This window comes from Mobula birostris, chromosome 11 (genome assembly GCF_030028105.1).
Source record: "Mobula birostris isolate sMobBir1 chromosome 11, sMobBir1.hap1, whole genome shotgun sequence".
NCBI classification, from domain to species: domain Eukaryota; kingdom Metazoa; phylum Chordata; class Chondrichthyes; order Myliobatiformes; family Myliobatidae; genus Mobula; species Mobula birostris.
Genome location: NC_092380.1, coordinates 117,757,994 through 117,829,821, shown reverse-complemented (window position 1 = coordinate 117,829,821; position 71,828 = coordinate 117,757,994). Strand labels below are relative to the sequence as shown.

The window sequence follows — 71,828 nt, the reverse complement described above, 5'->3', positions numbered from 1 at the left end:
AGGGAGTACTGTGGGATTACTGTATAAGTGAGGGACTGCTGTGAGACGTCTGTGTGTCTGAGGGAGTGCTGTGGAATGTCAGTGTGTGAGGGAGTGCTTGGGGTGTCTGTGTGTGAGGGAGTGCAGTGGGATGTCTGTGTATGTGAGGGAGTGCTGTGGGATATCTGTGTGTGTGAGGGAGTACTGTGGGATGTCTGTGTATGTGAGGGAGTGCTGTGGGGTGTCTGTGTGTGAGGGAGTGCTGTGGGATGCCTGTGTATGTGAGGGAGTGTTGTGGGATATCTGTGTATGTGAGGGAGTGCTGTGGACTGTTTGTGTGTTCGAGGGAGTGCTGTGGGATGTCTGTGTGTTCGAGGGAGTGCTGTGGGATGTCTGTGTGTGTGAGGGAGTCCGGTGGGATGTCTTTGTGTGTGACGGAGTGCTGTGAGATGTCTCTGTGTGTGAGGGAGTGCTATGAGACGTCTGTGTGTGTGAGGGAGTGCTGTGGGATGTCGGTGTGTGAGGGAGTGCTGTGGGATGTCTGTGTGTTCGAGCGAGTGCTGTGGGATGTCTGTGTGTGTGAGGGAGTGCTGTGAGATGTCTGTGTGTCTGAGGGAGTGCTGTGGGATGTCTGTGTGTGTGAGGGAGTCCTGTGGGATGTCTTTGTGTGTGACGGAGTGCTATGAGATGTCTGTGTGTGTGAGGGAGTGCTGTGGGATGTCGGTGTGTGTGGGGGAGTACTGCGGAATGTCTGTGTATGTCACGGAGTGCTGTGGGATGTTTGGGTGTGTGGGGGAGTGCTGGGAATGTCTGTATGTTCGAGGGAGTGCCGTGTGATGTCTGTGCATGTGAGGGAGTGCTGTGGTATTTCTGTTTGTTCGGGGGAGTGCTGTCAGATGTCTGTGTGTGTGAGGGAGTGCTATGGGATGGCTGTGTTTGTGAGTGAGCACTCTCGTATGTCTGTATACGTGAGGGAGTGCTGTGGACTGGTTGTGTATTTGAGCGAGTGCTGTGGGATGTCTGTGTGCATGAGGGGGTGCTGTGGGATGTCTGTGTGTGTGAGGGAGTGCTGTGGGATGTTTGTGTGTGCGACGGAGTGCTGTGAGATGTCTGTGTGTGTCAGGGAGTGCTATGAGACGTCTGTGTGTGTGAGGGAGTGCTGTGGGATGTCTGTGTGTGAGGGAGTGCTGTGGGATGTCTGTGTGTGTGAGGGAGTGCTCTGGGGTGTCTGTGTGTGAGGGAGTGCTGTGGGATGCCTGTGTGTGTGAGGGAGTGCTGTGGACTGTTTGTGTGTTCGATGGAGTGCTGTGGAATGTCTGAGTGTGTCAGGGAGTGCTGTGAGGTGTCTGTGTCTGAGGTAGTGCTGTGGAATGTCTGTGATTGTGAGGGAGTGCTGTGGGTTATCTCTGTGTGCGGGAGTGCTAAGGGGTGTCTGTGTGTGAGGGAGTGCTGTGGGATGTCTGTGTGTGTGAGGGAGTGCTGTGGACTGATTGTGTGTTCGAGGGAGTGCTGTGGGATGCCTGTCTATGTGAGGGAGTGCTGTGGGATGCCTGTGTGTGTCAGGGAGTGCTGTGGACTGTTTGTGTGTTCGATGGAGTGCTGTGGAATGTCTGAGTGTGTGAGGAAGTGCTGTGGGGTGTCTGTGTCTGAGGTAGTGCTGTGGAATGTCTGTGTATGTGAGGGAGTGCTGTGGGTTATCTCTGTGTGCGGAAGTGCTAAGGGGTGTCTGTGTGTGAGGGAGAGCTGTGGGATGTCTGTGTGTGAGGGAGTGCTGTGGGATGTCTGTGTATGTGAGGGAGTGCTGTGGAATGTCTGTGTGTGTGAGGGAGTGCTGTGAGATATCTGTGTGTGTGAGAGGGAGTGCTGTGAGACGTCTGTGTGTGTGAGGGAGTGCTGTGGGATGTCTGTGTGTGTGAGGGAGTGCTGTGGGGTGTCTGTGTGTGAGGGAGTCCTGTGAGATGTCTGTGTGTGTGAGGGAGTGCTGTGGGGTGTCTGTGTGTGAGGGGGTGCTGTGTGATGTCTGTGTATGTGAGGGAGTGCTGTGGGATATCTGTGTGTGTGACGGAGTACTGTGGGATGTCTGTGTATGTGAGGGAGTGCTGTGGGATGTCTGTGTGTTCGAGGGAGTGCTGTGGGATGTCTGTGTGTGTGAGGGAGTGCTCTGGGATGTCTGTGTGTGTGAGGGAGTCTTGTGGGATGTCTGTGTGTGTGAGGGAGTGCGGTGGGATGTCGGTGTGTGTGAGGGAGTGCTGTGGGATGTCTGTGTATGTGAGGGAGTGCTGTGGGGTGACTGTGTGTGTGAGGGAGTGCTGTGGGATGTCTGTGTGTGTGAGTGAGTGCTGTGGGGTGACTGTGTGTGTGAGGGAGTGCTGTGGGATGTCTGTGTGTGTGAGTGAGTGCTGTGGGGTGTCTGTGTGTGAGGGAGTGCTGTGGTATGTCTCAGTGTGTGAGGGAGTGCTGAGGGATGTCTGAGTGTGTGAGGGAGTTCTGTGGGGTGTCTGTGTCTGAGGTAGTGCTGTGGAATGTCTGTGTAGGTGAGGGAGTGCTGTGGGTTATCTCTGTGTGTGCAGGAGTGCTGTGGGATGTCTTTGTATGTGAGGGAGTGCTGTGGGGTGTCTGTGTTGAGGGAGTGTTGTGGGATGTCTGTGTGTGTGAGGGATTGCTGTGGGATATCTGTGTGTTCGAGGGAGTGATGTGAAATGTCTGTGTGTGTGAGGGAGTGCTGTGGGATGGCTGTGTTTGTGAGGGAGTACTGTGGGATGTCTGTGTATGTGAGGGAGTGCTGTGAACTGTTTGTGTGTTCGAGGGAATGCTGCGGGATGTCTGTGTGCAAGAGGGGGTGCTGTGGGATGTCTGTGTGTTCGATGGAGTGCTGTGGAATGTCTGTGTGTGTGAGGGAGTGCTCTGGGATGTCTGTGTGTGTGAGGGAGTGCTGTGGACTGTTTGTGTGTGTGAGGGAGTGCTGTGAGATGTCTGTGTGTGTGAGGGAGTGCTGTGGGATGTCTATGTGTGTGAGGGAGTGCTGTGGGATGTCTGTGTGCATGAGGGAGTGCTGTGGGATGCCTGTGTGTGTGAGGGAGTGCTGTGGGATGTCTGTTTGTGTGAGGGAGTGCTGTGGACTGTTTGCATCTGCGAGGGAGTGCTGTGGACTGTCTGTGTATGTGAGGGACTGCTGTGGGATATCTCTGTGTGTGAGGGAGTGCTGTGGGATGTCTGTGTGTGAGGGAGTGCTGTGGGATGTCTGTGTGTGTGAGGGAGTGCTGTGGGGTGTCTGTGTGTGTGAGGGAGTGCTGTGGGTTGTCTGTGTGTGAGGGAGTGCTGTGGGATGCCTGTGTAGGTGAGGGAGTGTTGTGGGATATCTGTGTATGTGAGGGAGTGCTGTGGACTGTTATTGTGTTCGAGGGAGTGCTGTGAGATGTCTGTGTGTGTGAGGGAGTGCTGTGGGGTGTCTGTGTGTGAGGGAGTGCTGTGTGATGTCTGTGTATGTGAGGGAGTGCTGTGGGATATCTTTGTGTGTGACGGAGTACTGTGGGATGTCTGTGTATGTGAGGGAGTGCTGTGGGATGTCTGTGTGTTCGAGGGAGTGCTGTGGGATGTCTGTGTGTTTGAGCGAGTGCTGTGGGATGTCTGTGTGTTCGAGGGAGTGCTGTGTGATGTCTGTGTATGTGAGAGAGTGCTGTGGGATGTCTGTGTGTTCGAGGGAGTGCTGTGTGATGTCTGTGTATGTGAGAGAGTCCTGTGGGAGGTCTGTATGTGTAACGGAGTCTTGTGGGATGTCTGTGTGTGTGACGGAGTGCTGTGGGATGTCAGTGTGTGTGGGGGAGTACTGTGAAATGTCTGTGTATGTCACGGAGTGCTGTGGGATGTTTGGGTGTGTGGGGGAGTGCTGGGAATGTCTGTGTGTTCGAGGGAGTGCCGTGTGATGTCTGTGCATGTGAGGGAGTGCTGTGGTATTTCTGTTTGTTCGGGGGAGTGCTGTGAGATGTCTGTGTGTGTGAGGGAGTGCTATGGGATGGCTGTGTTTGTGAGGGAGCACTCTCGTATGTCTGTATACGTGAGGGAGTGCTGTGGACTGGTTGTGTGTTTGAGGGAGTGCTGTGGGATGTCTGTGTGCATGAGGGGGTGCTGTCGGATGTCTGTGTGTGTGAGGGAGTACTGTGGGATGTCTGTGTATGTGAGGGAGTGCTGTGGACTGATTGTGTGTTCGAGGGAGTGCTGTGGAATGTCTGTGTATGTGAGGGAGTGCTGTGGGTTATCTCTGTGTGCGGGAGTGCTAAGGGGTGTCTGTGTGTGAGGGAGTGCTGTGGGATGTCTGTGTGTGAGGGAGTCTTGTGGGATGTCTGTGTATGTGAGGGAGTGCTGTGGAATGTCTGTGTGTGTGAGGGAGTGCTGTGAGATATCTGTGTGTGTGAGAGGGAGTGCTGTGGGATGTCTGTGTGTGCGAGGGAGAACTGTGGGATGTCTGTGTATGTGAGCGAGTGCTTTGAGACGTCTGTGTGTGTGAGGGAGTGCTGTGGGATGTCTGTGTGTGTGAGGGAGTGCTGTGGGATGTCTGTGTATTCGAGGGAGTGCTGTGGGATGTCTGTGTGTGTGAGGGAGTGCTCTGGGATGTCTGTGTGTGTCAGGGAGTACTGTGGAATGTCTGTGTATGTGAGGGAGTGCTGAGGGGTGTCTGTGTGTGAGGAAGTGCTGTGGGATGCCTGTATATGTGAGGGAGTGTTGTGGGATATCTGTGTATGTGAGGGAGTGCTGTGGACTGTTTGTGTGTTCGAGGGAGTGCTGTGGGATGTCTGTGTGTTCGAAGGAGTGCTGTGGGATGTCTGTGTGTGTGAGGGAGTCCGGTGGGATGTCTTTGTGTGTGACGGAGTGCTGTGAGATGTCTCTGTGTGTGAGGGAGTGCTATGAGACGTCTGTGTGTGTGAGGGAGTGCTGTGGGATGTCGGTGTGTGTGGGGGAGTACTGCGGAATGTCTGTGTATGTCACGGAGTGCTGTGGGATGTTTGGGTGTGTGGGGGAGTGCTGGGAATGTCGGTATGTTCGAGGGAGTGCCGTGTGATGTCTGTGCATGTGAGGGAGTGCTGTGGTATTTCTGTTTGTTCGGGGGAGTGCTGTCAGATGTCTGTGTGTGTGAGGGAGTGCTATGGGATGGCTGTGTTTGTGAGTGAGCACTCTCGTATGTCTGTATACGTGAGGGAGTGCTGTGGACTGGTTGTGTATTTGAGCGAGTGCTGTGGCATGTCTGTGTGCATGAGGGGGTGCTGTGGGATGTCTGTGTGTGTGAGGGAGTGCTGTGGGATGTTTGTGTGTGCGACGGAGTGCTGTGAGATGTCTGTGTGTGTCAGGGAGTGCTATGAGACGTCTGTGTGTGTGAGGGAGTGCTGTGGGATGTCTGTGTGTGAGGGAGTGCTGGGGGATGTCTGTGTGTGTGAGGGAGTGCTCTGGGGTGTCTGTGTGTGAGGGAGTGCTGTGGGATGCCTGTGTGTGTGAGGGAGTGCTGTGGACTGTTTGTGTGTTCGATGGAGTGCTGTGGAATGTCTGAGTGTGTCAGGGAGTGCTGTGGGGTGTCTGTGTCTGAGGTAGTGCTGTGGAATGTCTGTGTATGTGAGGGAGTGCTGTGGGTTATCTCTGTGTGCGGGAGTGCTAAGGGGTGTCTGTGTGTGAGGGAGAGCTGTGGGATGTCTGTGTGTGAGGGAGTGCTGTGGGATGTCTGTGTATGTGAGGGAGTGCTGTGGAATGTCTGTGTGTGTGACGGAGTACTGTGGGATGTCTGTGTATGTGAGGGAGTGCTGTGGGATGTCTGTGTGTTCGAGGGAGTGCTGTGGGATGTCTGTGTGTGTGAGGGAGTGCTCTGGGATGTCTGTGTGTGTGAGGGAGTCTTGTGGGATGTCTGTGTGTGTGAGGGAGTGCGGTGGGATGTCGGTGTGTGTGAGGGAGTGCTGTGGGATGTCTGTGTATGTGAGGGAGTGCTGTGGGGTGACTGTGTGTGTGAGGGAGTGCTGTGGGATGTCTGTGTGTGTGAGTGAGTGCTGTGGGGTGACTGTGTGTGTGAGGGAGTGCTGTGGGATGTCTGTGTGTGTGAGTGAGTGCTGTGGGGTGTCTGTGTGTGAGGGCGTGCTGTGGGATGTCTCAGTGTGTGAGGGAGTGCTGAGGGATGTCTGAGTGTGTGAGGGAGTTCTGTGGGGTGTCTGTGTCTGAGGTAGTGCTGTGGAATGTCTGTGTAGGTGAGGGAGTGCTGTGGGTTATCTCTGTGTGTGCAGGAGTGCTGTGGGATGTCTTTGTATGTGAGGGAGTGCTGTGGGGTGTCTGTGTTGAGGGAGTGTTGTGGGATGTCTGTGTGTGTGAGGGATTGCTGTGGGATATCTGTGTGTTCGAGGGAGTGATGTGAAATGTCTGTGTGTGTGAGGGAGTGCTGTGGGATGGCTGTGTTTGTGAGGGAGTACTGTGGGATGTCTGTGTATGTGAGGGAGTGCTGTGAACTGTTTGTGTGTTCGAGGGAATGCTGCGGGATGTCTGTGTGCAAGAGGGGGTGCTGTGGGATGTCTGTGTGTTCGATGGAGTGCTGTGGAATGTCTGTGTGTGTGAGGGAGTGCTCTCGGATGTCTGTGTTTGTGAGGGAGTGCTGTGGACTGTTTGTGTGTGTGAGGGAGTGCTGTGAGATGTCTGTGTGTGTGAGGGAGTGCTGTGGGATGTCTATGTGTGTGAGGGAGTGCTGTGGGATGTCTGTGTGCATGAGGGAGTGCTGTGGGATGCCTGTGTGTGTGAGGGAGTGCTGTGGGATGTCTGTTTGTGTGAGGGAGTGCTGTGGACTGTTTGCATCTGCGAGGGAGTGCTGTGGACTGTCTGTGTATGTGAGGGACTGCTGTGGGATATCTCTGTGTGTGAGGGAGTGCTGTGGGATGTCTGTGTGTGAGGGAGTGCTGTGGGATGTCTGTGTGTGTGAGGGAGTGCTCTGGGGTGTCTGTGTGTGAGGGAGTGCTGTGGGATGCCTGTGTGTGTGAGGGAGTGCTGTGGGATGTCTGAGTGTGTGAGTGAGTGCTGTGGGGTGTCTGTGTGTGAGGGAGTGCTGTGGGATGTCTGTGTATGTGATGGAGTGCTGTGGACTGTTTGTGTGTATGAGGGAGTGCTGTGGGTTGTCTATGTGTGTAAGGGAGTGCTGTGAGATGTCTCTGTGTGTGAGGAAGTGCTGTGGGATATCTCTGTATGTGAGGGCATGCTGTGAACTGTTTTTGTGTGCATGGGAGTGCTGTGGGATCTCTGTGTGTGTGAGGGAGTGCTGTGGGGTGTCTGTGTGTGTGAGGGAGTGCTGTGGGTTGTCTGTGTGTGAGGGAGTGCTGTGGGATGCCTGTGTAGGTGACGGAGTGTTGTGGGATATCTGTGTATGTGAGGGAGTGCTGTGGACTGTTATTGTGTTCGAGGGAGTGCTGTGAGATGTCTGTGTGTGTGAGGGAGTGCTGTGGGGTGTCTGTGTGTGAGGGAGTGCTGTGTGATGTCTGTGTATGTGAGGGAGTGCTGTGGGATATCTGTGTGTGTGACGGAGTACTGTGGGATGTCTGTGTATGTGAGGGAGTGCTGTGGGATGTCTGTGTGTTCGAGGGAGTGCTGTGGGATGTCTGTGTGTTTGAGCGAGTGCTGTGGGATGTCTGTGTGTTCGAGGGAGTGCTGTGTGATGTCTGTGTATGTGAGAGAGTGCTGTGGGATGTCTGTGTGTTCGAGGGAGTGCTGTGTGATGTCTGTGTATGTGAGAGAGTCCTGTGGGAGGTCTGTATGTGTAACGGAGTCTTGTGGGATGTCTGTGTGTGTGACGGAGTGCTGTGGGATGTCAGTGTGTGTGGGGGAGTACTGTGAAATGTCTGTGTATGTCACGGAGTGCTGTGGGATGTTTGGGTGTGTGGGGGAGTGCTGGGAATGTCTGTGTGTTCGAGGCAGTGCCGTGTGATGTCTGTGCATGTGAGGGAGTGCTGTGGTATTTCTGTTTGTTCGGGGGAGTGCTGTGAGATGTCTGTGTGTGTGAGGGAGTGCTATGGGATGGCTGTGTTTGTGAGGGAGCACTCTCGTATGTCTGTATACGTGAGGGAGTGCTGTGGACTGGTTGTGTGTTTGAGGGAGTGCTGTGGGATGTCTGTGTGCATGAGGGGGTGCTGTCGGATGTCTGTGTGTGTGAGGGAGTACTGTGGGATGTCTGTGTATGTGAGGGAGTGCTGTGGACTGATTGTGTGTTCGAGGGAGTGCTGTGGAATGTCTGTGTATGTGAGGGAGTGCTGTGGGTTATCTCTGTGTGCGGGAGTGCTAAGGGGTGTCTGTGTGTGAGGGAGTCTTGTGGGATGTCTGTGTATGTGAGGGAGTGCTGTGGAATGTCTGTGTGTGTGAGGGAGTGCTGTGAGATATCTGTGTGTGTGAGAGGGAGTGCTGTGGGATGTCTGTGTGTGCGAGGGAGAACTGTGGGATGTCTGTGTATGTGAGCGAGTGCTTTGAGACGTCTGTGTGTGTGAGGGAGTGCTGTGGGATGTCTGTGTGTGTGAGGGAGTGCTGTGGGATGTCTGTGTATTCGAGGGAGTGCTGTGGGATGTCTGTGTGTGTGAGGGAGTGCTCTGGGATGTCTGTGTGTGTGAGGGAGTACTGTGGGATGTCTGTGTATGTGAGGGAGTGCTGTGGGGTGTCTGTGTGTGAGGGAGTGCTGTGGGATGCCTGTGTATGTGAGGGAGTGTTGTGGGATATCTGTGTATGTGAGGGAGTGCTGTGGACTGTTTGTGTGTTCGAGGGAGTGCTGTGGGATGTCTGTGTGTTCGAGGGAGTGCTGTGGGATGTCTGTGTGTGTGAGGGAGTCCGGTGGGATGTCTTTGTGTGTGACGGAGTGCTGTGAGATGTCTCTGTGTGTGAGGGAGTGCTATGAGACGTCTGTGTGTGTGAGGGAGTGCTGTGGGATGTCGGTGTGTGTGGGGGAGTACTGCGGAATGTCTGTGTATGTCACGGAGTGCTGTGGGATGTTTGGGTGTGTGGGGGAGTGCTGGGAATGTCGGTATGTTCGAGGGAGTGCCGTGTGATGTCTGTGCATGTGAGGGAGTGCTGTGGTATTTCTGTTTGTTCGGGGGAGTGCTGTCAGATGTCTGTGTGTGTGAGGGAGTGCTATGGGATGGCTGTGTTTGTGAGTGAGCACTCTCGTATGTCTGTATACGTGAGGGAGTGCTGTGGACTGGTTGTGTATTTGAGCGAGTGCTGTGGCATGTCTGTGTGCATGAGGGGGTGCTGTGGGATGTCTGTGTGTGTGAGGGAGTGCTGTGGGATGTTTGTGTGTGCGACGGAGTGCTGTGAGATGTCTGTGTGTGTCAGGGAGTGCTATGAGACGTCTGTGTGTGTGAGGGAGTGCTGTGGGATGTCTGTGTGTGAGGGAGTGCTGTGGGATGTCTGTGTGTGTGAGGGAGTGCTCTGGGGTGTCTGTGTGTGAGAGAGTGCTGTGGGATGCCTGTGTGTGTGAGGGAGTGCTGTGGACTGTTTGTGTGTTCGATGGAGTGCTGTGGAATGTCTGAGTGTGTCAGGGAGTGCTGTGGGGTGTCTGTGTCTGAGGTAGTGCTGTGGAATGTCTGTGTATGTGAGGGAGTGCTGTGGGTTATCTCTGTGTGCGGGAGTGCTAAGGGGTGTCTGTGTGTGAGGGAGTGCTGTGGGATGTCTGTGTGTGTGAGGGAGTGCTGTGGACTGATTGTGTGTTCGAGGGAGTGCTGTGGGATGCCTGTGTATGTGAGGGAGTGCTGTGAGATGTCTGTGTGTGTTAGCGAGTGCTGTGGGATGCTTGTGTGATTGAGGGAGTCCTGTGGGATGTTTGTGTGTGTGACGGAGTGCTGTGAGATGTCTGTGTGTGTCGGGGAGTGCTATGAGACGTCTGTGTGTGTGAGGGAGTGCTGTGGACTGTTTGTGTGTGTGATGGAGTGCTGTGAGATGTCTGTGTTTGTGAGGGAGTGCTGTGAGATGTCAGTGTGTGCGAGGGAGTGCTGTGGGATGCCTGTGTGTGTCAGGGAGTGCTGTGGACTGTTTGTGTGTTCGATGGAGTGCTGTGGAATGTCTGAGTGTGTGAGGAAGTGCTGTGGGGTGTCTGTGTCTGAGGTAGTGCTGTGGAATGTCTGTGTATGTGAGGGAGTGCTGTGGGTTATCTCTGTGTGCGGAAGTGCTAAGGGGTGTCTGTGTGTGAGGGAGAGCTGTGGGATGTCTGTGTGTGAGGGAGTGCTGTGGGATGTCTGTGTATGTGAGGGAGTGCTGTGGAATGTCTGTGTGTGTGAGGGAGTGCTGTGGGATGTCTGTGTATGTGAGGGAGTGCTGTGGAATGTCTGTGTGTGTGAGGGAGTACTGTGAGATATCTGTGTGTGTGAGAGGGAGTGCTGTGAGACGTCTGTGTGTGTGAGGGAGTGCTGTGGGATGTCTGTGTGTGTGAGGGAGTGCTGTGGGGTGTCTGTGTGTGAGGGAGTCCTGTGAGATGTCTGTGTGTGTGAGGGAGTGCTGTGGGGTGTCTGTGTGTGAGGGGGTGCTGTGTGATGTCTGTGTATGTGAGGGAGTGCTGTGGGATATCTGTGTGTGTGACGGAGTACTGTGGGATGTCTGTGTATGTGAGGGAGTGCTGTGGGATGTCTGTGTGTTCGAGGGAGTGCTGTGGGATGTCTGTGTGTGTGAGGGAGTGCTGTGGGATGTCTGTGTGTTCGAGGGAGTGCTGTGGGATGTCTGTGTGTGTGAGGGAGTGCTGTGGGGTGTCTGTGTGTGAGGGAGTCCTGTGAGATGTCTGTGTGTGTGAGGGAGTGCTGTGGGGTGTCTGTGTGTGAGGGGGTGCTGTGTGATGTCTGTGTATGTGAGGGAGTGCTGTGGGATATCTGTGTGTGTGACGGAGTACTGTGGGATGTCTGTGTATGTGAGGGAGTGCTGTGGGATGTCTGTGTGTTCGAGGGAGTGCTGTGGGATGTCTGTGTGTGTGAGGGAGTGCTGTGGGATGTCTGTGTGTTCGAGGGAGTGCTGTGGGATGTCTGTGTGTGTGAGGGAGTGCTCTGGGATGTCTGTATGTGTAACGGAGTGCTGTGAGATGTCTGTGTGTGTGAGGGAGTGCGGTGGGATGTCGGTGTGTGTGAGGGAGTGCTGTGGGATGTCTGTGTATGTGAGGGAGTGCTGTGGGATGCCTGTGTGTGTGAGGGAGTGCTGTGGGATGTCTGTTTGTGTGAGGGAGTGCTGTGGACTGTTTGCATCTGCGAGGGAGTGCTGTGGACTGTCTGTGTATGTGAGGGACTGCTGTGGGATATCTCTGTGTGTGAGGGAGTGCTGTGGGATGTCTGTGTGTGAGGGAGTGCTGTGGGATGTCTGTGTGTGTGAGGGAGTGCTCTGGGGTGTCTGTGTGTGAGGGAGTGCTGTGGGATGCCTGTGTGTGTGAGGGAGTGCTGTGGGATGTCTGAGTGTGTGAGTGAGTGCTGGGGGTGTCTGTGTGTGAGGGAGTGCTGTGGGATGTCTGTGTATGTGATGGAGTGCTGTGGACTGTTTGTGTGTATGAGGGAGTGCTGTGGGTTGTCTATGTGTGTAAGGGAGTGCTGTGAGATGTCTCTGTGTGTGAGGAAGTGCTGTGGGATACCTCTGTATGTGAGGGCATGCTGTGAACTGTTTTTGTGTGCATGGGAGTGCTGTGGGATCTCTGTGTGTGTGAGAGAGTGCTGTGGGTTTTCTGTGTGTGAGGGAGTGCTGTGGGATGCCTGTGTAGGTGAGGGAGTGTTGTGGGATATCTGTGTATGTGAGGGAGTGCTGTGGACTGTTATTGTGTTCGAGGGAGTGCTGTGAGATGTCTGTGTGTGTGAGGGAGTGCTGTGGGGTGTCTGTGTGTGAGGGAGTGCTGTGGGATGTCTGTGTGTTCGAGGGAGTGCTGTGTGATGTCTGTGTATGTGAGAGAGTGCTGTGGGATGTCTGTGTGTTCGAGGGAGTGCTGTGAGATGTCTGTGTATGTGAGGGAGTGCTGTGGGATGTCTGTGTGTGTGAGGGAGTGCTGTGGGATGTCTGTGTGTGTGAGGGAGTCCTGTGGGATGTCTGTGTGTGTGAGGGAGTGCTATGAGATGTCTGTGTGTGTGACGGAGTGCTGTGGGATGTCAGTGTGTGTGGGGGAGTACTGCGGAATGTCTGTGTATGTCACGGAGTGCTGTGGGATGTTTGGGTGTGTGGGGGAGTGCTGGGAATGTCTGTGTGTTCGAGGGAGTGCCGTGTGATGTCTGTGCATGTGAGGGAGTGCTGTGGTATTTCTGTTTGTTCGGGGGAGTGCTGTCTGATGTCTGTGTGTGTGAGGGAGTGCTATGGGATGGCTGTGTTTGTGAGGGAGCACTCTCGTATGTCTGTATACGTGAGGGAGTGCTGGGGACTGGTTGTGTGTTTGAGGGAGTGCTGTGGGATGTCTGTGTGCATGAGGGGGTGCTGTCGGATGTCTGTGTGTGTGAGGGAGTGCTGTGGGATGTCTGTGTATGTGAGGGAGTGCTGTGGACTGATTGTGTGTTCGAGGGAGTGCTGTGGAATGTCTGTGTGTGTGAGGGAGTGCTGTGGGATATCTGTGTGTGCGAGGGAGTGCTGTGGACTGTTTGTGTGTGTCAGGGAGTGCTCTGAGATGTCTGTGTCTGTGAGGGAGTGCTGAGGACTGTTTGTGTTTGTGAGGGAGTGCTGTGAGATATCTGTGTGTGTGAGGGAGTACTGTGGGATTACTGTGTAAGTGAGGGACTGCTGTGAGACGTCTGTGTGTCTGAGAGAGTGCTGTGGAATGTCAGTGTGTGAGGGAGTGCTGTGGGGTGTCTGTGTGTGAGGGAGTGCTCTGGGATATCTGTGTGTGTGAGGGAGTACTGTGGGATGTCTGTGTATGTGAGGGAGTGCTGTGGGTTGTCTGTGTGTTCGAGGGAGTGCTGTGGGATGTCTATGTGTGTGAGGGAGTGCTGTGAGATGTCTGTGTGTGTGAGCGAGTGCTGTGGGATGCTTGTGTGTGTGAGGGAGTCCTGTGGGATGTTTGTGTGTGTGACGGAGTGCTGTGTTATGTCTGTGTGTGTGACGGAGTGCTGTGATATGTCTGTGAGTGTCAGGGAGTGCTGTGAGTTGTCAGTGTGTGCGAGGGAGTGCTGTGGCATGCCTGTGTGTGTGAGGGAGTGCTGTGAGATGTCTGTGTGTGTAAGGGAGTGCTGTGAGATGTCTGTGTGTGTGAGGGAGTGCTGTGGGGTGTCTGTGTCTGAGGTAGTGCTGTGGAATGTCTGTGTATGTGAGGGAGTGCTGTTTGTTATCTCTGTGTGCGGGAGTGCTATGGGGTGTCTCTGTGTGAGGGAGTGCTGTGGGATGTCTGTGTATGTGAGGGAGTGCTGTGGAATGTCTGTGTGTGTGAGGGAGTGCTGTGGGATGTCTGTGTGTGAGGGAGTACTGTGAGATGTCTGTGTGTGTGAGGGAGTGCTGTGGGATGTCTGTGTATGTGAGGGAGTGCTGTGGAATGTCTGTGTGTGTGAGGGAGTGCTCTGGGATGTCTGTGTGTGAGGGAGTACTGTGAGATGTCTGTGTATGTGAGGGAGTGCTGTGGGATGTCTGTGTGTGTGAGGGAGTGCTGTGGGATGTCTGTGTGTGTGAGGGAGTGCTGTGGGATGTCTGTGTATGTGAGGGAGTGCTGTGGAGTGTGTGTGTGAGGGAGTGCTGTGAGATGTCTGTGTGTGTGAGGGAGTGCTGTGGGATGGCTGTGTTTGTGAGGGAGTGCTGTGGGATATCTGTGTGTGTGAGGGAGTGCTGTGGGATATCTGTGTGTGTGAGGGAGTACTGTGGGATGTCTGTGTAAGTGGGGGAGTGCAGTGAGACGTCTGTGTGTGTGAGGGAGTGCTGTGGAATGTCAGTGTGTGAGGGAGTGCTGTGGGGTGTCTGTGTGTGAGGGAGTGCTGTGGGATGTCTGTGTATGTGAGGGAGTGCTGTGGGATGTCAGTGTGTTCGAGGGAGTGCTGTGGGATATCTGTGTGTTCGAGGGAGTGCTGTGTGATGTCTGTGTATGTGAGGGAGTGCTGTGGGATGTCTATGTGTGTGAGGGAGTGCTGTGAGATGTCTGTGTGTGTCAGGGAGTGCTATGAGACGTCTGTGTGTGTGAGGGAGTGCTGTGGGACGTCGGTGTGTGTGAGGGAGTTCTGTGGGATGACTGTGTATGTGAGGGAGTGCTGTGGGATGTCTGTGTGTGAGGGAGTGCTGTGGGATGTCTATGTTTGTGACGGAGTGCTCTGAGATGTCTGTGTGTGTGAGGGAGTGCTATGAGACGTCTGTGTGTGTGAGGGAGTGCTGTGGGATGTCTGTGTGTGTGACGGAGTGCTGTGGGACATCTATGCGTGCGAGGGAGTGCTGTGGGATGTCTGTGTGTGTGAGGGAGTGCTGTGGGATGTCTGTGTATGTGAGGGAGTGCTGTGGACTGTTTGTGTATCTGAGGGAGTGCTGTGGACTGTTTGTGTGTGTGAGGGAGTGCTGTGAGATGTCTGTGTGTGAGGGAGTGCTGTGGACTGTTTGTGTGTCTGAGGGAGTGCTGTGGACTGTTTGTGTTTGTGAGGGAGTGCTGTGAAATGTCAGTGTGTGCGAGGGAGTGCTGTGGGATGTCTGTGTGTGTGAGGGAGTGCTGTGGGGTGTCTGTGTCTGAGGTAGTGCTGTGGAATGTCTGTGTATGTGAGGGAGTGCTGTGGGTTATCTCTGTGTGCGGGAGTGCTATGGGGTGTCTGTGTGTGAGGGAATGCTGTGGGATGTCTGTGTATGTGAGGGAGTGCTGTGGAATGTCTGTGTGTGTGAGGGAGTGCTGTGGGATGTCTGTGTGTGAGGGAGTACTGTGAGATGTCTGTGTGTGTGAGGGAGTGCTGTGGGACATCTATGCGTGCGAGGGAGTGCTGTGGGATGTCTGTGTGTGTGAGGGAGTGCTGTGGGATGTCTGTGTATGTGAGGGAGTGCTGTGGGATGTCTGTGTATGTGAGGGAGTGCTGTGGACTGTGTGTGTGAGGGAGTGCTGTGGGATGTCTGTGTATGTGAGGGAGTGCTGTGGAATGTCTGTGTGTGTGAGGGAGTGCTCTGGGATGTCTGTGTGTGAGGGAGTACTGTGAGATGTCTGTGTATGTGAGGGAGTGCTGTGGGATGTCTGTGTGTGTGAGGGAGTGCTGTGGGATGTCTGTGTATGTGAGGGAGTGCTGTGGACTGTGTGTGTGAGGGAGTGCTGTGGACTGTTTGTGTGCGTGAGGGAGTGCTATGAGATCTCTGTGTGTGTGAGGGAGTGCTGTGGCATGTCTGTGTGTGTGAGGGAGTGCTGTGAGATGTCTGTGAGTGTGAGGGAGTGCTGTGAGATGTCTGTGTGTGTGAGGGAGTGCTGTGGGATGGCTGTGTTTGTGAGGGAGTGCTGTGGGATATCTGTGTGTGTGAGGGAGTACTGTGGGATGTCTGTGTAAGTGGGGGAGTGCAGTGAGACGTCTGTGTGTGTGAGGGAGTGCTGTGGAATGTCTGTGTATGTGAGGGAGTGCTGTGGGATGTCAGTGTGTTCGAGGGAGTGCTGTGGGATATCTGTGTGTTCGAGGGAGTGCTGTGTGATGTCTGTGTATGTGAGGGAGTGCTGTGGGATGTCTATGTGTGTGAGGGAGTGCTGTGAGATGTCTGTGTGTGTCAGGGAGTGCGATGAGACGTCTGTGTGTGTGAGGGAGTGCTGTGGGACGTCGGTGTGTGTGAGGGAGTTCTGTGGGATGACTGTGTATGTGAGGGAGTGCTGTGGGATGTCTGTGTGTGAGGGAGTGCTGTGGGATGTCTATGTTTGTGACGGAGTGCTCTGAGATGTCTGTGTGTGTGAGGGAGTGCTATGAGACGTCTGTGTCTGTGAGAGAGTGCTGTGGGATGTCTGTGTGTGACGGAGTGCTGTGGGACATCTATGCGTGCGAGGGAGTGCTGTGGGATGTCTGTGTGTGTGAGGGAGTGCTGTGGGATGTCTGTGTATGTGAGGGAGTGCTGTGGACTGTTTGTGTGTCTGAGGGAGTGTTGTGGACTGTTTGTGTGTGTGAGGGAGTGCTGTGAGATGTCTGTGTGTGAGGGAGTGCTGTGGACTGTTTGTGTGTCTGAGGGAGTGCTGTGGACTGTTTGTGTTTGTGAGGGAGTGCTGTGAAATGTCAGTGTGTGCGAGGGAGTGCTGTGGGATGTCTGTGTGTGTGAGGGAGTGCTGTGGGATGTCTGTGTGTGTGAGGGAGTGCTGTGGGATATCTGTGTGTTCGAGGGAGTGATTTGAGATGTCTGTGTATGTGAGGGAATGCTGTGGACTGTTTGTGTGTTCGAGGGAATGCTGTGGGATGTCTCTGTGCATGAGGGGGTGCTGTGGGATGTCTGTGTGTGTGAGGGAGTACTGTGGGATGTCTGTGTATGTGAGGGTGTGCTGTGGACTATTTGTGTGTTCGAGGGAGTGCTGTGGAATGTCTGTGTGTGTGAGGGAGTGCTGTGGGATGTCTGTGTGTGAGGGAGTACTGTGAGATGTCTGTGTGTGCGAGGAAGTGCTGTGGGGTGTCTTTGTGTGTGAGGGAGTGCTGTGGGGTGTCTGTGTGTGTGAGGGAGTGCTGTGGACAGTTGGTGTGTGAGAGAGTGCTGTGGGATGTCTGTGTGTGTGAGGGAGTGCTGTGAGATGTCTGTGTGTGTGAGGGAGTGCTGTGGACAGTTGGTGTGTGAGAGAGTGCTGTGGGATGTCTGTGTGTGTGAGGGAGTGCTGTGGACTGTTTGTGTATGTGAGGGAGTGCTGTGAGATGTCTGTGTGTGTGCGGGAGTGCTGTGGGATGTCTGTGTGTGTGAGGGAGTGCTGTGGGATGTCTGTGTGTGTGAGGGAGTGCTGTGAGATGTCTGTGTGTTTGAGGGAGTGCTGTAGACAGTTGGTATGTGAGGGAGTGCTGTGGGATGTCTGTGTGTGTGAGGGAGTGCTGTGGGATGTCTGTGTGTTTGAGGGAGTGCTGTAGACAGTTGGTATGTGAGGGAGTGCTGTGGGATGTCTGTGTGTGTGAGGGAGTGCTGTGAGATGTCTGTGTGTTTGAGGGAGTGCTGTAGACAGTTGGTATGTGAGGGAGTGCTGTGGGATGTCTGTGTGTGTGAGGGAGTGCTGTGGGATGTCTGTGTGTGGGAGGGAGTGCTGTGGACTGTTTGTGTGTGTGAGGGAGTGCTGTGAGTTGTCTGTGTGTGTGAGGGAGTGCTGTGGACTGTGTTTGTGAGGAGCACTGTGGATTATCTGTGTGTGAGCGAGTGCTGGGGATGAGGTAGCTATGGGTTTGAACAGCAACAACAAATATTTAACTTTCATGCGAAGTTGAATGAGGTCAAGATGCTATTCTTGATCTGAATATATTCCAGACCGGGCTCCAGTCGCATCACAATCCTAATCCTTTCCAGATGTCCAGCTTCTCCTGTTGTTTTCAATTTAAGCATGTTATTTTAAAAATGTCTGTTGTTCTAATAAGTACTTCAGCCATTACTCAGCACTGCATGTTGATAAGAATTGGGACACACCAAGACATAGAGCATAGAATAGAGAACACAGATTCTGCCCATGCTGGAAATCCTTGGCTGGAGAAGATGGCAGTGCGATGCAGCGCGTGCAGCTCTCCGGTTAAATGATATCATATCTGTTAAATAGGGGCCGTGGACAATTCTAATTAGATGAAGACAGAAGTGAGAAGCAGAGGAACACCTGGAGAAATTTCTGAAATACCTGGTTCGCTCCTGTTGTTACTGTGCAATCGAGAATCTTCGGAGGGTAGGCCCCAAAATCCCCGGCTTTGCCTACTGCTGGCGGAGGGCTGATCAGAACTCGAAGTTTTCGGACGACTCAGAGTCGGACTGTGGTCGGGCATGGCAGGAAGAGTTTTTTTCCTTCACCCACCTGTGTGAGATGTGGGACTTTCGAGAAACTTTGAACTTTTTTTACTGCGCCATGGACTGTTCTTCATCAAGTTATGGTATTGTTGCACTGTTGTAACTATAGGTTATAATTATGTGGTTTTGTTAGTTTTTCAGTCTTGGTCTGTAGACATGTGACCAGATTGGGGCCTCTCAGCGGCGGCCTATGGATGGCTCTGCGGCACAGGAGGGAAGGAAAAGAAGTGGAAGAACTATAATTACAGGGGATTCGATTGTAAGGAGAATAGATAGGCATTTCTGCGGCCGCAAACGAGACTCCAGGAGGGTATGTTGCCTCCCTGGTGCAAGGGTCAAGGATGTCTCTGAGCGGCTGCAGGACATTCTGGAGTGGGAGGGTGAACAGCCAGTGGTCGTGGTGCACATAGGTACCAACGATACAGGTGAAAAACGGGATGAGGTCGTACAAGGTGAATTCAGGGAGTTAGGGGATAAACTAAAAAGTAGGACCACAAAGGTAATAATCTCTGGATTACTACCAGTGCCACGTGCTAGTCAGAGTAGAAATAGGAGGATATTTCAGATGAATACGTGGCTTGAAAAATGGTGCAAGGGGGAGGGATTCAAATTTCTGGGGCATTGGAACCAGTTCTGGAGGAGGTGGAACCGGTACAAACAGGACGGTCTGCAGCTGAGCTGGACTGGAACCAATGTCCTAGGGGGAGCGTTTGCTACTGTTGTTCAGGAGGATTTAAACTAATGTGGCAGGGAGATGGGAACAAGTGCAGAGAGACAGAGGGGTGTAAAATGAGGGTAGAAGCAAAAAGTAGTAAAGTGAAAAGTAAAAGTGGCAGGCCGGCAAATCCAGGGCAAAAATTGAAAGGGGACACTTTTCAACATAATCGTATGAGGGCTAAGAGTGTTGTAAAAGCAAGCCTGAAGGCTTTGTGTGTCAATGCAAGGAGTATTCGTAACAAGGTGGATGAATTGAATGGGCAGGTAGTTATTAATGAATATGATATAGTTGGGATCACAGAGACATGGCTCCAGGGTGACCAAGGATGGGAGCTCAACATTCAAGGATATTCAATATTCAGGAGGGATGGACATGAAAGAAAAGGAGGTGGGGTGGCATTGCTGGTTAGAGAGGAGATTAACGCAATAGAAAGGAAGGACATTAGCCGGGAGGATGTGGAATCGATATGGGTAGAGCTGCATAACGCTAAGGGTCAGAAAATGCTGGTGGGAGTTGTGTATGGGCCACCTAATAGTTATAGTGAGGTTGGGGATAGCATTAAACAGGAAATTAGAAATGTGTGCAATAAAGGAACAGCAGTTATAATGGGCGACTTCAATCTACATATAGATTGGGTGAACCAAATTGGTAAGGGTGCTGAGGAAGAGGGTTTCTTGGAATGTATGCGGGATGGTTTTCTGAACCAACATGTCGAGGAACTAACTAGAGACCAGGCCATTCTGGACTGGGTATTGAGCAATGAGGAAGGGTTAGTTAGCAATTTTTAGCAATCTTGTCATGTGAGGCCCTTTGTGTAAGAGTGACCATAATATGGTGGAATTCTTCATTAAGATGGAGAGTGACATAGTTAATTCAGTAACAAAGGTTCTGAACTTAAAGAAGGGTAACTTTGAAGGTATGAGACATGAATTAGCTAAGATAGACTGGCAAATGATACTTAAAGGGTTGGCGGTGGACATGCAATGGCAAGCATTTAAAGATCGCATGGATGAACTGCAACAATTGTTCATCCCAGTTTGGCAAAAGAATAAATCAGGGAAGGTAGTGCACCCGTGGCTGACAAGGGAAATTAGGGATAGTATCAATTCCAAAGAAGAAGCATACAAATTAGCCAGAAAAAGCGGCACACCTGAGGACTGGGAGAAATTCGGAGTCCAGCAGAGGAGGACAAAGGGCTTAATTAGGAAAGGGAAAAAAGGTTATGAGAGAAAGCTGGCAGGGAACATAAAAACTGACTGTAAAAACTTTTATAGATATATGAAAAGAAAAAGATTGGTTGAGACAAAGGTAGGTCCCCTACAGTCAGAAACAGGTGAATTGATCATGGGGAACAAGGACATGGCAGACCAATTGAATAATTACTTTGGTTCTGTCTTCACTAAAGAGGTCATAAGTAATCTTCCGGAAATAGTAGGGGACCGAGGGTCGAGTCAGATGGAGGAACTGAGGGAAATACATGTTAGTAGGGAAGTGGTGTTCGGTAAATTGAAGGGATTGAAGGCAGATAAATCCCCTGGGCCAAATGGTCTGCATCCCAGAGTGGTTAAGGAAGTAGCCCAAGAAATAGTGGATGCATTAGTGATAATTTTTCAAAACTCTTTAGATTCTGGATTAAACAACAGGAATTCTGCAGATGCTGGAAATTCAAGCAACACACATCAAAGTTGCCAGTGAACGCAGCAGGCCAAGCAGCATCTGTAGGAAGAGGTGCAGTCGACGTTTCAGGTCGAGACCCTTCGTCAGGACTAACTGAAGGAAGAGTGAGTAAGGGATTTGAAAGTTGGAGGGGGAGGGGGAGATCCAAAATGATAGGAGAAGACAGGAGGGGGAGGGATAGAGCCAAGAGCTGGACAGGTGATAGGCAAAAGGGGATACGAGAGGATCATGGGACAGGAGGTCCGGGGAGAAAGACGGGGGGGAAGGGAACCCAGAGGATGGGAGGATGGGCAAGAGGTATATTCAGAGGGACAGTGGAAGAAAAAGGAGAGTGAGAGAAAGAATGTGTGCATAAAAATGAGTAACAGATGGGGTACGAGGGGGAGGTGGGGCCTTAGCGGAAGTTAGAGAAGTCGATGTTCATGCCATCAGGTTGGAGGCTACCCAGACGGAATATAAGGTGTTGTTCCTCCAACCTGAGTGTGGCTTCATCTTTACAGTAGAGGAGGCCGTGGATAGACATGTCAGAATGGGAATGGGATGTGGAATTAAAATGTGTGGCCACTGGGAGATCCTGCTTTCTCTGGCGGACAGCGTAGATGTTCAGCAAAGCGGTCTCCCAGTCTGCGTCGGGTCTCGCCAATATATAAAAGGCCACATCGGGAGCACCGGACGCAGTATATCACCCCAGTCGACTCACAGGTGAAGTGTTGCCTCACCTGGAAGGACTGTTTGGGGCCCTGAATGGTGGTAAGGGAGGAAGTGTAAGGGCATGTGTAGCACTTGTTCCACTTACACGGATAAGTGCCAGGAGGGAGATCAGTGGGGAGGGATGGGGGGGACGAATGGACAAGGGAGTTGTGTAGGGAGCGATCCCTGCAGAATGCAGAGAGATGGGGGGAGGGAAAGATGTGCTTAGTGGTGGGATCCCGTTGGAGGTGGCGGAAGTTACGGAGAATAATATGTTGGACCCGGAGGCTGGTGGGGTGGTAGGTGAAGACCAGGGGAATCCTATTCCTAGTGGGGTGGTGGGAGGATGGAGTGATTCTGGATTAGTTCCTGAGGATTGGAGGGTGGCTAATGTAACCCCACTTTTTAAAAAAGGAGGGAGAGAGAAACCGGGGAATTATAGACCGGTTAGCCTAACATCGGTGGCAGGAAAAATGCTAGAGTCAGTGATCAAAGATGTGATAACAGCACACTTGGAAAGCGGTGAAATCATCAGACAAAGTCAGCATGGATTTGTGAAAGGAAAATCATGTCTGTCGAATCTCATAGAATTTTTTGAGGATGTAACTAGTAGTGTGGATAGGGGATAACCAGTGGATGTGGTATATTTGGATTTTCAAAAGGCTTTTGACAAGGTCCCACACAGGAGATTAGTGTGCAAACTTAAAGCACACGGTATTGGGGGTAAGGTATTGATGTGGATAGAGAATTGGTTGGCAGACAGGAAGCAAAGAGTGGGAATAAACGGGACCTTTTCAGAATGGCAGGCGGTGACTAGTGGGGTACCACAAGGCTCAGTGCTGGGACCCCAGTTGTTTATGATATATATTAACGACTTAGATGAGGGAATTAAATGCAGCATCTCCAAGTTTGTGGATGACACGAAGCTGGGCGGCAGTGTTAGCTGTGAGGAGGTTGCTAAGAGGATGCAAGGTGACTTGGATAGGTTAGGTGAGTGGGCAAATTCATGGCAGATGCAATTTAATGTGGATAAATGTGAGGTTATCCACTTTGGTGGCAAAAACAGGAAAACAGATTATTATCTGAATCGTGGCCGATTAGGAAAAGGAGAGGTGCAACGAGACCTGGGTGTCATTATACACCAGTCATTGAAAGTGGGCATGCAGGTACAGCAGGCGGTGAAAAAGGCGAATGGTATGCTGGCATTTATAGCAAGAGGATTCGAGTACAGGAGCAGGGAGGTACTACTGCAGTTGTACAAGGCCTTGGTGAGACCACACCTGGAGTATTGTGTGCAGTTTTGGTCCCCTAATCTGAGGAAAGACATTCTTGCCATAGAGGGAGTACAGAGAAGGTTCACCAGATTGATTCCTGGGATGGCAGGACTTTCATATGATGAAAGACTGGATCGACTAGGCTTATACTCGTTGGAATTTAGAAGATTGAGGGGGGATCTTATTGAAACGTATAAAATCTGAAAGGGATTGGACAGGCTAGATGCAGGAAGATTGTTCCCGATGTTGGGGAGGTCCAGAACGAGGGGTCACAGTTTGAGGATAAAGGGGAAGCCTTTTAGGACCGAGATTAGGAAAAACTTCTTCACACAGAGAGTGGTGAATCTGAGGAATTCTCTGCTGCAGGTAACAGTGGAGGCCAGTTCATTGGCTATATTTAAGAGGGAGTTAGATATGGCCCTTGTGGCTAAAGGGATCAGGGGTATGGAGGGAAGGCTGCTACAGGGTTCTGAGTTGGATGATCAGCCATGATCATACTGAATGGCGGTGCAGGCTCGAAGGGCCAAATGGCCTACTCCTGCACCTATTTTCCATGTTTCTATGTTTTCTATGTGTCTGAACACTGGAATACTGAGCTGCCAGTCCTGCCCCTCCTGCAAGTCTCACTAATGGCAACAATATCATAACTTCAGGTGTTGATCCATACCCTGAGCTCATTCAGCTTTGCTACTATAATCCTTGCATTGAAATATCCGCAGTTCAGGACACTAGTTGCACCATGCTCAACCTTTTGATTTCTAACTTCGCCTGAGGTTTTACCAACATGTCTCTACAACCTCTCCACTAACTGTTCCAGCACTCTGGTTCCCAGTCCCCTGCAACTCTAGTTTAAATCCTACCGTACACCTCCCGCTGGGTTACTAGTTCCCTCCCAGTTCAGGTATAAACCGACTCTTCAGTACAGGGCCCACCTTCCCTGCAAGAGAGCCCAATGATCCAAAAATCTTACGCCAACTCCTTAGCCAGGTATTAAACCGTATAATCTTCCCATTTTTGAGCACGTGGCAACAGTAGCAATCCTGAGATCACAACCCTGAAAGTCTGCACTGTAACCCAGCATCTAACTCCTCGAATTCCCTTTGCAGAACCTGTTTTGCCTCTCTCGCTTTTTGAAGAGCGGAGAGACATTTACAGTTTTCCCGATCGCTGGAACCATGCCAGAACCCTTCGCCTCTCGACTCACACCTGCGCTGCCTGGGCCCCGCCCAGCCCGTTCCCGTATAAAGTGCGGGGATGCCACGCCAGCCACTGTCTCTCTCAGGCGTGGAGTTCGGTCATGAGTTACCCAGTACAGTCGGCCTCTGGACAACCGCCTGAATACACGCAGGATGCGAAAACCAACCCGCCTACCCAAGTGACCCTGGTTCCCGGGATACACATGGCTCCTGCTCCCGGGATGACCATCACTCCGGCCCCCAATATTTGTGTGCAGCGGACACAGAACCGTGACTTTTTGGTCTGGTCCATCTTCAACTTGTTTTATATGAACGTATTCTGTTTGGGCTTGATCGCGGTGGCATTCTCTGTGAAGGTAAACCCCAAACAGCCTCTCTCGGTCGGGGGTGGGCGGGCAGAAGAGAGCACGTTTACGGAAGGAAGGTTGGGGGCAGTGAATGAGGTGATAGTTTGAGAGCCCCTAACCTCCTCTCTCCACTTCCCAGGGTGTGGCTAACGATTGTGAAGCCAGGGTTGATGCTTCACTAATTGCTCTTGAGGAGATGGCTTGAACTTCAGGAGCGTTTTAGAGTGGTTGACTAGGAAATAGCTTCTCCAGAGGAGTTTCACCTGAATGATTCCAGGAATGACAGGTTAACTGTGTTGTGCTGATGTGGGCCTGTACTCACTGGAGTTTAGAAGAATAGGGGAGGGGTGAATCTCAGTGAAACCTATTGAATATTGAAAGGCCAAGACAGAGTGGACATGGAGAGGACATTTCTTATAGTTGGGGAGTCTAGGACCAGAGGGCACCCTCTCAGAATAGAGGGACATTCATATAGACCAGAGTTGAGGAGGAATTTCTTTAACCTGAGGGTAGTGAATCTGTGGAGGCATTGAGTACATTTAAAGCAGAGGTTGATAGGTTCTTGATTTGTCAAAATGTCAAAGGTTATGGGGTGAAGGTGGGAGAATGGGGTTGAAAGGGATAATAAATCAGCTGTGGAATGGTGGAGCAGACTCGATGGGCTGAATGGCCCATCTGCTCCAATATCTTATGATTTAACTAGAGAAATAAGTGGTTGCCCATCTGGGATGGCCCTGTATTTTACTGTCCACCTGCACTGCGCTTTCCCTGTAAATGTAACATCACAATATACTTGTCTTTTGATTGCCTGGATGCCCTAATGGAAGCATGATCTGTCCAGATGACACACGGAACAAAAACTTTTCGCTCTATTTCAGTACATGATCCGTTCCAGCCAACGTTCTTCCTCATAAGGTAGGATCAAAGCCTTTGAATATGTTTAGAGGAAGGTATAATGGAAGTGCATAAACAGGGGTAGATGGGAATACAGTTACCCTGAGATTCATCTCAGCGAAGAGCAGGCTTCAGGTATGGACTGGTCGATTATGTGTTTCCTCATTCTCTCAAGGGCCAGTCAGTTAGGCGATTGTTAGTGTTGAAGTCAAGGTCGACAGACTGAAAACACAGCTCAGGCCACTGACGGGCAAGTCCTGGAAAAACTTGTGAGAGGTACAATAACAGGGATATGTGTAGAAAGTCAGGTCTGACTAACTTAACCTCAGCTCTTGGAGGTAGTTAATATATCTGGAGAGTTGAATTAGTCTGCATGGAGACCACAGACAACATTGAAATGCTTCACCTGCGTCAACTTAAGTCAGTGAGGACTGTGCCCGCAAGCGACGATACTTCTGGCCCACAATTTAGTAATCCTAACTCGCGCATCTTTGGAATATGAGAGGAGACCAGAGCATCCAAAAGAAAACCAGTCTGCCACAGGGAGAAGGTACAAACTTCTTACCATAAGACATAGGAGCAGAATTGGGCTATTTGGCCCATCAAATTTACTCATGGCTGATTTATTATTCCTCTCAATCCCATCCTCCTACCTTCTCTTCATAATCTTTGACACCTTTATGAATCAAAAACCCATCAAGCTCCACTTTAAATATACTCAATGATTTGGCTGCCACAGCTGTCCATAGCAATGAATTCCCCAGATTCGCCACCCTCTGACTAAAGAAATTCCTCCTCATCTCTGTTCTAAAGAGACACCTCTCTATTCTGAGGCTTTCCCTCTAGTCCGAGTCACACCACTACAAGAAACATCCTCATCACATCTGCTCTATTGAGGCCTTTCAATATTTGATAGGTTTCAATGAGATCCTCCTTCATTCTTCTAGACTCCAGCAAGTACAGGCCCCAATCCATCAAATGTTCCTCATATACTAACTCTTTCAGCACATCTTTTCTGAGATAAGGGACCCAAAACTGCTCACAATATTCCAGGTGCAGTCTGACCAATGCCTCAGCATTTTATCCTTTTTTTATTCGAGTCCTCTCGAAATGAATGCTAACGCTGCACCTGCCTTCCTTGGCACTGGCTCAATTTGAAAATTAACCTTTGCGGATTCCTGTACGAGGACTCCCAAGTCCCTTTGCACCTCTGATTTTTAAATTTTCTGTCCATTTAGAAAATAGTTTATACACTTATTCCTTCTACCAAAGTGCACGACCATACACATCCCTGCAGTGCATTCCATCTGCCACTTTTTTGCTTAATCTCCTAATCTAAATCTTTCAAAAGAATTTACGCTTCCTCAACACTACCTGCCTCTCCACCTATCTTTGTATTGTCAACAAATTTGGTCACAAAGCCTTCGATTGTGTCACCCAAATCATTGACACATAACATGAAAAGAACCAGAAAGCCACTAGTCATTGGCACTGGCAGCCAAACAGAAAAAGCCCCCTTTATTCCTACTCTTCACCTCCTGCCAGTCAGTCAATCTTCTCTCTATGCTAGTATCTTTCCTGTAATACTATGGGTTCTTATAGGCAGCATCGGGAGGCTTAAGTAGTGTAGACAATGGGAAATATTCCCCACAACATGCTGGAGGAACTCAGCAGGTCGGGCAGCATCCGTGGAAATGATCAGTCAACGTTTTGGGCTGGAACCCTTCGTCAGGACTGTAGAGGGAAGGGGCAGAGGCCCTATAAAGAAGGTGGGGAGAGGGTGGGAAGGAGAAGACTGGTAGATTCCAGGTGAAAAACCAGTAAGTGGAAAGATAAAGGGGTGGGGGAAGGGAAGCAGGGAGGTGATAGGCAGGAAAGGTGAAGAAAGAATAAGGGAAAACACAATGGGTAGTAGAAGGAGGTGGAACCATGAGGGAGGTGATAGGCAGCTGGGGGAGGGGGCAGAGTGACATAGTGATAGGGGAAGGGAGGGGGAGGGAACTACCGGAAGTTGGAGAATTCTATGTTTATACCAAGGGGCTGGAGACTACCTAGACGGTATATGAGGTGTTGCTCCTCCAACCTGAGTTTAGCCTCATCATGGCAGTAGAGGAGGCCACATCTGAATAGGAGTGGGAAGCAGAGTTGAAGTGGGTGGCTACTGGGAGATCCTGTCTGTTGTGGCGGACAGAGCGGAGGTGCTCAACGAAGTGGTTCCCCAATCTGTGTCGGGTTTCACTGATGTAGAGGAGGCCGCCCCAACAGACTCACAAGTGAAGTGTTGCCTCACCTGGAAGGACTGTTTAGGGCCCTGAATGGTGGCAAGAGAGGAGGTGTAGGGACAGGTGTAGCACTTACACCACCCCTTTATCTTTCCCCTTACTGGTTTTTCACCTGGAACCTACCAGCCTTCTCCTTCCCACCCTCCCCCCACCTTCTTTATAGGGCCTCTGCCCCTTCCCTCTTCAGTCCTGACGAAGGATTCCGGCCCGAAACGTTGACTGATCGTTTCCACGGATGCTGCCCGACCTGCTGAGTTCCTCCAGTGTGTTGTGAGTGTTGCTTTGACCTCAGCATCTGCAGAGTATTTTGTGTTTATGATTCCCCACAGCAGATCATTTGAGGGTAAACAGTATGATGTTTAGGGATTTGGGGATGAAACGTTCCACCCAGAGAGGGGTGGGAATTGAAATGATCTGCCTGAGAAGGTAGTGCAACTTTAACAAGTACCTGGACAAGGACTCGAATTGCCGAGGGATAGAAGGTTACAGATCAAGTGCTGGAAAATGGGATAAGCAGAGATGGCTAACAGCAGAGGACGTAATTTTAAGGTGATTAAAGGAAAGCATGGAAGGGGGTGGTGTGGATTCAGAGGTAGTTTTTTCACACAGGCATGGAATGTGCTGCTAGGACTGGTGGTAGAGACATGTAAACGACTCTTAGAAAGGCACATGGATGGTTCAATGAATCTACACCTGCTTCAGTTTTGGAAAACAAGGTAAATTATATTTGCCTATTGGTGTTGACTTACTGATTATTATTTGATTCTATCTGCAAGTTGCTGTGGTAAACAATTGATGTGCCTTCTACCTGACACAACACATTGAAAACAAATAGGGCATGACCCATGGGACTGGGACATTAGAGCTGTTACAGAAACATGATCATGGGATGGGCCAGACTGACAGCTCAATGTTCCAGAGTACAGATGCTACAGGCAAGATAGAGGCGGTGAAAGAGAGAAAGGGGGGATAAAATTTTGATCTGGGATGTACCAAGAGAGGATATTTCTGGGGGATGGTCAGTGAGGGTTGAAGGGGCTGATCACTTTAATGAGATTGTCCTAAAGACCCTCCAACACTCAGGGGAGAATTCGAGGAGTGAATATGTAGAGATTCGTAGATTGCTGTAAGAATAATAGGGTAACAATTGTCAGTGATTTCAATTTAGGAGTAAAATTTGGCCATTCAGCCCATCAAGTCTGTTTCACCATTCCAACATGGCTGATTTATTATCCCACTTGACCCCATTCTGAAATCAAAGTAAACAACATCCACTGATTCTCCTTTGTCTATCCTGCCTGTTATTTCCTCAAAGAACTTCAACTGATTTGTCAGGCAAGATGCTCCCTTAAGGAAACTGTGTTGACTACGTCCTATTTTATCACGTGCCTCCAAGTACCATAAAGCACATCCTTAATAATTGACTCCAACATCTTCCCAACCACTGAGGTCAGACTAACTGGCCTATAATTTCCTTTCTTCTGCCTTCCTCCCTTCTTAAAGAGTGGAGTCACATTTGCAATTTTCCAGTCTTCCAGATCCATTCCAAAATCTAGTGATTCTTGAAAGATCATTACTAATGCCTCCACAATCTTTTTCAGCTGCCGTGGGATATAATCCATCTGGTCCAGGTGACTGAGGCTCTGGTCAGGAAAAGGAAGGAAATATACATTGCTTTTAGGCAGTTGGGTATGAATGAATCCCTCTGATCAGGGAAAAAACTGAAATAATTGTTTTTGGTGCCAAAAAGAACAATCAAAAGTCAGTACTCACTTAGAAGTCCTGTTGTTATAGACCACAAACCAAGCCAGAAACCTTGGTGTTGTGATGGACTCCGACTTAAATTTTAACTGCCACATTAAGACAATTACAAAATCAGCCTACTACCATCTTAAAAATATAGCGAGAGTTAAAGGGCTTATATCTTTATATCTTAGGCCGGCTGGTGGCGCAATGGCATCAGCGCCAGACTCCGGAGCGAAGGCTCCCGAGTTCGGATCCACATCAGGCTACCCCCTGAGCACACTTTCCATCTGTGCCAGGTTCAGCATCGAGCTAGCCACTCGGCCTCGTAAAAGAAAAAAGGTTGAGTCAGGAACGTTCATATCGTGACCCGGTTAATCCGAAAGGAGACCAATCCTGACACCACACACCAGACAAGAATAGCTGACTGTCTGATGCGACATGCTAAAAAAAATTCTTAGCAAGATCTAGAAAAACTCATCCATGCATTTATTTTTTGTAGGCTTGGCGACTGAAATGACATTTCCAGAGGTCTCTTCAAAAAATCCCTCAGACTGCTGCAGCTCATTCAGGACATTGTTGCTAGGGTCCTCACTAAGACCAAAAAGTAGAACATATCACTCCCACTCTCAAATCGCTACACTGGCCTCCTGTCCATCAGAGGATTGACTTTAAAATATTACTACTGGTTTATAAAGCACTGAATGGTCTAGGGCCAAAGTACATCTCCCATCTCTTGCTGCATTATGAACCTTCCCAAGCTCTCAAGTCTGCTTACCATACCCAGGGCCAAAACTAAACATGGTGAAGCAGCTTTTAGTTACCATGCTCCACATATCTGGAATAACCTTTTGTAATCTGCCCCAACTTAAAAATCTTTTAAATCGAGGCTGCAAACTTTTCGCTGTAGCTTTTAATTAGAGTCTCCTGCACTGTAACTTCTATTTATCATATATATATGTTTGTAATTTTATTCTCTTATTTATTATCTGAAATTAGATCTTTATATCTTGTTCTATGTAGAACACTTTGAATTGCCTTGCGTTTGAATAGTGCTATACAAGTGAACTTGCTTGCTCAGTGAATATAAAAAGTTTAAGACCAAGCTTAAGAGGGAAACCAGAAGGGCAAAAAGAGAGTATGAGATGGATTGGGAGTCAGAGGTAAAGATAATCTCAAGAGGTTCTTCAAATTTGTTTACAGTAAAAGAGTGACTAGGGAGAGATTAGATCCTCCTAAAGATCATGAGGATTGCTTCTCTGTAGAGCCACAGGAGATGGCTGAGATTTTTAAATTTCTAATTTTTCTTTGTGTTTACTAAGGAAAATTTAATTGATGTGAAAGATCCTTTTCACATCCAAAAAGTAGCAAGGTCTTGGATTATACGAGGTATTTACAAGTATACGAGGTATACAAGTGCACTTCCAGGCCAGGAAGGGAATCAGATGAATTGTAGAGATATTTGCTTCATTGTTAGCCACAGAATTTGGATGTGAATATATTGTATGTGGCTTCATTAGCAAGTTTAGAATCAGTAGACTGGAACATATTCAGAGATTCATCTTAAGATTTGAATGAATATGCCACAGTTGTCACCGACTTCATCAAGCCCTGGGTGGATGAGTGTGTGCGCTTGAGAACACTCAGAAGCCCTGGATGAATCAGACGATTTTTGGTGTGCTGAGGGCTAGATGTGTGGTGTTCATGACTGGCGATCCAGAACACTTACATATCCAGCTATGACTTACGGAAGCTCATTACTTACTGCCTATTACACAACTGCCATTTAGGGCATCAGTGAAGATCCTCCATCGCTGGCGGGGTTCAGGGCTTCCTTCATCATGGCAGTAGCTTCCTCTCGGTTTTAACTATGGTCGGTCATGCAAGTCCCGGGTGGAGACTCAGGAATACCGTCACACTCAGATGTAGAAGGATTCTTCATTGCTGTTTCCATAACAATTTTGTTTTACCAGTGAGGGTTGTTAGCCATGAGCTAAACCTGGAGGATCATGGAAGCCCATCGTGAGAGTGAAAGGCAATTCTGTATGAAGTCAGGGACACAATTGGATGCACAACAGTTGTAGCAGGGTTTGCACGACATTACTCCTATCAAATAAAGCTTAACAGTATAAATGGAAGTGGTGCATCACTCCCTGATGAGCTCAATGCCTTTTATGCTGGCTTTGAAAGGGAAAATAAAAGTATACCAGTGTGAATCCTCACAGCATCTGGTGACCCTGTGATCACTGTCTTGGAGGTCAGAATATCCTTCAAGAGGGTAAACTCTTGCAAGGCATCAGACCCTGAAGGTGCATGTAGGACACTGAATAGCAATGCAAACAAACTGGCAGGAGTGATCAAGGACATCTTTAATCTCACACTACTGCAGTGTCCAGGAAGAGCAGGGAGAGCCGTCTCAATAACTATCATGTGGAGGCACTGTGGTGAAGTGCTTTGAGTAACTGATCATAGCCAGAATTACTTTCTGCCTAATCAAGGACCTGGGCCCACTGTAATTTGCCTGTATCTACTACAGGTGTACAGCAGACACAATCTCACTGGCTCTTGAAGATTAATTTAATGATTACAGCTCAGTGTTCAACAGCATCAAACCCTTAGTACTAAACATTAAGCTTCAAAACTTGGGCCCAAGTACCTCCCTCTGCAATTGGATCCCTGACTTCCTCATCAGGAGCCCACAGTCAGTATGGATCAATATTAACATCTCCTCCTCACTGACAATCTTCCTGGGGCGTGCTGTGACTCAATTTTTTTGACATTGTAAATTGGATTTGATATTGGCTTAATGGGAGAAGTCAGAGAGTGGCAGATGACTGGAAGTTGTGACTAGTGGTATGCTGCAGGGATCTGTGCTGGGTCATCCAGGTAACCAAAAAGAAAATCTTTAAATCTTTTACTGCAAAGATGGTCAGCTGTTGGAAAGTCTGTGCTTCATTTTTCAGCCCAAGTGGCATGTGCAGAAACTCAGAGGCCAAATAGGGTTATCACAGCCATTTTGGGAATGTTGTCCGAGTACACAGGCACCTGATGGTAGTCCCTAACTAAGTCAGCTTTAGAAAAAAATTAACTTTCCAGCTAAATGTGCTGAAAAGCCTCGGATGTGTGAGACTGGGTAATGATCAGGGGTGGTGAACTCATTAAGGTGTCAGTAATTGCCACATGTGCGACACGCACCATTTTACTTGGGGAAGACATGGAAGGGCGAAGCCAAGGGGTTATTTGATCTGCATACAATGCCAAGCCTTTCTATGTTGGCAAACTCAGCCTTTGCAGTTGCCAGCTTTACTGGGTTCAGTCTACGTGCACAGGCATGGATCGGCAGGCCAGTTGTAGAAATGTGGTGCTTGACCCCATGTTTTGTGACTGTAGTTGAGAATGTGGGCTTGGTGATTTTTGGGAATTCTCCCAGCAATTGAGTGAATTCAGATGCAGTGGTGCATGCGTTTGACATGACGGAGTCGTTGTGGGGAATTTACTGGAGGAGCAGGGCAACACAAAGTCCTTGACATTCACAAGCCGTCAGTTCTTAAAATCAACCAACAGTCCTGGGCACACAAGAAATCTGCACTGAACAGAGGTCTAGGCACTTTAGCCAGGATGAAATCCTGTGTGTAATGTCGTCCACTGAAGTAGAGCACCATCTGTCTTGTCCCACAAATCTGGATCCTCGTAGGTGGCCTATAACAAGGTTTCATTGCTTATTGATCAGAAGGAGAAGAGCAATGCGGGCAGCACACTCACTTGAACACCTATGTCACACAAGAAGCATCGCCCTGTAAGGGTGTCTGTATTGAACAGTAGAGACCCTGGTAGCTGGGGCCCACTGACCTCCGATGTCCCAATGTGTTGGCACTGTCGAAGCTGCAAGGCGGTCAGCACTTCCTGACGTTTGTACCAAAGTGAGTGTGGTGAAACTACAGACCCAGTGTTGTCTGTTTTGCAGCCGCGGGCATGCGTGTGCCGGAGGACTTGTTTGCTGGGCTGATAGTGGCAGGGAAAGGAGGAGGAATTATGCACCTCTGACTGGCTGAGTGTAAAATATCGGCCATTTTAGTAAGCTCGCTATAATCCATCATGGGTGTAATAGTGAGGGCTGAGCAAACTGGATCAGGCAGTTGCTGTATGAAGAGTTCTTTAAAAATAAAACAAGGATGGCAATTTCCCAGGAGAGACAGCATGTGGTCCTTCAACTCCAAAGGCCTAGCATCCCCTAGGCCGGGCAAAACAGTAACAGACTCAGAAAACCCAAAAGTCTGCAGAAGTTGAGTATTCAGCAATAAATATTCATCGTGTTCAGGCGGGTGGTGAAGCAGGCTCACGCTCTTGCTGCTGTCAAACTACTGAGCCACGCTACTGTACTACATAGAGTTTCTGGTGCTAGCTGCGAAGATTTCTCACAGTGCAGATTGGGCCTCGGCTTGTACAAACTAAGTGAAAGCATTTTGCACCCAAAACTCCGGCAGTTCAAAAGCAACTGAGTTGGCCAACACTTTGAATAACCCTGGAATTGTCCCAGAACATCCGGATCACCAAAAAAGGTTCCTGTAAATAAAACGGTGGAGGCATTTTAAGTTTAGGGGGATACTGTAACAACCGCCTTGTTCTCTGTTTGGAGGACATAAAGCACAGTTTAAAAGAGAATTCACATAATAAGCAACACACATCAAAGTTGCTGGTGAACGCAGCAGGCCAGGCAGCACCTGTAGGAAGAGGTGCAGTCGACGTTTCAGACCGAGACCCTTCGTCAGGACTAACTGAAGGAAGAGTGAGTAAGGGATTTGAAAGTTGGAGGGGGAGGGGGAGATCCAAAATGATAGGAGAAGACAGGAGGGGGAAGGATAGAGCCAAGAGCTGGACAGGTGATAGGCAAAAGGGGATACGAGAGGATCATGGGACAGGAGGTCCGGGAAGAAAGACAGAGGGGGGGGACCCAGAGGATGGACAAGAGGTATATTCGGAGGGACAGAGGGAGAAAAAGAAGAGTGAGAGAAAGAATGTGTGCATAAAAATAAGTAACAGATGGTTTACGAGGGGGAGGTGGGGCCTAGCGGAAGTTAGAGAAGTCGATGTTCATGCCATCAGGTTGGAGGCTACCCAGACGGAATATAAGGTGTTGTTCCTCCAACCTGAGTGTGGCTTCATCTTTACAGTAGAGGAGGCCATGGATAGACATGTCAGAATGGGAATGGGATGTGGAATTAAAATGTGTGGCCACTGGGAGATCCTGCTTTCTCTGGCGGACAGAGCGTAGATGTTCAGCAAAGCGGTCTCCCAGTCTGCGTCGGGTCTCGCCAATATATAAAAGGCCACATCGGGAGCACCGGACGCAGTATATCACCCCAGTCGACTCACAGGTGAAGTGTTGCCACACCTGGAAGGACTGTTTGGGGCCCTGAATGGTGGTAAGGGAGGAAGTGTAAGGGCATGTGTAGCACTTGTTCCGATTACACGGATAAGTGCCAGGAGGGAGATCAATGGGTAGGGATGGGGGGGACGAATGGACAAGGGAGTTGTGTAGGGAGCGATCCCTGCGGAATGCAGAGAGAGGGGTGGAGGGAAAAATGTGCTTAGTGGTGGGATCCTGTTGGAGGTGGCGGAAGTTACGGAGAATAATATGTTGGACCCGGAGGCTGGTGGGGTGGTAGGTGAGGACCAGGGGAACCCTATTCCTAGTGGGGTGGCAGGAGGATGGAGTGAGAGCAGATGTATGTGAAATGGGGGAGATGCGTTTAAGAGCAGAGTTGATAGTGGAGGAAGGGAAGCCCCTTTCTTTAAAAAATGAAGACATCTCCCTCGTCCTAGAATAAAAAGCCTCATCCTGAGAGCAGATGCGGCGGAGACGGAGGAATTGCGAGAAGGGGATGGCGTTTTTGCAAGAGACAGGGTGAGAAGAGGAATAGTCCAGATAGCTGTGAGAGTCAGTAGGCTTATAGTAGACATCAGTGGATAAGCTGTCTCCAGAGACAGAGACAGAAAGATCTAGAAAGGGGAGGGAAGTGTCGGAAATGGACCAGGTAAACTTGAGGGCAGGGTGAAAGTTGGAGGCAAAGTTAATAAAGTCAACATAATAATGTCATCACATCAGACCAGCAACTTAAAGTGAATCCCAAATCAATGTTGGTGATTGTGAATTATGCACAGATTTCCACCCATTACATTATCCTATATATACATCGAGATGCTCTATCAACCACAGCTCGGCATTTAATATGATCATCCCCTCGAAACTAATCAACAATCTTCAAGACATTGGCCTCAATGCCTCCTTATGCAAATGGATGCTGGATTTCCTGCATGCAGACCCCAGTCAGTTCAGATTGACAAGAACATCTCCATCAGTACAGGTACACCACAAAGCAGTGTGCTTAGCCCCTGCTCTACTTATTTCACACTTATGACTGTGTGGCTAAGCACAGCTCCAATGCTACATTCAGTATCACTGGTGTGTCACTGTCGTAGGCCGAATCAAAGGTAGTGGTGAATCAGCATATTCGGGGGAGATTGAAAATCTGGTTGAAGGATTGAACTTGAGAGCAGGGAGGTTATGCTGCAACTGTACAGGGTACTGGTGAGACCGCACCTGGAGTACTGCGTCTAGTTCTGGTCATCTTACTTGAGGAAGGGTATACTGGCTTTGGAGGCAGGGCAGAGGAGGTTCACCAGATTGATTCCAGACGTAAGGGGTTAGACTATGAGGAGAGATTGAGTCGCCAGGGACTGTACTCACTGGAATTCAAAAGAATTGAAATCTTATAGAAACATAGAATGGTTGGGGGGTTGGAATCAAATTAAAGAGGCTAGGCGTGTGGAGGTTAGTTCACAACAGGGGGATGGGAACCAGTGCAGAGAGACAGAGGGGTGTAAAGTGAGGGTAGAAGCAAAAAGTAAAAGTGGCAGGCCGACAAATCCAGGGCAAGCATTAAAAAGGGCCACTTTTCGGCATAATTTTATAAGGGCTAAGAGAGTTGTAAAAGAGCGCCTGAAGGCTTTGTGTGTCAATGCAAGGAGCATTCGTAATAAGGTGGATGAATTGAAAGTGCAGATTGTTATTAATGATTATGATATAGTTGGGATCACAGAGACATGGCTGCAGGGTGACCAGGGATGGGAGCTCAACGTTCAGGGATATTCACTATACTGTAGGGATAGACATGAAGGAAGGGGAGGTGGGGTGGCGTTGCTGGTTAAAGAAGAGATTAACGCAATAGAAAGCAAGGACATAAACCGGGAAGATGTGGAATCGATATGGGTAGAGCTGCGTAACACTAAGGGGCAGAAGACGCTGGTGGGAGTTGTGTACAGGCCACCTAACAGTAGTAGTGAGGTCGGAGATGGTATTAAACAGGAAATTAGAAATGTGTGCAATAAAGGAACAGCAGTTATAATGGGTGACTTCAATCTACATGTAGATTGGGTGAACCAAATTGGTAAGGGTGCTGAGGAAGAGGATTTCTTGGAATGTATGCGGGATGGTTTTTTGAACCAACATGTCGAGGAACCAACTAGAGAGCAGGCTATTCTGGACTGGGTTTTGAGCAATGAGGAAGGGTTAATTAGCGATCTTGTCGTGAGAGGCCCCTTGGGTAAGAGTGACCATAATATGGTGGAATTCTTCATTAAGATGGAGAGTGACATCGTTCATTCAGAAACAAAGGTTCTGAACTTAAAGAGGGGTAACTTTGAAGGTATGAGACGTGAATTAGCTAAGATAGACTGGCAAATGACACTTAAAGGATTGACGGTGGATATGCAATGGCAAGCATTTAAAGATCGCATGGATGAACGACAACAATTGTTCATCCCAGTTTGGCAAAAGAATAAATCAAGGAAGGTAGTGCACCCGTGGCTGACGAGAAATTAGGGATAGTATCAATTCCAAAGAAGAAGCATACAAATTAGCCAGAGAAAGTGGCTCACCTGAGGACTGGGAGAAATTCAGAGTTCAGCAGAGGAGGACAAAGGGCTTAATTAGGAAGGGGAAAAAAGATTATGAGAGAAAACTGGCAGGGAACATAAAAACGGACTGTAAAAGCTTTTATAGATATGTAAAAAGGAAAAGACTAGTAAAGACAAATGTAGGTCCCCTGCAGACAGAAACAGGTGAATTGATTATGGGGAGCAAGGACATAGCACACCAATTGAATAATTACTTTGGTTCTGTCTTCACTAGGGAGGACATAAATAATCTTCCAGAAATAGTAGGGGACAGAGGGTCCAGTGAGATGGAGGAACTGAGCGAAATACATGTTAGTAGGGAAGTGGTGTTAGGTAAATTGAAGGGATTGAAGGCAGATAAATCCCCAGGGCCAGATGGTCTGCATTCCAGGGTGCTTAAGGAAGTAGCCCAAGAAATAGTGGATGCATTAGTGATAATTTTTCAAAACTCGTTAGATTCTGGACTAGTTCCTGAGGATTGGAGGGTGGCTAATGTAACTCCACTTTTTAAAAAAGGAGGGAGAGAGAAACCGGGGAATTATAGACCGGTTAGCCTAACGTCGGTGGTGGGGAAACTGCTAGAGTCAGTTATCAAGGATGTGATAACAGCACATTTGGAAAGTGGTGAAATCATCGGACAAAGTCAGCATGGATTTGTGAAAGGAAAATCATGTCTGACGAATCTCATAGAGTTTTTTGAGGATGTAACTAGTAGAGTGGATAGGAGAGAACCAGTGGATGTGGTATATTTGGATTTTCAAAAGGCTTTTGACAAGGTCCCACACAGGAGATTAGTGTGCAAACTTAAAGCACACGGTATTGGGGGTAAGGTATTGGTGTGGGTGGAGTGTTGGTTAGCAGACAGGAAGCAAAGAGTGGGAATAAATGGGACCTTTTCAGAATGGCAGGCGGTGACTAGTGGGGTACCGCAAGGCTCAGTGCTGGGACCCCAGTTGTTTACAACATATATTAATGACTTGGATGAGGGAATTAAATGCAGGATCTCCAAGTTTGCGGATGACACGAAGCTGGGCGGCAGTGTTAGCTGTGAGGAGGATGCTAAGAGGATGCAGGGTGACTTGGATAGGTTGGGCGAGTGGGCAAATTCATGGCAGATGCAATTTAATGTGGATAAATGTGAAGTTATCCACTTTGGTGGCAAAAATAGGAAAACAGATTATTATCTGAATGGTGGCCGATTAGGAAAAGGGGAGGTGCAACGAGACCTGGGTGTCATTATACACCAGTCATTGAAAGTGGGCATGCAGGTACAGCAGGCGGTGAAAAAGGCGAATGGTATGCTGGCATTTATAGCGAGAAGATTTGAGTACAGGAGCAGGGAGGTACTACTGCAGTTGTACAAGGCCTTGGTGAGACCACACCTGGAGTATTGTGTGCAGTTTTGGTCCCCTAATCTGAGGAAAGACATCCTTGCCATAGGGGGAGTACAAAGAAGGTTCACCAGATTGATTCCTGGGATGGCAGGACTTTCATATGATGAAAGACTGGATGAACTGGGCTTGTACTCGTTGGAATTTAGAAGATTGAGGGGGGATCTGATTGAAACGTATAAGATCCTAAAGGGATTGGACAGGCTAGATGCAGGAAGATTGTTCCCGATGTTGGGGAAGTCCAGAACGAGGGGCCACAGTTTGAGGATAGAGGGGAAGCCTTTTAGGACCGAGATTAGGAAAAACTACTTCACACAGAGAGTGGTGAATCTGTGGAATTCTCTGCCACAGGAAACAGTTGAGGCCAGTTCATTGGCTATATTTAAGATGGAGTTAGATATGGCCCTTGTGGCTATGGGGGTCAGGGGGTATGGAGGGAAGGCTGGGGCGGGGTTCTGAGTTGGATGATCAGCCATGATCATAATAAATGGTGCAGGCTCGAAGGGCCGAATGGCCTACTCCTGCACCTATTTTCTATGTTTCTATTTTTCTATATAAAATTATGAAAGGGATAGATAAGACTGAGGGAGGAAAGTGTTTCCACTGGTAGGTGAGACTAGAATATGGGACATAGCCTCAAGATTGGGGAGAGTAGATTTAGGATGGAGATGGGGAGGAAGTGCTTTTCCCAAAGAGTGGTGAATCTGTGGAATTCTCTGCCCAATGAAGCAACGGAGACTACCTCAGTACTCAGTAAATATATTTAAAACAAGGTTGGATGGATTTTTGCATAGTAGGGGAATTAAAGGTTATGGGGAAAAGGCAGGTAGGTGGAGATGAGTCCATGGCGAGATCAGCCATAATCTTATTGAATTATGGAGCAGGTTCCACAGGCGACATGGCCCTCCTCCTGCTCTCACTTCTAGTGTTCTTATGTTAGTGTTGTCACAACTTATTCAATGCCAGCAAGATCAAGAAGCTGATTATGGACTTCAGGAGAAGGAAACCAGAGGTCTATAAACCAGTCCTCAGAGGATTTGAGGTGGAGAGGGTCAGCAACTTTAAATTCCTTGGTGTTATTGTTTTGGAGGACCTGTCCTGGATGTAGCACACAAGGGCAATTATGAAGAAAGCATAGCAGCACCTCCACTTCCCTAGGAGTTTGTGGAAATTCGGCATGACATCTAAAATTTTTACAAACTTCTATAGATGTGTAGTGGAGAGTATATTGACTTGCTACATCACTGCCTGGTATGGAAACACCAATTCCCTTGAATGAAAAATCCTACGAAAAGTAGTGGATATGGCACACTCCATCACAGGTAAAGCCTTTCCTACAATTGTGCACATGTATACAGTGCATTGTTGCAGGAAGTCAGCATCCATCATCAGGGAGCCCCACTACCCAGGACATGCTCCCTTCTTGCTGCTGCCATCAGGAAGGTGATATAAGAGCCTCAGGACTCTCATCACCAGGTTCAGGAACAGTTACTTGGACCAAAGGGGATAACTTCACTCAACTTCACTTGTCCCATTATTGAAATATTCCCACAACCAATGGACTCACTTTCAAGGGCTCTTCATCTCATGTTCTTGATACTTATTTATTATTGTTTGAAATAGTGTGATATTGGTAGCTTTGGTTGGCTATTTGGAAGTTTGGTTGGTCGCTGAGCTTTGCAAAATATTTGCAGATGTTTCGGCTCCAATTGAGAAGCCATCTTCAGTGCGCAGCTGAGGCTGTTGTCTCCTCAGAATGCTGGCTAATATATCTCTCCCAGGTCTGAATGGATATGGATTGGACATCATGATCTAGTTGGCTGGTTCAAAACACTGAACAGTTTAGCAGTAGAAGATTCTGATTGGCTAGGAGAAGTTTGTTGGAAGTGTTTGCTTTGCTGTCCAGATCTGAGATTACTGGTAATTATTGATTGTTGACATTGTTGTTTCTTTTCTCCAGAAGGGTTCATATACAGATCTATGGCAATGTGTTTGTTGGAGGATTCTTTTGTAGAGAACCACACTTTGAGAAATTATTCTTCTTTTCTTGTTCTTGCTTGAGTCAAGACTCTGACTGGCATCCAGCTGAATGGTGTCCTTCTTTGACTTCATGAGCTGATACTCGTGAGAGTGGGTCATGCTTTCAGCTCACTAGGTGACACTTGTGTAGCCTGGTCTTTTACACTTTATGTACTTGAAAAAAGTTTTGTTATCCTCCAATCTTATTGGGTAGCTCACTTTCAAATTCCATCTTTACTTCATGACTTTTTGGTTGGCTTCTGTTCGTTTTTGAAAACTTCCCAATTCTCTAAATTTCCACAAATTTTTGCGCTATTATATGCTCTCTCTGTCTTCCAAAATCTGCAGATCCTGGAAGTAGACATAAAACATAGAAATTTACAGCACATTACAATCTCTTTGGCCCACAATGTTGTGTTGACCATGTAACCTTCTCTAGAAACTGGCTAGAATTTCCCTACCGCATAGCCCTCTACTTTTCTAAGCTCCATGTACCTATCTAAGAGTCTCTTAAAAGACTCTATTGTATCCATCTCCACCACCTTCGCCAGCAGTGAATTCCACACACCCGCCACTCTCTATGTGAAAAACTTGCCCCTGACGTCCCCTCTGTACATGTTTCCAAGCACCTTAAAACTGTGCACTTTCATGTTAGCCATTTCAGCCCTAGGAAATAGCCTCTGGCTATCCACACGATCAATGCCTCTCATCATCTTGTACACCTCTATCAGGTCATCTCTCATCATCTGTTGCTCCAAGGAGAAAAGGCCAAGTTCATTCAACCTATTCTCATACAGGCAACATCCTTGTAAATCTCCTCTGCACTCTGTTATAGTTTCCATATCCTTTCTGTAGTGAGGTGACCAGAACTGAACACAGTACTCCAAGTGGGGTCTGACCAAGGTCTTATATAGCTGTAATATTACCTCATGTCTCTTGAACTCAGTCCCGTGGTTGATGAAGGCCAACACACCACACGACTTCTAAACAACACTGTCAACCTGCGCAGCAGCTTTGAGTGTCTTATCGACACAGACCCCAAGATCTCTCAGATCCTCCACACTGCCGAGAGTCTGAGTTAATATTATATTCTGTCTTCAAATTGAACCTACCAAAAGTAACCACTTCACACTTACCTGGGTTGCACACATCTTCCCTTACCCCATCTTACCATTGCAATACCAAGGATAGGGTTCCCCTTGTCCTCACCTACCACTCCATTAGCCTTCACCTCCAGCACATAATTCTCCGTAACTTCCACTATCTCCAACAGGATCCCACCACCAAGTACTTCTTTCCCTGCCCCCTCCCCACTCCTGCAGGGATTGCTCCTTATGCGACTCCCTTGTCAACTGGCCCTCCCCACTGATCTCTCTTCTGGTACTTATCCTTGCAAGCAGAACAAATGCCACACCTGCCCCTACATCTCCTCGATCACCACCATTTAGGGTCCCAAACAGTCCTTCCAGTGAGGCTACCTCTTTCGACCCTCTACTGTCATGACCCTGTATCTGAACCTCCCAGTGTGGCTTCTGTATATCAGTAGATTGGGAGACCACTACACCGAGCACATACACTCTGTCAGTCAGAAAAAGCAGGATCTCTCGGTCGGCACCCATTTCAATTTTACTTCCCATTCCCATTAAGACATCTCAGTCCATGATCTTCTCTACTGCCACAATGAGGCCACACAGGTTGGAGGAGCACCACTTTATATTCTGTTGAGTAGCCTTCAACCTGATGGCATGAACATTGATTTCTCATACTTCTGGTAAATTGCACCTCCTTTCACCATTCCCCATTCCTGTTTCTCTCTCTGGCCTCATCTCCTGAACGGCCCATCAGCTCCCTCTGGTGCTCCTCCTCCTTCCTTTTCTTCCATGGTCTTCCACACTCTTCTATTAGATTCCCCCTTCTCCAGCTCTTTACTCCTTTCACCAATCAATTTCCCAGCTCTTTACTCCTTCCATCAATCAACTTCCTATCTCTTTACTTCACCCCCTTCCCAGGTTTCATATCACCGTCACTTGTGTAACCCTCGGGTTCGGCCGGCAGCGTTATTCTAGGGAAGATAGTCTCTGGCCCCACCAAACATGTGAAATCTGAGGTGCAAAGCCTCTTGTCTGTGTGGATGCTGTGTGATCTGTTCCCCTGTTACAAATGAGTACCACGAAACAATAGACAGTATTCCATATGCAGTTAAGTGATTTAGCTTCATAATTCTTATTTCGACTAAAGGGTTAGTAAAGAAAAACAAAAAGAAAAGGGCCCAGTTCAATGAAACAGACCAATGTGCGCCTTAGAGCTCATGGTTTCCCTTTCGTTGGTCCTCCATCGATTTCCCCCGGGCTTCACCAACTGCTGGCCCCACTCCAAGTCCACTCCATCCCCTTTCTCGTGTCTTCTTTCTTCATCTCTCGCCGAACCAAGGGACAGATCACCTCGCTCTCAGGCACACAACAAGAAAAAAAACACTCCCTTCATTGGACGGCATACAATCCAAAGCCCCCGTTATCTGTAGTCATAACCCAAACACTGCTGCTACAGAAAAACCATTACATTAGCAGTGAAACCTTTCCCAGGGTGATACACTCTCCCCCCACCAAATTTAGTCACGTCCTCATGACATTGAGATAATTTGCCGACCCTTCCTGCAAAGCACAAAGTCTAGCCCAGGTGTGGAAGGCAGTGACATAGCTCCCCACAGCGGTAGGGGCCACACCCTGTTTCCTTGGTGCTACGTAGGCCAGCCTATCTGGTCGACTCCTGATTCTTTGAGACCTCCGTACCCCCTCATCTACTTCTTCATGTTCCGACACTACTGGGGATACTTCTGGTCTACCTGGAAAGTCCTCCCCCGGTCTACTACTGGTGCCCTCCTGCAACTCAGACCCCTCTGTCCTCTGGCTGAGCCCCACTTCCTCCCTTGCAGGGTCCTGCTGAAACCAGACCGTCCACAGATAGACCCCTGATTTCACCTGACTCAGCATGAGAAGGGTTGGGACTCCCTTTCTCAATCAGAGGGGAGTTAGCAAAAGGCAGCATATTCCACACCATTTTCTCATCCTCTAAATCAGTATCCGACTCGGGCGTGGGCCAGCCTAATCTCTCCTGCTGTTGGTTCTTCAGTCACCCCACGTCACTGCAGAGTTCTCTTACTAGGTGTAGGTTCCAGGTCGGGCTCTGGGTCAACACGCATCTCTTGTCCCAGAGGCAGAAGGTGGGTCCCATGGAGAATCTTGACAGGCCCATTCCCATCCTCTGGTTTCACCCGGAAAACTGCTACATTTGGCATCTGACTCTCCACTACATAGGGCATAGCTGCCCAGCGGTCGGCCAATTTATGCTGCCAGGTAGCCCCAAGTTCCTTATGAGAACTTGGTCTCCCGGCATGAGTTGGGAGAACCTCACCTTTTGATCATATCACCTCTTATTTCCTTGATTCTGCTTGGCAGCTGTGACCTCAACTAACTCATAAGCCGTTTTCTGCTCCCTTCTGATAGCAGACACATATTTCAGATAGGTCTTTGATGGTAGGTCATCCCTATCAGTCCCAAAACAAAGGTTGATGGGCAACCTTGCCTCGCACCCAATCATCAGATAATACGGCGAGTACCCAGTAGCTTCATTTCGTGTACAGTTGTAGCAGTGGACCAGATGTCCAACATATTGACCCCACCTGCTCTTCTTGCTGATTTCAAGGGTCCTGAGCATGTCTAGCAAGGTCCGATTAAGCCCCTCTGGCTGGGGATTGCCCTGCGGGTGATAGGGCGTGGTCCTCGCCTTCTTGACTCCCAGCTTGCCCAGTAACTCATGGATGAGCCTACTCTCAAAATCCCATCCCTGATCACTATGTATCTGATTGGGAAGGCCATAATAAATGAAATACTTTTCCCATAACACTTTGGCCACCGTGGACGCCCTCTGATCCTTGGTAGGAAAGCTTGTGCATATCTGGGGTAGTGATCTGTGATGATGAAGACATTTGCCATGTTGCTGGCATCTGGATCTATTGACAGGAAATCCATACACACCAGGTCCAGGGGCCCCGCACTCTGCAAGTGGCACAACTGAGAAACCCTTGTAGGCAGCGTCTTCCTACGTATACATCAAATGCACGACTTGCAGTATTCTTCGATCTCTGGCTTCATTCCGGGCCAGTAAAACCAATCTCTGAGCAATCTATAGGTCTCTTCAACCCCCAAATGTCCAGAGTCAGCATGAAATGACTTCAACACGACCCTCTGATACTCCTCAGGCAGAACCAGCTCCGATACTCCGATACTCCTCAGGCAGAACCAGCTGGGAGCACCGAGGTTGATCCAGAGGTGACATGGCCCAGTGTAGGATCTGGTTCCTCAACTCCATTCTGGGCCATTCTCTCAGCAGCGTGTTTTGTCTTTTCCGCCTGAGTCATGTCTCCCTTTTCATCCGCTGACCAAATGGTACCAATGCCCGGGTCATCCCGCTGAGTAGCTGTCACTTCCCCAGGACTCAATTCGGTAACTGGCTTGTCTTCAGAGCAGTCAGGTTACAGTAAACTTGTGGAATGGCGTCTTCAGAAGCTCCCAGTTGATCCACCACTCGATCCTGCCCTTGCCTTCCGTCTGCCTTCACCATGTTGGCAAACTGGCACATGGCTTTCACCCCCGGGGCAGAAACAGTATCCCACTCTTTGTCCCTGTCCAGCCCTTCATGCACATTTTGGGACAAAGCATCAGCATCGATGTTCCTACTTCCCGGCTGGTACTTCAGGCTGAAATCATAGGCAGACAACGCCGCCAACCACCGATGGCCTGAGGTACTCAATTTCGCAGAGGTCAGGATGTAAGTTAGGAGATTGTTGTCTGCCCTCACCTCAAACTCGGCACCGTAGAGGTAGTCACTCAGCTTATCCACCACCGCCCATTTCAACGCCAGAATCTCCAACCTGTGTATGGGATAGTTTTTCTCAGAGGGCGACAGATTCTGGCTGACAAATGCAACAGGTCTTAACCTGGTGCCCTGATCCTGATACAGGAGACCCTCCAAGCCCTCTCTGCTGGCATCTGTGTGCAGTACATATGATAATCAGGGGTCTGCGAAAGCCAGCACAGGTGCCTGGGTCAGCAGCTCCTTCAGCGACTGAAAGGCCTCTTCACATTTCGCATCCCACCTCGCTCCAAAAGGTTCCAAAGGGCTCAGATGCTCTTTATCCTCCTCTCCTTTTGTCCTTCTCCCTTTCTTCCCCAATGGAGAGTAACCACACAGAAGCTGATTTAAAGGGTGACTCACTTTCATATAGCCCTTAACAACCTCCGATAGTAACCACAGAACCCGAGGAACGAGCGCAGAGTGCTCACAGTCTGGAGCCTTGGCCATGTGCTCACTGTCTCTATCTTAGGCAGATCCATAGCTACTCCATCCTGTGCCCAACATAGTTGATAGATGTCTTGCAGAACTGGCACGTCCAGGGAAAGTTTTAACCCTTCAGCTTTCAGGCGGCCCAGCACATTCAGTAGCCTCGCTTCATGTTCCTCCAAGGTGGATCCAAACACTATGAGGTCATCTAGATTCACCAATACCTCAAGCAAGTTCATAATCCCCACCGGTTTCACCATGACCCGCTGGAAGTTTGCAGGGGCTCCCGATATGCCTAGGACATCCTTTCGAACTGGAAGAATCCCAGTGGACATATAAATGCCATCTTCTCTTTGTCAGCCTCACTCAAGGGAATCTGGTAATATCCATTCCTCAAGTCCAGCACGCTGAACCACTTCGCACCACTCAGGCAGGCCAGCGCGTCTTCAAGCCTTGGAACTGTGTACTATAGTCCACACACATCCATACTTTCCTATCCTTCTTCCTGGCCACTACTATTGAGGACGCATAGGGGCTTCTGGACTCAGTGATGATCCCAGCTTCCTTCAACTTACACAAATACTGCTGAATGTCTTCAGTAGCTAGTCACTGTAACCCCTCTCTAAATGGGGTGTCCTCCATCACCCAGATAGTGTGACGAGTGCTCTTGGAACAACCCACATCAAACTCGTCAGTGGAAAAGACACCTTCCAGCTTCAAAATCTTCTCTATCAACCTCCTCTTCCAACCCACAGGTACCGAAGAGTCCTTGAAGTTGAATGACTCAGCAGTAAATTTTTCCCCCTTTGCAGAGAGTTTCTCCCCAGCTTGTCTCATTGAGTCCCCAGACATTACTGTCACCGGGAAAAGATGCACCAGGGGCATCCCCTGCTTAAAGGTGGCCTCCCTCTTCATAATATTCCTAACAATCACTACCATCCTGAGTTCCTGTACAACCGAGGGCTTCTGCAGTTCAGGCCTCACCAGTACTCCAGCAGGTAATCCCGACTCCTCCCTGTGATCTTCCGGAGTGTCCACTAAGAGGGCCTCGGCCTCAGGCTTTCAGGAAATTTGGGAGTCCCCATCACTCTCGCTACTTCCACGGGCTGTAACACGATTGGCTTCGACTGGGTGAACCACACAGTCCCTCATCTAAACTCGGTATCCGGCCCAATGCAGCCATGCACTTCCTCAAAAGCAGCTCGAAACGCTGGGTGAACGGACAATGTTCTCAGAAAGCTCCCTCTAGCCTTCTCCTTGCATGCTCCCATTAGCCTCTTCACAATAGGAGTGTTGGTCTCCACCAGAATTAAAACGCCGCCCTTCTCAACGGGGTCTGGACAAACCAGCACTAATGTATCAAGAACCTCAGACACTCTCACATCGGCCTCCGAAGACTCCAGTTTCACTGACAAATACCATCGTATGGATAATCACCAGCACTAAGACCCTATGGCTTTAGCATAAGTACCCTCTATCCGTAGCAATACAATGGAGCTTGGCCCCACTAAGCCTTCAGGAATAGGGTCTTTCACTTTCGAGCATTCCTTGGTATATTGCTGGGAACATGTTTCCCCAGGGACACCAGGCCATTTCCTCACTGGGTCTCCTCTAAGTTTTCCCACGTCTCTCTCTGCTTAGATGCCCAGGGGCTCACTCTCCAAGGGGTTTCCTGTCGTCCACACTCCCACCTGAAGTGCCCCTCTTCATCACAGTTATAACAGACAATACTGGCCACTCCCCTTCTTGTGGAAACCCGGCTACCAGCAGCCCTCTGCGTAGTACGTCCCCTTAGGGGGGGTTGCCTCTCTATCAGTTCCATCATAGGGGAGGGGGCACACCTGCTATAACAACCGGGACATCTCAGTTCTCAACTCTGCCACGATTTCGGGTACCACTCCCCGGGTTGGGCTATCCATAGTCACTTCTACACAAGGGGCTACTACCAAGAACTGTACCCTGCTGATGGAGCCCTCCTGCATTTCCGACGCATTCTGCTCCTCCCGTACTTCCCTGATCAGCTGAACAAACAAGGGAGGGGGGCACGTCTTACGAGACAATCAGAAACCCCGAAGGATCAGGTCCTAGGGCTCGTGCCCTTTGCTATTTGGTGCATTCTTAACTGATCCACCTCAGCCGCCTAGATGGCCCCTCTGCACTGCAAGCAATTTAGCTGCCTCTCTAGCCGAAAGGTGTAGGCAGAAAGCTTCTCCTCTTTCTCCTGACGCATGTTCTGAAACCCCGTCATGAGCTCCATTGGGCTTCCTGTTTCCAGTGCCCGTAAGCCGCGGCAGTGGCAAGGGGGTTCTGGGGCTTTACGGCTCTCACAGCGTCAGCAGCCCACCCTCTTAAACTCTCAACCAGTCTCTGTCTCTTTACGTCATCAGAGCTCTGCCACTCATCTAACAACTGAGATGATCTTCGCCACCCAAGTCTCATACTTCTCTTCCCCCTCGGGGGTGGGCATTATTCCAGAGAATATTCTTAGCTTCTGATGACTCGGACCCTCTGCCTGTTCACTGGGCCATTGATTCACCAGAAAGGTAAGGGGGCTGATACCAACTCAGAACTCTCACTTCACTGGGTGACAGGGACTAATTAGATATTCCAAATCCGACTGCTCCTTCCCCGCACTCCTCAGAAACGAGAGAACACTGTCTTTGAAGTCTCCGCTCCCACCTATGGGAGACTCTACTTGCAATTCGGCCCGCTCTGCCAGCACTCTCCTCCTCCCGAAAAGTATGGACAGCCTCACCTGGGGCCCCAATAGTGCCAGGCAGCTCCACTGCTGTTACGCTAGTCTGAACTAAAACAAGGTCTGTGCCTGCCATTTTATCAAATCTCCGCCCCACAATCGTAACTTTGCCGACAGCTTTAACAGTACTTAAAAGTGGAATTAACAATTCACCCAGAGTACAAATATCTAGCCCACTTAACACATATGCATTAGTTACCGGTAACCCTGGAGATGCACACCACCGCTCAACCCTGGTAGCATCCATTCTAGCACAGACTTAAACACACAACCCACTGGATCAATACTTGGGGCAATCACACAGCATCCAAGGAAATCAATCCCAGAAGGATACACCCACAATTGTAACCCTCAGGTTCAGCTGGCAGTTTTACTCTAGGGAAGACAGTCTCTGGCCCCGCCAAACGTGTGGAATCTGAGGTGCAAAGCCTCTTGTCTGTGTGGATGCTGTGTGATCTGTTCCCCTGTTACAAATGAGTACCACGAAACAACAGACAGTACACCATATGCAGTTAAGTGATTTAGCTTCATAGTTCATATTTCGACTAAGGGTTAGTAAAGAAAAACAAAAAGGAAAGGGCCCATTTCAATGAAACAGTCCAATATGCACATTGGAGGTCACTGTTTCCCTTTCTTTGGTCCTCCATTGATTTTCCCCGGGCTTCACCAATTCCTGTCCCCACTCCAAGTCCGCTCCGTCTTGCTGTCTATGATCTCCCCTTTTGCGTGTCTTCTTCCTTCATCTCTTGCCGAACCAAGAGACAGATCACCTCACTCTCAGGAACACAATAAGAAAAAAACACTCCCTTCATTGGACGGCGCACAATCCAAAGCCCCTGTTATCTCTAGTCATAACCCAAACACCGCTGCTAGAGAAAAACCATTATGTTAGCAGTGAAACCTTTCCCAGGGCTTTACACTTATAAGAATCTTCAGTCAGAAGTGCCGAGTATGATCCAGCTTGGCCTCCTCCAGAAGGCCCCAGTATCCCAGATGTCAGTATGCAGCCAATCTGATTCACTCCATGTAATATCAGGAAGTAGCTGAATGCACTGGATACTGCGAAGACTGGGCCCAGACAAAATCCTGGCAACAGTCCTGAAGAGCTGTGCTCCAGAACTTGCTGTGCCACTAGCCAAGCTGTTCCAGTACAGCTGCAACACTGGCATCTACCCAACAAGGTGGATTGCCCAGGTATGTCCTGTACACAAGATCAGGACAATTCCAGCCCAGACAATTACCTCCCTATCAGCCTACTCACAATCATCAGCACAGTAATGGAAGGGGTCATCAACAGTGCTATCATGCAGCACCTATTCGGCAATAACCTGCTTACAGATGCCCAGTTTGGGTTCCTAAAGGCTTCTCAGCTCCTGACCTCATCACCTTGGTCTAAACATGGACCAAAGAGCTAAATACCAGAGGTGAGCTGAGAGCGATAGCCCTCGACATCAAGACAGCATTTGACCGAGTATGGCATCAAGGTGTCCTAAATAAAATGGGAATGGAAATTTTATGGGATTTAGGGGGAAACCCTCCACTGGTTGGAATCATACCTGACACAAAGGAAGATGGTTGTGGTGGTTGGAGGTCAATCATCTCATCCTCAGGACATCACTGCAGGAGTTCCTCAGGGAAGTGTCCAAGGACCAACCATCTTCAGCTGCTTCATCAATGATCTTCCTTCTGTCATAAGGTCGGAAGTGAGGATGTCCGCAGATGACTGCACAATGTTCTGCACCTTCATGACTCCTCATAGTGAAACAATTCATACCCAAATGCAGCAAGACCTGGACAATATCCAGGCTTGGGCTGCCAAGTGGCAAGAAACATTCGAGCCACGCAAGTACCAGGCAAGAGAGGCTCTCACCATTGCCCCTCGACATTAAGTGGCATCACCATCACTGAATCCCCTACTATCAACATCCCAAGGGATACCATTGACAGGAAACTGAGCTGGTCTAGCCAAATAAGCACCGTGGCTACTAGAGCAGGTCAAAGGCTAGGAATCTTGTGGCGTGCAACTCACCTCCTGACTCCCAAAGCCTGTCCACCCTCCACAAGGCTCCACCAACACACAAGAAGCTTGACACCATCCAGTATAAGGCAGCCCACTTGGTTGGTACCCCTTCCACAAGCATCCAATCCCTCCACCATCGACAAACAGTTGCATCAGTGTGTACTATCCACTAGATGCACAAGAATCAACACCTTCCAGACCCACAACCACTACCATCTAGAAGGACGAGAACAGGAGATACCTGGGAACACCACCACTTGGAAATCCACCCCCCCCTCCCCAAGTCACTCACCATCCTGACTTGGAACACATCACTGTTCCTTCATTGTCGCTGGGTCAAAATCATAGAATTCCCTCCGTAACAGCACTGTGGGTGTATCTACACCTCGGGGACTGCAGCGGTTCAAGAAGGCAGCTCATCACCACCTTCTCAAGGGCAACTAGGGATAGGCAATGAATGCTGGCTTAGCTGGTGATGCCCACATCTGGAAATGAATAAATAAAAAAAAGCCTAGCACATCTTCTTCCCCTCACCTCGCCTTCTTACTCTGACTTGTCATCGTTTTTTTCCAGTTCTGATGAAATGGTCTCGGCCCGAAACGTTGACTATTTATAGATACTCCCTGATCTCCTAAGTTCCTCCAGCATTTTGTGCATGTTAACTGGAAGATACTGGCAGTATGCCATAAGCTCGAGTGTGCCAGGGAGCAGCAGTAGGTGCAGTTGCCATTACCAAAGAGAAAGTGTTTGGGAAACTTTGTAGACAAGTCACCTGGACCAGATGGACTACACCCCAGGGTTCTGAAAGATGTAACTGAAGAGATTATGGAGGTATTAGTAATGATCTTTGCAGAATAACTATATTCTGGCATGGTTCCAGAGCGCTGGAAAATTGCGTTTTCACTTCAGATTCAAGAAGGAAGGGAGGCAGAAGAAAGGAAATTATAGGTCAGTTAGCCTGACTCTAATGGTTGGGAAGTTGTTGGAGTTGATTGTTAAGGATGAGATTTCAGAGTATTGGAAGCATATGGTAAAATAAGCCAAAGTCAGTATGGTTTTCCTAAGGGGACAACTTGCCTGACAAATCTGTTGGAATGCTTTGAAGAAATAACAAGTAGGATCGACCTTGTAAAATACCTTTACAAAGTCTGTACAGACAACCTTCACTGCCTTGCCTTCATCAATTTTCCTGGTAATTTCCTCAAAGAAATCCGTAAGATTGGTTAGACATGCTGACAATTCTTAATCAGTCCATAACTATCCAAATGCTTGTATATCTAGTCCCTCAATATACCTTCCAATAACTTTCCCACTGCTGATGCCAGGCTCACTCAGCTACAATTTCCTTTAAAAAAAGGAGCCTTTTAATAATTAGCTATTCTCCAATCCTCCAGTACCTCACCTGCCACTAAATATCTCTGCTAGTATCACTGCAATTTCTGCACTTGCCTCCCATAGGGTCCGGGGGAACACCTTGTCAGACCTCGGGAATTTATCCACAGCAACTTACCTCAAGGTAGCAAGCACATCCTCCCCTGCAAATCTATATAGGGTCCATGATATCACTGCTGCTTTGTCTCTCTTCTAAGAACTCTGTCTGTCTCCCAAGTAAATACAGATGCAAAAAAAAAAAGGTCATTTAAGCTATCCCCCTTCTCGTTTGGCTCCATGCAAAAGACCATAAGACATCGGAACAGGATGAGGCCATTTGGTCCATCAAGTCTGCCCTGCCATTTAATCATGGCTGATCCTTTTCTCCCCTCCTCAGCCCCACTCCCCAACCTTCTCCCCGTAGCCTTTGATGCCATGTCCAATCAAGAACCTATCAAGATCTGCCTTAAATACAGTCAATGACCTGGCCTTTACAGCTGTCTGTGGTAATAAATTCCACAAAGTCACCACCCTCTGGCTAAAGAAAATTCTGTGCATCTGTGTTTTAAATGGGCGCCCCTCCATCCTGAGTCTGTGCCCTCTTGTCCTAGACTCCCCCATCATGGGAAACATTGTTTCCACATCTACTGTCTAGGCCTTCCAACATTTGAAAGGTTTCAGTGAGATTCCCCACCCCCCAACATCCTTCTAAATTCCAGTGAGTACACTCCCAAAACTATCAAATGTTCCTTGTATGATACTTCATTCCCAGAATCATCCTTGTGAACCTCCTCTAAACCCTCTCCATTGCTAGCACATCTCTTTCAAAATGAGGAGCCCAAAACTATTCACTCAAGGTGAGGCCTCACCAGTGCCTTATAAAGCTTCAGCATCACATCCCTGCTCTTGTATTCTAGACCTCTTGAAATGAATGCTAACATTGTATTTGCCTTCCTCACCACTGACTCAACCTACAAGTTGACCTTTAGGGTGTCCTGCACAAAGACTCCCGAGTATCTTTGCATCTCAGGTTTTTGGATTTTTTTCCCTGTTTAGAAAAGTCTGCACATCTATTTTGACTACCAAGATGCATGACCATGCATTTCCCAACATTATATTTCATTTGCTACTTTTTTGCACATTCTCCTAATCTGTCTTAAATCCTTCTGCGGTTTATCTGCTTCCTCAACACTACCTGCCTCTGTTCCGATCTTCGAATCATCTGCACCCTTGGCAACAAAGCCATCTATTCCATCATCTAAGTCATTGACATACAGCATAAAAAGAAGCAGCCCCAACACCGACACCTGCTGAACACCACTAGTCACTGGCAACCAACCAGAAAGGGATCCTTTTACTCCCACTCACTGCCCCCTAACAATCAGCCAATGCTGTAACCATGCCAGTAACTTTCCAGTAATACCATGGACTCTTAACTTGGTAAGCAGCCTCATGTGTGAAATCTTGTCAAAGGCCTTCTGAAAGTCCAAATATTCAACATCCACTACATCCCCTTTATCTACCCTACATGTAATATCCTCAAAGAACTCCAACAGCTTTGTCAGGCAAGATTTTCCCTTAAGGAAACCATGCTGACTGTCCTATTTTGTCCTGTGTCAGCAAAGATTACCATTCTGATCATCCAGAGGACTAATTCCTTGTAATCCTTTTGCTCTTAAAATATCTGAAGTAGCCATTAGGAATTGCCTTTACCTTGTCTGCTAGTGCAACCTCATGCCACCTTTTAGCCCTTCTAATTTCTTTCTTGTATCATCATGCACCTTTGGAGAAGGAATAAAAGCGCAGACTATTTATTTTTCAATGGGCAGAAAATTCAAAAATCCAAAGTGGAAAGGGACTTGAGAGTCCTCGTGCAGGATTCCCTCAAAGTTAACTTGCAGAAGGCAAATATAATGTAAGCATTCATTTTGTGAGAACTGGAATATAAAAGCAAGGCTGTAGTGTTGAGGTTTTGAGATTTTATTTGGCACTGGTGAGTCCCTGCTTTGTGTATTATGAGCTGTCTTGAGCCCCTTATCAAAGAAAGGATGTGCTGACATTTGAGAGGGTTCAAAGAAGGTTCACGAAAATGATTTCAGCATTGAATGACTTGTCATATGAAGAGTGTTTGATGGCTCTGGGCCTGTATTCACTAGAGTTCAGAAGAATGAGGGGTGACCCCATTGAAACCTATCAAATGGTGGAAGGCTTTGATCGAGTGGATGTGGAGAGTCTAAGACCAGAGAACACAGCCTCAGAATAGAGCGGTCTCCTTTTAGAATGAAGATGAGGAGGAATTTCTTTAGCTAGAAAGTGGTGAATCAGTGGAATTTGTTGCCACAGGCCACTGTGGAGGCTAAGTCATTAAATATATTTAAGTCAGAGGTTGAAGAATTCTTGACTGGTCAGGGCATGAAGGGATATGGGGGGGCACAGGAGATTGGGGCTGAGAGGAAAAATGATCAGCCATGATGGAATGGCGGAGCAGACTTGATGTGCCAAATGGCTAAACTCTGTTCCTATGTCTTATGGTCTTATTTTCTCATGTTTGTGTGTCTTCCACAGTGAAGACTGACAAAATACTTATTCAAGCAACACGCACAAAATGCTGGTGGAATGCAGCAGGCCAGGCAGCATCTATAGGAAGAAGTACAGTGGACGTTTTGGGCTGAGACCCTTTGTCAGGACTAACTGAAAGAAGAGATAGTAAGAGATTTGAAAGTGGGAGGGGGAGGGGGGAGATCTGAAATGATAGGAGAAGACAGGAGGGGGAGGGATAGAGCTAACAGCTGGAAAGTTGATTGGGAAAAGGGATACAAGGCTGGAGAAGGGAGAGGATCATGGGACGGGAGGCCTGGGGAGAAAGAAAGGGGGAGGGGAGCACGAGAGGAAGATGGAGAGCAGGCAAGGAGTTATTGTGAGAGGGACAGAAAGAGAAAAAAGAGAGAAAAAAAATAACCAAGGGATGGGGTACGAGGGGGAGGAGGGGCATTAACGGAAGTTAGAGAAGTCAATGTTCATACCATCAGGTTGGAGGCTACCCAGATGGAATATAAGGTGTTGTTCCTCCAACCTGAGTGTGGCATCATCCTGACAGTAGAAGAGGCCGTGGATAGACATATCAAAATGGGAATGGGACGTGGAATTAAAATGTGTGGCCACTGGGAGATCCTGCTTTCTCTGGTGGACAGAGCGTAGGTGTTCAGCGAAATGGTCTCCCAGTCTGCGTTGGGTCTCACCAATGTATAGAAGGCCACACCAGGAGCACCGGACGCAGTATATTACAACAGCTGATTTACGGGTGAAGTGTCGCCTCACCTGGAAGGGCTGTCTGGGGGCTGAATGGTGGTGAGGGAGGAAGTGTAAGGGCATGTGTAGTACTTTTCCGCTTACAAGGATAAGTGCCGGGAGGGAGATTGGTGGGAAGGGATGGGGGGGGGGGAACGAATGGACCAGGGAGTCACGTAGGGAGCGATCCCTGTGGAAAGCAGAGAGAGGTGGGGGAGGGAAAGATGTGCTTGGTAGTGGGATCCTGTTGGAGGTGGCGGAAGTTACGGAGAATTATATTTTGGACCCGGAGGCTGGTAGAGGCGTGTTTGCGTTTTTAAATACTTATTCAGTTCATCTGCCATTTTTATCCTCCATTACTTTCTCAACAGCACCATTTTCTGGTAGTCCAATATCTATTCTCGCCTCTATTTTACTCTTTGTACATCTGACAAAAACTTTTGGTATTCTCTTTGATATTATTGGCTAGTTTATCTTTGTATTTCATCTTTTCACTCCTTCTGGCTTTGTTTGTTGCCTTCTGTTTTTGAAAAGCTTTCCAATCTAACAATTTCCCATTAATTTTTGTTATATTATATGCCCTCTCTTTGCTTTAATGTTTTTTTTTACTTCTCTGCTCCCCAACAGTTATGTCATCCTGCCTTTAGAATACTATTTCTTTGGGATTTATAAATCCTGTGCCTTCTGAATGACTCCCAGAAACTCCAGCCATTGCTGTTCTGTGATCATCCCTACTAGGGTTCTGTTCCAAAAAAGTTTGGCCAGCTCCTCCCTCATGGCTCTATAATTCCTTTTACTCCACTGTAATGCTGATACATCTGACTTTAGCTTCTCTTTCTCAAATTGCCATGTGAATTCTATTCTATTCTGATCACTGGCTCCTGAGTGTCCCCTTACCCTAAACTCCCTGATCTAATCTGGTTTACTGCACAGCACCCAGTACAGAATAGCCTCTCCCCCATTGGGCTCAACTACAATCTGCTCTGGAAAACCATCTCTTAGGCATTCTTCAAATTCTCTCTTGAGGATCCAACACCAACCTGGTTATCCTAATTTACCCGCATATTGAAATCCCCCCACTACTGTGTTATCATTGCCCTTTTAGCATGTTTTTTCCACTTTCCACTGTAATTTGTACCCCACATCCTGGCTACTGTTCAGAGGCCTGCATACAACTTCCATCGGGATCTTTTTACCCTTGCAGTTTCTTAGCTCTTACTGCAAGGATCTTACTTCTTCTAATCCTATGTCATCGCTTTCTAAGGATTTGACTTCATTTTTTACCAGCAGAGCCACCCCACCCCCTCTGCCTGTCCTTTTAATATAATGTTTATCCTTGGATATTCAGCTCCCAACTATGATCTTCTTTCAGCAGACTCAGTGATGCCCACAAAGTCATACCTACCGATCTGTAGCTCGACAGGATCATTTACCTTATTCCATGTACTGTTGGCATTCGAATACAGGACTGGCAGCAGGAAGATGTCCTCTGAACATCTGAAAAAAAAGACAACATCTCACAGGGACGCCTGTGCAGGCTTGGACATTATTGCGTAGCAGTTGAGGGGTGACCACTTCAAAATGTATAAAATCCTGGGGCATGACCTACAGGGAGTGGTTGGACAATAATAATAATAATAATAACCATCGGAATGTTGAGGGACAGATATGTAATCAGTTAATGTAATGTGTAAATATAATGGGGTTGTTCTCATGGGAGATTTCAACTTCCATAGTATAAACTGGGACTTTTTTTAGTGTAAGGGGTTTAGATGGGACTGAATTTGTTAAGTGTATCCAGTAAAGTTTCTAGAATCAATATGTGCATGGTCCAATAGGAGGAGGGGTTGATTAATACGCCTAGCTAGGTGACTGACCTTTCAGTGGGGAAACGGTGAGGGAAAAGTGACCGCAACTCCTTACCTTTCAGCATAGTTATAGATAAGGATAGGTATGGTCCTCTGAGAGTGTTTGAAATTGGAGTAGAGCAAATTATGAGGGCATAAGGCAGTAACTGAGAAATGTTAATTGAGAACACCTTTTCTCTGGCAAGTCCATATGTGGAAGATGTTTAAAGATCAATTGCACAGAGTACAGGAAATGTATGTTCCTGGTAGAAGGAAGGACAGGGATAGAAAGATGAGAACCTTGGACGTCCAGAGAAGTGATGAATTTAGACAAGAAAAAGCAAAAGTATGTTAAACTGTGGAAGTTAGGATTGAACTAAAGCACATGAAGAGTATGAAGAAACCAGTAAAGAACTAAAGAAGGGAATTAGGGAAGCAAGGAGAGACTATGGAAAGTTCTTGGCAAGTAGAATTAAGGAGAATCCCAAGGCATTCTATACATCCATCAAGAGTAAAAAAATAATTAGGGAGAGGGTGGGACCTCTCAGGGATAAAGGGGGGAACACTTGCTTGGATGCAGAGAATGAGTGAGTACTGAAATGAGTACTTTGCTTCAGTATTTACCAAGGAAAAGGATATAGAGGACCAGAAAATAGCGCTGAGTGTATAAATTTGTTAGAGCATTTAGAGGTCAAGGATGAGGAAATGTTGGGCCTCCTAAGGTCTATTATGGTGGATACGTCCCCAGGCCTGATAGGATTTACCCTGGAGACCGTCCCTGTCTGCAAATTGAGTAGCAGTATTTTTGTGCTGCTCTTAGTTTTCTTTCTCTTCCCCAGTTTAAACTTTGAATTTAAAATTTTTATTTGCTGATTCTTGAGCGGGAACAATATGTTTATGTCTACGAGAAGTGGGAAGAATTTACCTGAACCTAGTGATAAAGGTAATGGGAAAGGAAAGGTGCAAAAGGAAAGATCTGATGAAATGCCATCGTGGGCTGAAGATATCGTTCGGACACTGAATTCAATTAAGGATCAGAATGGATTAATTAAAGACCAACTGGAAAAGAATAGTAATGAAATGAAGTCATTTCTGAGAAAACTTCAAGACCTGGAAACTCACGTTTTTACACATGAAGAGGAATTGAAGATAACTAAGCAAAAGTTGTCTGAAGCTGCAACTCATTTGGAAAGATATCAAAATAAGATTATAGACCTGGAAACTAGGTCACACTGAAAGAATATACGAATTGTTGGGCTGCAAGAGGGAGCTGAAGATGGAGATTTAATTGCTTACTTTGGTAAGCTTTTTCACACTTTATTTCCTACCATTCTATCAAAGCCGCCTGCTATAGAAAAGGCACACAGGGCGTTTACTTCAAAACTGAAGGATTCTAGTAAACCAAGATCTGTTCTGGTTTGCTTTCATCACTTTAAAATTAAAGATCAAATAATGCGACAGGCAAGAAAACAGAGAGTTTTTAGATTTATGGAGTCTGAGCTCCGTTTTTACGAAGATTATCCAAGAGAGGTAATGGAACAAAGATCAGAATTTGCTCTGGTAATGAAACAGGCATATGATAAGAAACTGTTTCCCTCTCTGAGGTATCCGACAAGAATTAAAGTTTTTCCTGCTAATTCTCCTCCTCGTACTTTTTTTCATCCAAAAGCTGCACTGGACTTTGTTCAGGCTATACCCGCCAGCGTTACTGACGCCGCTACTGAATGAACTATCTGAAAGGTTGTTTGGCTATCTGTATATTATTCGCATTTTGGAAAGAAGATTTATGAAGGTCATTTGTATATTTCATTGAGAGACTAATAAAAGAAGACAAGGAGAGTTGTTCATTATTGCATATTGTTGGTTTTCCTTTGGAAAGATTTATGGCTCAAGTATGACTGTCTAAATGATCATCTGAACATTCGACTGAGAAAAGAAGATGAGGGGATTCGTTCCTTTAATTTAATACTTGGCTTGATGATTTTTTTGTTTTTTTAATCAGCTAATTGGTAGATTTTTCCCCACTAATAGGGCTTTTTTTTTATATATATATATATATATATATATATATTTGGGTTTAATTACTTATGCTATTATTAATTAGCATTTTTGAAAATTCAGCTGGGGCAAATATACTATTCATTTTTTTTCTGTTTTATTATAATATTTTATAATTGAATTTAACGTTTTCTTAGGGAGTTAATGTTAAACTTAAATATAGCACTGTTTTTTCTCTCTAAGAGATAACATTATTTTGATTCTTTCTTGTTTATTAGATGTTGGAATGTAAATACTTTGCTGAGACTTTATTGTTTTTTTTACAAGGTCGCTCTACTCTTTTTACTAACTGGGGGGAGGGAAAGAAAATACAGACGGAGCGGTCAGTGGCTTTGAAATCTATTATAGATTGCTTGCCTTTTTCTTGGATTTTTGGGAAGGGGGTGGGATTAGAGTTAGGGGCTTTTTCCCATTGGGTGGTTCTGGACCATGTGTATTTTCTAACTGGTTGTATTCTTCATCGCCGCCATTTTTGATCATCCTGTATTGGTATGTGCTCTGCGCATGTATAAAGTAGTATAAAATTACAGTTTGCTATTTAAGTGGATTAATATAATAAATTGGAATGTATGTGGTTGGAATCATCCTATTAAATGAAAAAAGACTTTTAAAATTATTAACCAATTCCAACCTGATATAATTTTTGCTCAAGATTTTTGGATGGTGGAACAGTTTGCAATTTCACTCTACCTCTCAGAGTAAAACAAAAGGTGTGTCAATTTTTATTAAATCTAATATATTTATTCAAGAGGATATTGAATCAGATTCTAATGGTAGATTTTTAATTGTTAAAGCAATGATCTGTAACAGCAAAGTTGTTTTGGTCAATTTGTATGGACCTAACTTAGATGATCCTTCTTTTTTTAAAATGGTATTTGCTTTACTGCCTGAATTAAATGAATATATGCTGATAATGGGTGGGGATTTTAACTGTTGCTTAAATCCTATGATTGATAACAGCATAACCAACCAGCGACTTCCAAATTGTTTTGTGTCATTTTTTAATTCCTTTTTCATTGATTTTGGGTTGATTGATTTGTGGAGGTATCTCCATCCCGATAACAGAGAATATTCTTTCTTCTCACATGTTTATAAAAAATATTTGAGGATTGATTATATTATAATCGATCCCCGCTTCTTGCCTAGTGTTAAAAATTGTGAATATGACACTATTGCTATATCTGATCATGCACCTCTGAGTTTGTGTTTTGAATTTGATGATGTCATTCTTGCCCGCCCACCATGGCGCATGTCTCAGACATTATTGCAAAACTCTGACTTTGTCAGTTTTATTGAAACTCAGATAAAAGATTTTTTTTCTTTTTAATGATATAGGGGGTATGTCCAAATTAATTATATGGGATACATTTAAAGCATTTTTACGTGGTCAGATTATTTCTTATTCAGCTAAACTTAAAAAACAGACTAAAGCAGAATTAGATAGAATTTCAAAACAAATCAAAGATTTAGATAATATCTGTGCAATTTCCCCCAATATTGATTTATTTAAACAAAGGGTGGAACTTTGATCACAATATAACCTGTTAGTAACTCATCCCATTGAAAGCTATTTGCTTAAGTTAAAGGGCCAGTTTTATATGTTTGGAGATAAAAATAATAAACTGCTTGCATCTCAATTAAAAATGGCTGCAGCCAAAAGGCAAATCATGGAAATTCGTAGGAAAGATGGTACCTTAGCTCAGGAATATGAAGAAATTAATAAAATTTTTCAAGATTTTTATGCTGAACTTTATAAATCTCAATGTCCGTAGATTCCTCTGAAATGAATGCTTTTTTTTTACGAAAGATTGCTTTTCCTAAAATCTTGGCTGAGGATCAAAAAACTCTTGATGCTCAAATCACTGAAGCCAAAATTCATAAAGCTATTTTTTCAATGCAATCTGGTAAGTCCCCGGGACTTGATGGCTATCCCGTAGAATTTTATAAAAAATTCGGAAAGTAGCTTTCTCCGTATATGTTGGAAATGTTTAAGGATTCTTTTGTGAAAGGTGACTTACCCTCTACCTTTTATGAGGTTTCTATTTCTTTAATTCTTAAAAAAGATAAAGATCCCACTGACTGTGCTTCATATAGACCTATTTCATTATTGAATGTTGACACTAAGATTCTCTCACAGGTAATGGCCAATCGGTTGGAGAATTTTTGGGTAAAATTATTTTTAAAGATCAAACAGGCTTTATAAAGGGTCACTATTCTTTTTCAAATGTTCGGAGACTATTTAACATTATATATTCGTCCTCTTCTAAAATTCCACAGTGTTGTATCTTTGGATGCTGAAAAAGCGTTTGAACGAATCAAATGGAAATATTTATTCAATGCTTTAGAGAAATTTGGCTTTGGTGCTAATTTTAATAATTGGATTAAAATGATATATAAAACTCCTATTGCTACTGTTGTCACTAATAATTGTAGGTCTCCTTTTTTTCAGCTTTCACGGGGGACAAGGCAAGGCTGTCCATTAAGTCCTTTGTTATTTAATTTAATATTAGAACCCCTTGCTATTGCTCTTCGTGAGGCTAAAAATATCCATGGGATACTTGTGAATGAGACCATGCATAAGGTCTCTCTTTATGCTGATGATTTAATGGTTTATATATCTAACCTTGACAAATCTATTCCTGCCCTGTTAAAATTATTTAATGAATTCGGAAGTTTTTCAGGACATAAAATTAATTTTAGTAAAAGTGAATTGTTTCTTTTAAATGAATCTGTCTCTATGCATGATAATACTTTTAAAGTCATGGATTCTTTTAGATATTTAGGTATTACAATTACTAAAAAATATAAGTATCTTTATAAAGCCAACTTTGTTCCTTTAGTAGACTCTATGAAGTATTTATTTAGTAGATGGAGTCCACTTACATTTTCACTTGTTGGTTGTATTCATATAGTTAAAATGACGATTTTACCAAAATTTTTATATTTATTTCAGATATCCCAGTTTTTTTGACTAAGTAGTTTTTTGATCGGATTGATTCTATTATTTTATCTTTTATTTGGAATAATAAAAGACTGAGAATTAGTAAATGTCACTTACAAAAATTGAAAAAGGAGGGAGGTCTTGCTTTGCCTAATCTAAAAATGTATTATTGGGCTATTAATGTGTGATACATGTCCTTTTGGTTATATTGAGTTGATAAAAGTGATCGGCCAGTTTGGGTAGACCTGGAACTGAAAGTTGTAAAACAGTTTTATTTAACCTCGTTATTGGGAGCTGCTTTACCTATACAATTAGCTAAAGTTACTAATTTAAATCTATATCCTGTGATTAAGTATTCTTTACAAATTTGGCTCCAGTTCTGCAATTTTTTTAATTTAAAAAAATTTAAACTTTTTAGTTTAATTTATCAAAATTACTTTTTTATGCCTTCTTTGAGTGATTCAATTTTTTACTTTGGAAAACTAAAGGTATTAATTCTTTTTTGGATTTATTTAAAGAAGATAGATTGATGTCTTTTGAACAATTAATTGATAAATATTTTCTTTCATACTCACACTTTCTGCAATACCTTCAAGTTAGACATTTTTTACAAAAATATTTAAGTAGTTTTCCTTACATATTGGAGGTTGACCTGTTAGATACTATTATGAGTATGAACCCTTCAACAAAGGGTTCTATTGGAAGAATTTATAATTTATTATTACAATGGGATAAGCGTCCTTTATCTAAGATTAAACAGGATTGGGAAAAGGAACTCAATTTGACTTTTATCACAGAGGATTGGATGTGGATTTTGAAGTTGGTTAACTCTTCAATTTGTTCTAGCCATTCATTGATTCAATTTAAAATTGTACATCATTATCATTTGATGAAGGAGAGACTTTCTAAAATCTTTCCTAATGTTGATAGTCATTGTGATAGATGTAAAACTGAGATAGCTGCACTGACACATATGTTTTGGTTTTGTTCTATATTGGAACAGTTCTGGAAGTCAGTTTTTTCAACAATTTCTAAAGCACTTCAAATTATTCTACAACCTAATAAATTAACTGTGCTTTTTGGAATAATTCCTCAAAATATTCATGGTATTTCTGTGTCTGACCAACATGTCACTGCATTTGTTACATTGATAGCTAGAAGGGCCATTTTGTTGAAGTGGAAGGATACATCAGCTTCCACTTTGTCACAATGGTTCTCTCAAGTGATGCTATGTCTTAGTCTGGAGAAAATTAGAAGTCGAACCTTTGAACCTTTATTTGATTTTGAGAAAAGATGGGGCTCAATTGCTTGTTATTATCATTTGAGCTAATTGATAGATTTTTTCCACAATCTAATTGTAAATTTTTTGGTATATTTTCTTGCTGGTGGTTTGATGTTTATTTTTAGAAGCTTTTTGTATGACGTATGGCTCCGGGGTTGTACACCCAATGGTTTTTTTTCCTCACTTTTTCTGCTTAGTAGGTTTTTTTTGTTATCACAAATTTTTTTTCAATCTTTAAGATAATGTCTTTTTTGAGACATTGTACATGTTGTTACTTCAGTGTACTCGTGTTATTTCTTTTGTATAATATAACAATAAAAAGATTTGAAAAGAAAGGATTTACTCCAGGTTACTGAAAGAGGCAAGAGACGAGATCGTTGGGCCCTTGACCAGTATCTTTTTCTCCTCTCTAGCCGCAGGCAAGGTCCTGGAGGACTGGCAAGTGGCTGATGTTGTACCTCTATTTAAGAAGGGAACAAGGGAAAATGCTGGGAACCATTGACTGGCAAGTCTCATGTCAGGGGATTGTGTAAGAAGATGACTCTCCCCTACCCTGTGCAAACATCCAGTGGAATTACACACTTCCCTCACTGCTTACTATCCCTTTTTATATGATTCCATTCTCCCACTCACTCCACACTCATAAGACATCAAAGTAGAATTAGGTATTCAGCCCATCAAGTCTGTTCTGCCATTCCATCGAAGCTGATTTATTTTCCTTTTCAACCCCGTTCTCCCTCTAACTTGTTTGTTAAGAAACTGTCAACCTCGACTTTAAATAAAGCCACTGATTATCTCCATTGAGATAACTCCTCCGACATTAACTCTATCATTCCCGGGATCAATCTCAAAAACCTCCTCTGAAACCTCTCCAATGCTAGCATGTCCTTTCTTAAATATGGGTCCAAATTTGGGCATTCTAGTGGTGTTGTGTTGGGGTCAGTGTTAGGTCTGCTATTTTTCACATTTTGTGCTAATTATCTGAACAATGGAAATGATAACTATGTGGCCAAGTTTGTGGACAATATGAAGATAGGTGGAGGGGGCATGTAGTGTTGAGGAAGCAGGGAATCTGCAGGAGGACTTAGACAGATAAGAAAATGACAAAGAAATGGCAGATGGGTTACAGTGTAAGGAAGTGTATGGTCATGCACTTTGGTACGAGGAATAAAGGTGTGGACTATTTTCTAAACAGGGAGCAAATTCAGAAATCGAAGGGATGGGTAGAGCCACTATGATCCAGTACATAATACTCCGAGTGGTCTGACCAATACCTTGTAAAACCTCAGCATTACATCCTTGCTTTTGTATTCTCGTCCTCTGAAAATGAATGCTAATGTTGCATTTGCCTTCCTTATGACTGGCTCAACCTGCAAGTTAATCTTTAGGGAACCCTGCACGAGCACTCCCAAGTCTCTTTACTCTAAGATGACACAAAGGTTGGGGGTGTTGTGGATAGTGTGGAGGGCTGTCAGAGGTTACAGCGGGACATTGATAGGATGCAAAACTGGGCTGAGAAGTGGCAAATGGGAGTTCAACCCAGATATGTGTGAAGTAGTTCATTTTTGTAGGTCAAATATGATGGCAGAATATAGTATTAATGGTAAGACTCTTGGCAGTGTGGAGGATCAGAGGGATCTTGGGGTCTGTCTATAGAACACTCAAAGCTGCTGCGTAGGTTGACTCTGTGGTTAAGAAGGCATACGGTACATTGGCCTTCATCAACTGTGGGATTGAGTTTAAGAGCCGAGAGGTAATGTTACAGTTATATAGGACCCTGGTCAGACCCCACGTGGAGTACTGTGCTCAGTTCTGCTCAACTCATTACAGGAAGGATGTGGAAATTATAGAAAGGGTGCAGAGGAGATTTACAAGGATGTTACCTGGATTGGGGAGCATGTCTTATAAGAATAAGTTGAGTGAACTTGGCCTTTTCTCCTTTGAGCAACGGAGGATGAGAGGTGACCCGATAGAGGTGTATAAGATGATGAGGGGCATTGATCGTGAGGATCATCAGAGGCTTTTCCCCAGGGCTGAAATGGCTAACATGAGAGGGCACAGTTTTAAGGTGCTTGGAAGTGGGTACAGAGGAGATGTCAGGGATAAGTTTTTCTATGCAGTGAGTACTTGGAACGGGCTGCCGGCGACGGTGGTGGAAGCGGATACATTAGGGTATTTTAAGAGACTCCTGGATAGGTACATGGAGCTTAGAAAAATAGAGGGCTATAGATAACCCTAGGTAATTTCTAAGGTAAGTACTTTTTCGGCACAGCTTTGTGGACTGAAGGGCCTGTATTGTGCTGTAGGCTTTTTCTATGTTTCTTTCTATATTTTCTGGGTTTCTAAATTTGCTCTCCATAGCAATGCACGAATGGCCTAATTCTACTCCCATGTTTTATGGTCTTGTGTCTGTCCCTTCAATGATCTCACTTTATTTTTCTTTGTCTTCTAGGCCAGAGACCGTAGACTTGTTGGTGATCTGGATGGAGTCAAACACTATGGCAACACAGCTAAATATCTCAACATCGCAGCAACTGTTCTCACCCTCCTGGTGTCTCTTCTTCTGATTATATTAGCATTTCTTGGAGTTTTTTCTGCGAGATATTATTATGGGTAGAAACAGCCTGTGGGGCAGCGTGAGGAGAGGTCATTGTATAACATTGACTGCTTCAACATTTTAAATCTTGAACTGCTGTTCTGTCTTGTGCTAATGCTAAGCTAGTTCTAAAGGATATTACAATGCAGGATTGATCATAGAGCACAAAATGTGCAATAAAAATGACAATGAATTCATTTTCTGTTTGTTTTGGAACATTGTGGCGCTCTAACATGCCATTACCTTCCTGCCCCTCTCCAATTGTCATCCAGTTCAAGTCCAAGTTTATAGTTGGCACCGACACGTACACGGAGCGTAGTGTCATGAACATCAGCAGCACAGGACAAATGCAAGTGAACAAATTTAAATTAAAATAAATTATACTCTCGCTAATCTCCTTAACAATTACAGAACTGCTTACACCCCTCCTTTCAGAAGACCAGAGATTCGAATCAAATCAAAATCATAAGACATAAGAGCAGAATTAGGCCATTTGGCCCATTGAGTCTGCTCTGCCATTCAATCATAACTTTTGATGCCATGTCCAATCAAGAACCTATCCAGCACTGCCTTAAATACACCCAATGGCCTGACCTCCACAGCTGTCTGTGATAATAAATTCCACAAATTCACCACCCTCTGACTAAAGAAATCTGTTTTAAATATACACTCTTGTCCTGGACTCTCTCACCATGGTAAACATCCTTTCCACATCTACTCTGTCTAGGCCTTTCAACATTTGAAAGGTTTCAATGAGATCCCCCGTTATTCTTCTAAATTCCAGCAGGTATAGACCAGAGCTATCAAACATAGTCATAGTCATACTTTATTGATCCCGGGGGAAATTGGTTTTCGTTACAGTTGCACCATAAATAATTAAATAGTAATAAAACCATAAATAATTAAATAGTAATATGTAAATTATGCCAGGAAATAAGTCCAGGACCAGCCTATTGGCTCAGGGTGTCTGACCCTCCAAGGGAGGAGTTGTGAAGTTTGATGGCCACAGGCAGGAATGACTTCCTATGACGATCTGTGTTGCATCTCGGAGGAATGAGTCTCTGGCTGAATGTATTCCTGTGTCCACCCTGTACATTATGTAGTGGATGGGAGACATTGACCAAGATGGCATGCAACTTAGACAGCATCCTCTTTTCAGACGCCACCGTGAGAGAGTCCAGTTCCATCCCCACAACATTACTGGCCTTACGAATGAGCTTGTTGATTCTGTTGGTGTCTGCTACCCTCAGCCTGCTGCCCCAGCACACAACAGCAAACATCGCACTGGCCACCACAGACTCATAGAACATCCTCAGCATCATCCGGCAGATGTTAAAGGACCTCAGTCTCCTCAGGAAATAGAGATGGCTCTGACCCTTCTCGTAGACAGCCTCAGTGTTCTTTGACCAGTCCAGTTTATTGTCAATTCTTATCTCCAGGTAAACATCCTTTAATTCCTGAAAACAACCTTGTGAACCTCCTCTGAACCCTCCTCAATGCCAGCACATCTTTTCCTAAATGAGGAACGCAAAACCAGTGCCTTATAAAACCTCAGCATCACATCCTTGGCCTTGTGTTCTAGACCTTGTATAATGAATGCTAACATTGCAGTTGCCTTTCTCACTGCCGACTCAATCTGCAAGTGAACCTTTAGGGTGTTCTGCACAAGGACTCCCAAGTCCCTTTGCATCTCAGATTTTTGGATTCTCTCCTTGTTTAGAAAATAGTCTGCACATCTTTTTCTACTATCAAAGTGCATGACCATGCATTTTCCAACATTGCCACTTGCCCATTCTCCTAATCTGTCTAAGTCGTTCTGCATCTCACCTGTTTCCTCAACACTACCTGCCCTCCACCAATCTTCATATCATCTACAAACTTAGCAACAAAGCCATCTATTCCATCATCTAAATCATTTATATACAGCATTAAAAGAAGCGGTCCCAACACCGACCCCTATGGAACACCACTAGTCACTGGCAGCCAACCAGAAAAGAATCCTTTTATTCCTACTTGCTGCCTCCTACCAATCAGTCAATGCTCTAACCATGTTAGTAACTTTCCTGTAATACCATGGGCTCTAACTTGGTAAGCAGCCTCATGTGTGGCACCTTGTCAAAGGCCTTCTGAAAGTCCAAATATACAACATCCACTGTATCCCTTTTATCCATTCTACTTGTAATTTCCTCAAAGAATTCCAACAGGTTCGTCAGGCAGGATTTTCCTTTAAGGAAACTGTGCTGACTTTGTCCCATCTTGTTCTGCGTCACCAAGTACTCCATAACCTCATCTTTAACAATTGATCCAACATCTTCTGCTTTGGGATGCATTGTATATATCCTGTGCCTTCTGAATTGCTTCCAGAAATTCCAGCCATTACTACACTGCTGTCATCTCTGCCAGTGTCTTTTCCAATCATTCTGGCCAACTTCTTTCTTACTTCAAACAAGAGAAAATCTGCAAATGCTGGAAATCTGAACAACACACAAAAAATGCTGGAGGAACTCAGCAGGCCAGGCAACATTTCCAGTCCTGCCGAAGGATTTTGGCCTGAAACATCAAATGTACTTTTTTCCATAGATGCTGAGAGGATTGGCCACAAGGGAGACACAGTATTGACTTCTTTCTCCCTTTACCCCTCTTGATGTTCACCCATCTACTCCCTGACTTCTGCACGCTGAGTGTAACCACCTGCTCAAAAGTCTTATGTAACGATTGCTCTGCCTGTCTCCTGGATGATCCTTAATTCATCCAGCTCCAGCTCCAGCTCCTTAATGCGGTCTTTCACAAGCTGGAGTTGGCTACACTTCCCGCAGGTGTAGTCATCAAGTTCCATGAATTCCCACATCGTACAGGAGGAGCATTCCACTGCCATATATGCCATCCTTCCTGCACTGTACAATGGTCAACCAAGACCAAATCAGCAATAAAGAAAGGAAGAACCTACCCTTCTTACCTGCTTCTTTGGCCTCTGAAGCCTCTTCTCGTTGAAGCCTCTTGAGTCAAAGCCTCTAGGTTCCCACTCTGACTTAGCCCCACTCCGATGACCCTCTAGACCCTTTCTCCGCTAGACCCTCTCTCTCCTTTATGGTTTAAAAATAAGAAAAAGCCCCATGCAAGGAGAAAGAACTCATCGTATTTGGTGGTGCTCCCCCTGGCTTCTCACCAGTCCGTAATTTTTTAAACAGCAGAACAACATTGGCTATCCTGCAATCTTTGGTACCTCTCCTGTCACAAAGGATGATTTAAATACTTCTGCTAGGGCCTCGGCAATTTCTGCACTTGCCTCCCGTAGGGTCTGAGGGAACACATTGTCAGGCCCTGGGGATTTATCCACTGTGATTTGCTTCAGGACAGCAAACATCTCCTCTATAATCTGTATGGGGTCCATGAAGTTGATGACACTTTGCCTCACTTCTGTAGACTGTGTCCATCTCCCAAGTAAATACTGATGCAAAAATTTGTACTTACAATCTCTGTCATCTGTTTTGGCTCCACACATTCTGATCTTCCACAGGACCAATTCTGAATGTTGCAATCCTCTTGCTCTTAACATATCTGTAGAATCTGTTCGGACTCTACATCACCTTGTCTGCTAGAGCAATTTCATGCCTTCTTTTCGTCCTCCTGATTTCTTTCTTGTGTTCTCCTTCATTACTTATAAGACCATAAGCTCATAAGATATGAGATGTACTGAACCTTTCCATTTCTTCTGCCAAAGTGGATGACCGTACACTTCCCAAGACTATATTCCGTCTGCCACTTCTTCGCCAATTCTTGTGCCTCAAGTACCTGAGACCTCATCCTTAATAATCAACCTCAGCGTGAATTCGATCATATTATGATCACTTTTCCTGAGGATTCTTTTACCTTAAACTCTCTAATTGAATTTGGTTCATTGCACAATACTCAGTCCAGAATAGCAGATCAGCTAGTGGGCTCAACCATGAGCTGCTCTAAAAAGCTATCTAGGAGACACACTAGGAATTCACCCTCCTGGAATCCAGCACCAACCTGATTTTCCCAATCTACCTGCATATTGAAATCCCCTATGACTATTGTAACATTGCCCTTTTGGCATGCATTTTCTATCTTCCATTGTAATTTGTAAACCACATCCTTACTAGTGTTTGGGGGTCTGTAAACAACTCACAGCAGAGTCTTTTTACCCTTGCAGTTCCTTGGCTCTATCCACAATGATTCCACACCTTTTGACCCCATGTCACCTCTTTTTCATGATTTGATTTCATTTTCTGCTTTCTTACCTGCCCTCTGGATACAATGTGTATCCTTGGATATTAAGCTCCCAGCTATAATCTTCTTTCATACATCATAACTCCCAATCTGCCTTTCTCCCTATACTGCACACATTCAAGTACTGCACCCTCAGTCCTATATTCACCCTTTTTGATTCTGTCTGCTTTTTATATTGCTACTCATCCTGTTGACTGCAATCTTGCTCTATCATCAGCCTCTCCTCATTACACAATGTCTGTTTGTCAACCAGCTACCTGATCTTCCACATTGTCTGCCTTTCCTAAGATCCCTGTTGCATTGAGATCTATGCTGCTCAGGATACCAGTCACACCGTGCTGAAATATGCACCACTCTTGCATTGAAATCTATGCAAGTCGCACCATGCTGAACCTTTGATTCCTAACTTCGAGTTTTTACCAAGTTCTGCCTCCACAACCTCTCCTCTAGCTGTTCTGGTACTCTGGTTCCCGTGCCCCTGCAACTCTAGTTTAAACCTCACCGTACAACATTAATAAACCCTCCTACTGAGATATTAGTCCCCCTCCATTGATTCTGACAGTCCAATCAATGACAGGAGCAGGCCACAGTGACAAGGTTTCTTGCAGGTCAGCGATGTTCATTTAAAAGGAAAGTTTTGCTGGCGTTCAGGCTCATTCTGACAGCCCAATCAGCGGCAAGAGTAGGCCACGGTGATGAGGTCTCCTTACATTTTCCCTACCAAGGTGCAACACCTCACATTTATCTGGGTTAAACTCCATCTGCCTTTTCTTTACCCATATCTACAGCTGATCTATATTGTGCTGTATTCTTTGCCAGTCTTCCCAACTACCCACAACACCAGCAATCTTGGTATCATCCATAAATTTACTAATCTACCCATCTACATTTTCATCCAGGGTATTTATATAATCACAAACAGCACAGACCCCTATGACACCACTGATTACAGGCCTCCAGCTTGAATATGTATCTTCAGCCACTACCCTCTGTCTTCTATGTGCAATCCAGGTCTGAATCCAAACAGCCAATTGGCCGTGGACCCCATGCATCTTAATCTTCTGGATGAGTCTCCCATGAGGGACTTTGTTAAATGCCTTACTAAAGTCCACATGAACGACATGCACATCCCTTGTCACTTTGTCAAAAACCTCAATCAAGTTGATAAGACACAACCTGCCCCGCACAAAGCCATGCTGACTCTCTCTAATGAGGCCATGTGTTTCCAAATGCTCATATATCCCATCCCTAAGAATGTTCTCCAACAATTTTCTACAACTGACACGAGATTCATCGGGCTATAGTTCCCAGGATTCTCCCTTGTTCCTTTCTCAAATAGAGGTACATCTTTGTGTCCTCTCTAGCACTCGCCAATCCTCTAGGACCTCGCCCGTGGACACAAAGATACTGGTCAAAGCTCCAGCAGTCTCATCTCCTGCTTCCATCAATAACCTGGGGTAAATCCTATCAGGACTGTGGACTTATCCACCTTAATACTCATTAGAAGGCCAAACACTTCCTCCTCCTTGGCCTCTAAATGCCCTAACGTGTTTATACACTCAGAACTGATTTCCTGGTCCTCCATATCCTTTTCCTTGTTAAGTACCGAAGCAAAGTACTCATTAAGTACCTCACTCACGTTCTCCACATCCAAGCAAATATTTCCCCCTTATCTTTGAGTGGTCCCACCCTCTCACTAGTTATCCTCTTGTTCTTGATGTATGTATAGACTGCTTTGAGATTCGCCGTAATCCTTCTTGCCAAGGACTCTTCATGGTCCCTCCTACCTTTGCTAATTCCCTTCTTTATTTCTTTTCTGGCTTCTTTATGCTTCTCGTGTGTTTCATTTGATGTTTTCTGAAGCTTTACATACTTTTCTTTCTTTTTCTTGACTAAATTCATTTCTTCTCTGGACATCCAAGGTTCTCTTATCTGTCCATCCCATCCTTCCTTCTAACCTTTCCTGTTTTCTGTGCAATTGAATTTTAAACATGCTCCACATGTCTGATGTGGACTTGCCAGAAAAAAAGTCTTCCCAATTAACT

General features: G+C 46.6%; 1 long non-coding RNA gene across 1 annotated transcript; it reads left to right on the top strand.

Moving 5' to 3' along the window:
* The first annotated feature begins 17,448 nt into the window (after window positions 1–17,448).
* Window positions 17,449–65,452, top strand: LOC140205586 (uncharacterized). The gene is made up of 3 exons (XR_011887877.1): window positions 17,449–17,927; window positions 20,187–20,343; window positions 65,386–65,452. It is a non-coding gene; the product is annotated as an uncharacterized lncRNA (long non-coding RNA).
* The last annotated feature ends 6,376 nt before the right edge of the window (window positions 65,453–71,828 follow it).